At 47.5% G+C, this 72,089-nt stretch overlaps 1 long non-coding RNA gene across 1 annotated transcript; it reads right to left on the minus strand.

The window, feature by feature from the left end:
- Window positions 1-29,010: 29,010 nt before the first annotated feature.
- On the minus strand, window positions 29,011-59,881 carry LOC123761252 (uncharacterized). The gene is made up of 3 exons (XR_011231043.1): window positions 59,775-59,881; window positions 44,902-45,647; window positions 29,011-29,285 (listed from the first exon to the last, which is right to left on the minus strand). It is a non-coding gene; the product is annotated as an uncharacterized lncRNA (long non-coding RNA).
- Window positions 59,882-72,089: the final 12,208 nt, after the last annotated feature.

Consider the following 72,089-nt stretch of genomic DNA (forward strand, 5'->3'; position numbering starts at 1 on the left):
GTGCTCACTCAGCAGTTGACAAATCTTGCCCTTTGAGAAAGCAAACCCTAAAATCTCTTCGAAATAACCAACCTCGCACTCAAGCACACCCTCATTCCTCTTCTTCAACCTCCCATAACCTATCTCATCACCAAACAGCATCAGCCACCTCAATGTCCTATGCCAGTGTCCTTAATGCTTCACCTCACCAGCAACATCATCATAATACTGCACAACAAACTCAGTCCTCTCCACCTCTCTTCCCTCACCCACCACCTCCACCTTATTCTCCTCTTCAGAACCTTGCATATGAACGAGTCACTGCCTGTGTACAAGCTGCTTACTTGAAGGCCAAGGACGATGGCCGTGACTTTGCTGACTATCTTCCAATCTTTCTCACTCATAACGGCCTTCCTAGTATCTCTGTTCCTCCTACTCAACTATTGCGCTCTGCTCCATTCTCGCCTACAGTCCTCACTCCACAAAACACCATGACTTCAGCTGAAGAAAATACTACAGTTCCCCCACAATCTCCTACCAACCCACTCCTGACTGCTACAGAAAACGGTGCCACTGACCAAACAGCACATCCTGGACTATCCCAAACTGAAGCATCCATGTCAAAGGCACTTTCAACCTCTTCTCCCAACATTGTCCTCTCCACTTCCAATCTGACTACTAACACTACAACCTCTGATACCTCTCACCCGGTCCCTGTCAACAAGCCTTCTGTCTCCCTCCATCCCCCAACAACTTCAGTCATTTCTTCTGTAACTCATCTTGTCTCGTCCCGAGCCCGTTCAGCAACCCGTTGTCTTACTCCCACCTCCCGCTGTAAATATCCTACAATGCCTACCACCCTCCTCCAAGATGCACCCTCCTCAATAACTGCCCAACTCATTGAATCACGCAACCCTCATGCTCTTGTACATGCACAAAACCCCACCAGCACCCCATCAAAACCTAAAAATTCATAAAGATCATACAGTTTAATGTGCGGGCATATTTCAACATTAGACACATGGTGTCAGATTTTATTGAGATCGAGAGACCTGATGTGCTATTATTAAATAGCACATACATTACGAACTCATATAAAATCAAACATTATGGCTACTCCTCTTACCAGTCACCAGATGAAGCACATGAAGGAGTTGCAATACTCATCCGTTCTTCATACAAACACGAACTCTTACACACTCATTGGCTTCACAAACATTTCCTAGCCATTAAAGTTCATACACAAATGGGGTCTCTCATCATCTGCACAACCTACACCCGTCCTAACACCGACATTCCCATGCAAGATTTCATAACTCTCTTCAACAACTCTCACTTGCCTGTTTTTCTGCTTGCAGACCTCAATGCACAACACCCTACATTTCACCACAATACCACAAATCAGCATGGCAGACAGCTTCACCAAATATACACCCAAAAACATCTATTCTTTCTTGGCCCTGATTTCCCCACTTGTTTCACACATACAGGTTCTGGCCGGCCTGATCTCATATTCACCAACAGACACGGCAGCAACTTGCAACACTTCATTTCACCAGGGCCCATTACGGGCTCTGATCATATTCCCTTAATTCTCACAGTCTCCACAAATCCTATTCTCATCCCCAGCACTCCTCAATTCTCATACCATAGGGCAAACTGGGACATGTTCAAACAACACATTGATGACACTGATCTCACTTATGAATACAATGACAAACATCACACTGACATCGACACACAAGCACGCAACATACAAGACACCATCATTCATGCAGCAAACATCTCCATTCCTAAAACAGCACACAAACCACATTTCACTTTCACCCCCTCCATTCGCTCCAAACGCCTCTTAGCTTGCTATCACACTAGATTCTTACAAAACATACATCGTCATGGACAAATACTATGGGACCTAACAGCATTAAAAAACCATATCCTTAACAGCCTAGATGAAGATCACACAAAACATTGGAAACACCTTATAGAACAAGCAGAACAATACAGAAAACTGACACCTCAAGAATTCTGGAAACGAATCAAACGATTACAAGGATCAACTCACACACCGTTTAAATACCTTCTACAAAATAACAACAAAATCACTGATCCTGAAGCAGTTCTCAACATTTTTAAACACCACTGGGAACAAATCTTTCATCCACATCCTCCTGAACCATTTGCACGCCCCAACATTGAAATAGTCGAAGACTGGATACACCAAAATAGACAAGCAACTACACCAGACGACCTCATCCACCTTGAAAATCTCAATTCAAACACTGAACTACAGACTCCCCTAACTCTAGCTGATGTCAAGACAGCTCTCATGGGCACTCGTCGTAGAGCCCCTGGTGCGTCTGGCATTGGACATATCCTTCTTAGACAACTCCCTGCTTCTATCATTACTGCTATCACTAACCTATTCAACGCCTCCCTTGCCTCTGGATACTTTCCACTCAACTTTAAGTCTGCCACAGCCGTTCTTATTCCAAAACCTGGGAAACCCCACACTGACCCAAAGAACTATAGACCCATCAGCCTTCTAGAGACACTTGGCAAAGTCTTTGAAAGGCTGATCAACCAGAGACTTAGAACCCACCTTGAACACAATGACTTACTCACTAACAAACAGTTTGGATTTCGGCCTCACCGGTCCACTCACGACGCCTTAAACATCATGACTAACTACCTCAGTATCAATCAGCACCAAAGACTTAAGACTGCACTCATCACTAAGGACGTTGAGAAGGCCTTTGACACTGTTTGGCATGACGGCTTAAAATTCAAACTATGCAACAACTTTAATCTTCCTCTTATCACCACCAAACTTCTTTCGAACTACTTAGACAATAGGACAATGAGAATTAAGTTCCTCCAACAACACTCTGACTACTTCAACTTACACGCCGGTGTTCCCCAAGGTTCTGTTCTTGCCCCAACACTCTACATCCTATACATAAACGACATTCCTGACCCTGTTCATCACACTTCATTAACCATATGTTATGCTGATGATGTCTCTCACCTTGTCACCAGCAACACCATTGATACACTAACAAACAGAGCACAAACAGAACTTGATGTTGTCACTGAGTGGGAGTACAAATGGCGTATAAAAACCAACTCCAGCAAATCTAAAATCACCTACTTTTTCTGTAAAAGAACTATTCGCCCAATTCCTCTCAAACTCTATTCATACACTCAAAATCCTACTTATATCTCTGTATCTCCCTCCTCCACAGTCCTGGGACTCACATTTGATCGACAACTACTCTTTCACACACACATAACACAGAAACATGCAATAGCTCTTCAAGCCATGAAGAAACTATACAGACTTAGATTTGCAAAACCTGACACAAAAATGCACCTTTACAAAGCACTTATTAGACCTCTCCTAACATACGCTCCACTAGCTCTTTCTCTATCTGCACGTACTAACAAAATAAAACTTCAAAGAATACAGAATAGAGCACTAAGATGGGTACTCAACACCCGATGGCAAGAGTTAAATACCAGTCAAAGTCTCCATGAAAGTACTAACATTCCTGCCCTAAATACCTACTGGAAAACTCTATCAGACAAACAAATTGATAGACTACTCACTCATCATGAACAACACATTGATTTTCTCCTACACACTCTCAGACTACCACGAAACAATCATGACCTCTTCTCTACCATCCATGATCCTCTTCCTAACTCTGTATTTCGTTAAACTTTAGCTCTCAACACCCAGCATCCACTATCATTACATATTCAGCTCTCAACAACCAGCACAAACAATCCGTAAAAAAGTTCAGCCCTGACGCTCTTGAGCCAATCACTGTGATGTTGTGAGTTTGTGATGTCCCGATGTTGTCACTGAAAACACCCGACTGAGTTCCTGCCTCGAAAGCCGCAACCTAACGACACGCAGCTGGGTTTAGCCCTGGCACTTTTTCTCTTACAAATCTTCTTCCTCTCACCCCCCCTTATCTTCTTCTGTCCCCACTTCCAAGCTCGCCCCTATGGGCATCTTCTCCTGTATTATTATTCAGTCTCTACCTCAGTCCTCCACAGCTCCGGTCCGCTCCGCTCGAAACACCCGCCCTCCTCCCTTGACTGCAGAACTTTTATGCACTTTAGAGCTCCTCACGTTTTCTCCTATTCTTACTTTCTAATTTAGAAATTTGGGGATGCTGCGCCGGATCCCCAAGTCTAGGGCTGCCCGCAGCTACTTCCATATGTCAAGTGCTCTCATGTAGTGCAAGTTGGGGGTTGCAGACTTTCCATGTAAACTAGGCACTAGCATATCATTACCCCTGGAAATTCTTATCTATTCTTTTATATGCCCTTTGTGTATACAGAATATATTTTATACATACTGTACTGGCTGTGCCACTCAATTAACTCTGGCATTGTTTTTAATTATAGTATTAAGCTGATTGCGAGTACTGCAACATTGCTTCGGCTAGCCGGCACTAGGCACGGTTAATGTCCTACGACTCATTCCCTTAGTTGCAGCTTGCAGTACTGGCATTCTACTCAGTCATGTTACACGACATCTTTTATTGTGGTACAGCAGTTGCTCTGTAAACATTACTTAATAAATTAAGGTCCCCCCCCCACTCCTGGCTTGTTTTTTCTCCCCGATCAGAAAGAAACATTGTGATTACAAGTTAAAACATTGTTCACATCATGTGCTGTATAATACCTGCATTTTTTATCATTAAAGTGATGATTGTCATAGAGACTAGATAAGAGGTTTACGTCTGGATCTATACTAGTTTGCATAAGAGAACTGTTTGACAGAAAAAAAACAAAAAAGATAATTATAAAAAGATATAGATATAAAAAAAAGAATATATAAAACTATACACAAAATGGGGTAGGTTGCTTAACGGTACTTTCAATAGATGACCAATACAAATCAAATAACAATTAATAATTCTATATAAAAAAACTTACTTACTATAATATTATAATTACAATATAGTTAATTACTTAAGTTACACTAAAACAAAATGAGGTAGAATAGCTAGAGGTACACTCAGGTACACGGAATGATAAAGTTTACACTAGAGGACACAGGCAAAGCCAGTGTTTAAATGGAATAAGGGAGTATGGAGTATATAAAAAAATATAGTAAAAAACAAGAAAAGAGACAATAACAAGATGATAATTTAAAATAAAATTAAAACCTTTTGAATGGAAAGGCAGAGCTGTAGTACACATTTGTCGTTAGATGAGACTATAATATGTATTCTGGTTATTCAGCTGTTATCCCACAGTCATTCAGGAAAGAATTGAGGTGAGCTTCAGTTGTTATTACATAGGTTTTTCCAGCGTCAGTCTTCCTAGCTATAAATTTACCATCTTGCACAAAACAATGTTTAATTGCAGGAAATTTTTTGCGGAATCCACGCAGTTTAAGTAAGAGATTTTGTCTGAACCTGGTCAGACATTCAGTCACATAAACAGTAATGTTATGGTTTTGGTCAGACAAACAATCTTCGTCCACATTGGTCTTTATTCTCCGCCAGTAACAACAACAAAACAATTATCAGGTACATGAAATATTATTAACAAGATCATAAACAAAAGAGCATCTGCTCCAAACATGCAACCTCCAACATCTGTAGTACTCAATCCCAACATTCCTCCCCTTTTAAATAAACTATATCCCTACAGGTTAAGTCTATCAGGCGGTCGTATGACTCTTCCTGATTTTCTCAACTGGGAGTCCTGACCTGTTACTTCTGGGAAACATTCTTCTGAATTACTCCTTGTAGAGTCCATAGGGTTAACTGTATCCCTATTACCCTCTACTGCCCCTTGCTCTGCCTCCCGGTCTCCTGCAGGTGCTGCTATCCCTTCATTATTAGGATGGATATCACTAGTTGCCCCCCCCTCCCACCTGAAGGGTCTTCAAAATTCCCTGTGAACCTTGGCATGAGCTGATCTGCATGCCTTTTCCAATTAATGTTCCCAAAACACTGCACTTGCACAGTGAAGTTCCTGTGGCCCAGGACCTCCCTAATTTTCCCTTCCACCCAGGGCTTTCCACTTCCAAAATTCCTTGCATATACTGCATCCCCCTCATTAAACAACAATTCCTCTCCCTGAGCCAACTGACTGGCCAAGCTAGTTACCGATTTCTCTTTATTGGGATCTGTCTTTACTGCTTCCATGTGCACTTTAAAGTGTCTATTAAACAGTAATTCAGAAGGAGATTTACCAGTAGTAGAATGAACAGTTTTCCTTTGATTATATAAAAATCTACAAAGCCTTGTATTAATAGTACCTTCCGTAAACCGCTTTAACCCTTCTTTCAAGGATCTCACTGCTCTCTCTGCTAGACCATTTGAAGAAGGATTATAGGGGGCAGGTGTTACATGTTTAATACCATTTTTCCGAAAAAAAATCCTCCATTTCCACAGAAACAAAATAAGGAGCATTGTCTGAGACAATTATGTCTGGCAATCCAAAATTACAAAATGTTTTCCTTAGTAATTCACAAGTTACAGAAGATGTGGTGGAATTACACACATGCACATCCAGAAATTTGGTGTATGAATCCACCACCACTAGGTAATATTTATTATCCATAGGTCCCGCATAATCTACATGAAGTCTAGACCAGGGTTTTCCAGTGCATGGCCAAGAAAGTACTGGGACCTGGGGTGTCTGATAATTCTTAAAGCAAATATGACATTTTTTGTTACCTCAGCAATATCCTGGTCTATTTTTGGCCACCAAACCCAACTTCTAACTTCTGCTTTCATAACATTTATGCCATTATGGCCTACATGCAGCTGTTCCAAAATCTTACATCTCAGTTCCCCAGGCACCACCACTCTATTCCTATACAAGAGTACATCCTAGTGAATACTAAGGTCAGCCTTCACTGCAGCATACTCTGACAGTAACAAATTATCATTCCAACCATATTTGACATTTTTCAACAACAGACTTAATTTAGGATCTCTACCAGTTGCCTTCCTAATAGTCTGGAATGAAATATCCTCAAAAGACATAGATTCCACCAGGTTAACATACTCCACAGGAATACTAGAATTTAATTCTTCTGTCACAGGCAATCTACTTAATGCATCAGCTACTACATTATCCTTGCCTGGCTTAAACTCTAAATCATACTCAAACTGAGAGAGTAGTAATGCCCATCTTTGAATTCTAGCATTGGCATTAACTGGAATCTGCTTACCTCTGCCAAACAATCCTAGCAGGGGTTTATGATCTGTTCTAGCAAGAAATTTCCTCCCCAGCAGAAAATACCTCAGTTTTTTTACAGCATATACCAAAGCTAAGGCTTCTTTATCTAACTGAGAATAATTCTGTTCCGCAGGAGATAATTTCTTGCTAGCAAAATATACTACTTTATCCTGACCATCTACTTCCTGTAATAATACACAACCCACTCCTACTGGGGAAGCATCTACCTCCAGTTTTAACGGGAGTCTACCTGTAAAATTAGTGAGCACTGGAGAATTGATCAATTCCTGCTTAATATTCCTGAATGCATTTTCCTCTCTTGCTGCCCACTTAAATCTAGCCCCTTTTTTCAACAATTCATACAAGAGTGCTAATTTTGTTGAAAAGTTCTTCACGAACTTACAAAAATATGTAACCATCCCAACAAAAGACTGTACTTCCCCAACTGATGTTGGGGCTGGGGCATCTATTATAGCAGCTACATTTTTGTGAGAAGGAGTAAAGCCCTTACCTGAAATATGGTACCCCAGATATTCAATGGCCTTGTTCTTCAACATTGTTTTTCCCTTATTAATCTTCACATTTTGCTTTTGCAAAAGATTCAAAATTTGTTCTAATCTAGCATCATGCACTTCCTCATTCTCCCCACATACAATAATGTCATCTAAAAAACTAGCCACACCTTCAATGTTAACTAACAACTGGGACATGAATCTCTGAAAAATTGCTGGAGACGAGGAGAGTCCAAAAGGAAGTCTTTTATACTTAAATAACCCCTTGTGGGTATTAATCACTAACAATTTCTGGCTCTCCTCCTCTACAGGAATTTGCAAGTAAGCATCTTTCAGGTCAATCTTAGAAAAAATTGCTCCCTTGCAGACCACTGACAACAACTCATCTATCTTAGGTAAAGGGTACTTCTCACAGTGTATGCGGTTGCTCAGTTCCTTGAAGTCTGTACAGATTCTCAAGGATGTCCGATCTGCCTTCAACACTGGTACAATTGGGGCTGCCCACTCACTATGTGTAATTGGCTCTAAGATGCCTTCTGCCACATGCTTTTCCAGGGCTGATTCTACCAATTGCTTGTAATGAAACGGCACTGTTCTTGCCTTGAAAAATTTAGGTGAAGCCCCACTTTTCAGGTGAATTTTTGCCACCATGCTATTAATTGGCTTATCTGCCTCCACTGAATATTTGTCTAACATTTGTTCGGCACTTTTAATTGTTTTAACTATTGACAATTCATCTAGGCCCGCCAAGAAAATTCCCACCTTTTCCATGAGATCCTTACCACATAGCCTAGGATTATGTGAATTCACTACATAAAAATCCTGGACAATTTCTTTTCCATTATAACCTACTTTTGCCGACACCTTGCCATAGACCTTAATCGGTACATTATCATAAGCACTTAATGATTTTTTACCTGGTTTTACATTCAGTTGCAAGGTATCTGCCCAATCTCTAGACAATGTTGACACTGCAGCACCAGTGTCCAGTTCCAAGGGAACTAACTTCCCATTAATTACAAAATTCACCACTTGTGACTTCACTGAACATGCCTTTTCTTTCACCGAATATAGTCTGTTTTCCTCACCTGCAGCTTCTTCAGACTGGTTACCTTCCTCTACTGCCTTGACCACAGTACCACTACCTCTTCTTCCTGCATTCCCTGGTCGTCTCCTCTCCCAGGCCTTGTTGTTCCTGTTCAGATATTCCCTACACACTCTCTGCAAGTGTCCCTCCTTGTTACAAAAGTTGCATATATATGCACGAAACTTGCACTTGCTACTTATGTGCTTGTATCCACAGTGTGTACATCTGGTCTGGCTCTGTACGACCATAATTTCCTGAGTAGAAGTCTTACTTCCAAAAGCCCTTTCCAGGTTCAATATCTTCTCGAGCACTGTCCATGAAGTCATCGATTGTAGATCCAAATTTTCTGCCACCAGGCTAGGGAAATAATTCTCCTTTTCCACTGCCATGAACAACTGGTCCCTAACCCTGCCGTCCAACTGTGCTCCGAAGTTGCAGTGGTTAGCCAAAGCCCTCAATTCCGCAAATAAATCCTGTACGGATTCCTGCTGCTTTTTCGTCCTCTTCTGGAAATCCATCAAACTTCTGTGATATGATGGTTTCACCACATACTGACGTTTAAACAAAGCAATTAAGTCTACATAGGTCTTCGTGTGCGGTAGCTCAGGTGCACACAAATTTCCGAGAACACTATATGCTTCAGAACCCAGTGAAACTAAGAGTACCGCTTTCTTGGTGGCGTCCTCCTTAATCTCCCGGTACTGAAAGTTTGCTTCCAGCAGGCTGAGCCACAGGTCCAACGAGATCTTGGCAGTGTTTAACGGCTCGATTGACATGGTAGCCATGGCCACGGTGTAGCACACTCCACTGTTATATGCGAAGCGTCCACTCGTCCACACGACGTACCCTGCACTGTCTTGATCCTCACACCACGTCTCGTACCTAGGCTCTCTGCCAGCGATGTTTAATTCTCGTCGCCACTGTTATGGTTTTGGTCAGACAAACAATCTTCGTCCACATGGTTTTTATTCTCCGCCAGTAACAACAACAAAACAATTATCAGGTACATGAAATATTATTAGCAAGATCATAAACAAAAGAGCATCTGCTCCAAACATGCTACCTCCAACATCTGTAGTATTCAATCCCAACAGTTTGTCTGACCAAAACCATAACACACTTATTCTGTATTTACATGTTTTGGCACCAGTCTTGGACATTTAGAAGTCATCAAGACTGTGATACTCATTGAAACATCGGACATGGCACAGAGGGACCTGACACGCTGTGCACCAAGTCATCGCCATTTTTCTTTTCTGTTCCCTCTTGGTTGTTGACCAGCATACTACACACGCACGCTGGCCTACTGCACGCTTTCCAGTTGGTGGTAAAAACCTGAGATTGTGTGTCAAAAAGGCATCCATGTAAGCAAGCCTGGGTGTTGGAGCATGGTGCAATACCGGGTTCAGAATGGGCCTCTATACACCAGGAATTACTTTGCCAAACTTCTGTAGTAATTGTGTTACTACAGTAAAATTGAATGCACGGGAATTACGTTTACCACCTGTTTTGACAAGATACTTATTGTAACTGTTCAGCATTGTTACGTCAACGAGGTGGAAAAACATTTTCTTGGTCCACTTCACTGGTTTCCGTACACACTCCACTGCCCCCACCATCATATCACATTTATCCACCAAACGCATGTTGATGTTATACTCCAAGACACAATCTGGCTTATAGATTATTTCTCTGGTGGTTCTGTTCACCTTGCCACTGTCCAGCATTGTTCCAGCATGAATGGTGGTCAACATATTCACTTCACGCCTGTCTTTCCACCGCACTGAAAGTATTCCACCTGTTTTTCTGAGCTCGCAATCACCAACCTGCATAGCACCTGGAAACACTGGCATTTCCCTTCGTTTTGCCTTCACTGTGCCACACACACTCCAGTTCTATTATCAAGCAAGAACCTAGTTAGCAAGGGACTGGTATAATAGTTATCTGTGTATAATATGTGGCCCTTGTTCAGATATGGTGCAAGCAGTGACTTCACAACACTACCTGAGAAGCCATGTTGGTCATTAGCAGGAATGTCTACATTTGTACCCGTATACATTATCATATGTAACACAATTCCTGTTTCACAGTCACAGAGTACAAAGAATTTCAATCCAAATCAGTGGCGTTTGGAGGGAATATACTGCTTGAAGGCAAGACGTCCTTTGAAAAGCACAAGGGATTCATCAATCACAAGCTTCTGAGCTGGTACGTAGAAATCCCTGTACTTTCCGATAAGTTCATTCAGGACGTGCCTTACCTTCCAAAGCCTATCATCATCATTCCTGTCTTCATCATTGCAAAGTGAAGACACCTGAGGATTATCGCAAATCGGTCTCGAGACATATTTGCCAAACATTGGTGTTGGAACAGTATGGTCTTTGCTCCAGTAATGGTCGATTACGTGTTTGACACAATGTTTCATCAACATACACAGTGCCAAAAACACATACATTTCACCTACAGTCGTATCTTTCCATCGCTGCAAACGTGAAAAATCGGATAACTCCTCCTCATCAATGAGATCACTCGCATATTTGTTCGTCTCATGAATAAGATGTTTAATTAGCGGCTCATCAAAATATGAAGTAAAATAGTCCATTTCACACATATCTGCACCTTTATTGGGGAAAATGTCTGTAATTCCAACATCCGAATTATCAAAAACAGGAATTTGTGGAACAAAATCTGTCCTATCGCTCCACACAAATACACCGGGTGTCTTTCTAGAGCCAATAGTGGCACCATGGTGAGGAAACTGTGTACCAAGAACTGAAGCAGGTCTAGGAACAGTAGGGGCGGGCAGGGATGGTGATGGAAAATTCCTCGATGTTGAGGGTCTTTGTTCATGTGGTGCCATGCGGTGCTGCATGGCTCGGCCAGATGCTGCTGACACGACAAATTGTCGCTTGGCAACACCACACACTCCTCCACTGGCACTAGCGAAACTATTTTCCGATTCTAAGTCACTAAAACCGGAAAATGATTCACCTTCAGAATCGTCGAGCAAAAGTCAATATCTTGCAAGGGAGCACATGAACTGTGTGGTCTTGCAGAAATTGGGGTGGAGTGAGGGCGAGATACTAGGCCTAGCCCTGGTGGAGCCAGCATGTTCACACTCGTCGTCGGTCGTATCCACCTCTGAGGGCTGTGTGTAGTCATGATCAAAGTCTGAGTCGTCTATATCAGACTCATCACCATCCGGGAACAAATTACGAGTAATTTCGTCCTCGGTCAGAGGTCGCGAGGAACGTCTCGCTGAGCGGGGTCGGTCTTCGGAACGAGATGCACTCGCCATGGTGTCTGCCGGGTAACTGAGCTCTGTACACAAAGGGGACCCACGCTGGATTTTTTCCTAGGCGGGGTTTGTTTATGTTTGGTCGAGGCTCGCCGATGACTACCCCTATCCCACTCGAGGCGTTTAAATTATAGCGCTAGACACAAAGTCATATATAAATGATGTGCACGGGTTCGGTTTTGTCACTGATATCATATATATATGATATGCGCGGTTTGAGGGTTAAGGGGTAGGTTTCTTGCCTGTCACGTTCCTACTGCATGCCCGCTTCAGCACACCCTTACTGCTTTAATACTTCCAGAACCGACTATGGAAGGCGCACAAGGTACACCATAGATGAACGAGGAAAAGGGATGGAGCCTGAGGGCAGACTACTGCACCCATGAAGTCTACACCCTCACCGCTGTGGGGCGGGCCGCAGAGACAACGACGGACACGGGGTCGACCCTGGGGAGTCGGCCTTGGTGTAGGCGGCTTCCCACTTCCCACACCCGCCCTGGGGCCGGCCTTACAGGATTGGTCCCTGTGAGGGCGGGCTCCAGCGATGACCAGTCTTACGACATCGTGCACAGCGCCCCTACTTGGGTGTACAATCCCTGCTGTACGGGATTGTCCTCACAAGGACATTGTATGGGGGGTACACCTTGCCCTCTATGCTCTGGATCGTCGCGATGATGCTCCTTTGGCCTCACCAAGGATGCTGTTTAACTCACAGCATTTTAACTGCCTAGTAAAACGGCTAGTTTAACTTTAATTGTAAACAGTTTAACTGCCTAGTAGAACGAGTTTGGTAACTTTACCTGCTTGATGGGGTTCTGGGAGTTGTTCTACTCCCCAAGCCCGGCCCGAGGCCAGGCTCGACTTGTGAGAGTTTGGTCCACCAGGCTGTTGCTTGGAGCGGCCCGCAGGGCCACATACCCACCACAGCCTGGCTGATCCGGAACTTCTCTTAGAAAACAGTCCAGTTTTCTCTTGAAGATGTCCACGGTTGTTCCGGCAATATTTCTTATAGTCGCTGGGAGGACGTTGAACAACTGCGGACCTTTGATGTTTATACAGTGCTCTCTGATTGTGCCTATGGCACCTCTGCTCTTCACTGGTTCAATCTTGCATTTTCTTCCATATCGTTCACTCCAGTACGTTGTTATCTTACTGTGTAGATTTGAAACCTGGCCCTCCAGTATTTTCCATGTGTATATTATTTGGTATCTCTCGTCTCCTTTCTAGAAAGTACATTTGGAGAGCTTTGAGACGATCCCAATAATTTAGGTGTTTTATCTCGTCTATGCGTGCCGTATATGTTCTCTGTATGCCTGCCTGCCTGCTATCTGCAGGCTTAGCACTTAGTACTCTGACCTTCGTCAGTCAGGAGGAACCTGGCTGTTTTTAATGCCCTCTCCTGGGATGCGGGCACGGTTGCTGTCACAGGAATATATATAAACAGGAATCAGGAATATATATATTTCTTATATATATAAACGATCTGCCTAATGTCTCTAATATTCTCAAACCTATATTGTTTGCTGACGATACTACCCTTATCTATTCAAACCTCAACCCACATACACTAAATAATGTTGTGAATAATGAATTAAAAAAAGTCCACTTATGGATGTCAACGAACAAACTAACATTAAACATCGAAAAGACTTACTACATCTTATTTGGAAGCAAATCATCAAATGCAATTCAGCTACAGATAGACAACATTAACATCAGTAATAAAAATGATGGCAAGTTTCTTGGCCTATTCCTAGACAAGAGACTCAACTTCAGCACCCACATTCAACACATAACTAAGAAAGTCTCTAAGACAGTTGGTATACTCTCCAAAATCAGATATTATGTTCCTAACTCTGCTCTCCTCTCACTATATTATGCACTAATCTACCCCTATCTTAATTATGGTATCTGTGCATGGGGGTCTACCACTGCAAACCACCTTAAGCCCATCATCACACAGCAAAAATCTGCTATCAGAATAATAACTAACTCTGCTTTCAGACAACACTCAGCTCCCTTGTTTAAATCCCTAAACTTGCTAAATATTAACTCCCTCCACACATTCTCTTGTGTCAACTACATTTACAAAACCCTGTTCTTAAATGCAAACCATGCTCTGAAACTCTCCCTGGACAGATGTAATAGGACCCATTATCACCACACCAGAAATAAATATCTCTTTGATATCCCCAGGGTCAAACTTAATCTGTGTAAACACTCTATGCAAATTAAGGGACCTAGTCTATGGAACTCACTCCCTAGTGAATTGAAAAACTGTAAAACTCTTGCCTTATTTAAAAGCAAAACCAAAAAGTACCTAACTTCATCTATTTAGTTTCCTACACTGAGCTTTAAATTTGCTCTGTACCTAGTGGTACCCAATCTCCTAATTTTTATGTAATATCAAACAACCTTATCATTGTGTTCATTGCTGTCTTCTTTTATGTGCTAGCCATATGCTGTATTGTGACTACCAATTTTTGTCAACTACCATTCAAGCTGTCATTGCAATCAATCTTATATTGTTTCTGCTGTATTGTGCCTACCAATTTGTTGTCAACTACCATTTTAAGCTGTCATTGCAATCAATCATAGCTATCTATGTGCTTTAATATACTGTACCTATAATTTTCTCTCATGTTTTTTTTTTTTTGTCATTCCATGTAATCTGTTATCATTTTTTTGTCTATAAATTTTGCAAGTATTTACCTCCTTAAAATTTTCTTAGATTAAGGACCTGCCCGAAACGCTGCGCGTGCTAGTGGCTTTACAAGACTGTAATTACCATAATTGTATCCTCACATTCCTTATGTACATTCTTGTATATGCATAAATAAATAAATAAATAAATAAATAAATAGATGGCGCTCCGTTGGCCTCGGCAAGGAAGCTGTTTCACTTGTAGCATCTGTCTAGTAGACTCGGTTGGGTAACTTTTTCAGTCAGGGAAACCTGTCACAGCTAGCACGGTTACAGCCACAGTGCGAGTAGTCACATTCCTAGTTGCAGCGGCCAGCCGCCGCTCGCCCTTCGGGGTTGGGGGTTCCGTGCTGCTGGCCCTCACGGGATGGGGGGTGCTCCGCCGGAACCCCCAAAGTGCTAAGCCTGCAGATAGCTAAGAAATATTACCATGAATTGTAATTAGTGTAAATTCAAATAATGCAACTTTCAATTACTAACTATAGATGTAACTAATAATTGTAATTGATTTAATACTTTATCATTATAATGATTATTCATTATAATTATTCTTTAATACTTTGAAATTGTTATGCATTAGTCACTAATTATTTATCATTCACCCTAATTAGCTATTTGATTCATTAAAAATAATTGCTTATCATTATACTTATTTGTTATTATTATTATATTATATAATACTGTAATAATAATTTATTATTTATTATTAATGTATTATTTATTATTAATTTATTATTAATTTATTATTTATTAATTTATTATTATAAATTTATTAATTTATTATTATAAATTTATTATTTATTATTATTAATTTATTATTTACTATTATAAAATAAACAAGTTCCCAACCTGAGCGCGTTTTCTTCCAACCTCAGAAAATGCTGCCTACATTGAATGAAGAATACTCTTGATGGAAAAAGAAAAACATTTATTTTGCTTGTTTTCTAATTAGATTTCTGCACTGTCATCACTAAATATGTGCAATACAGCTATGACTTTCAGATGTATGAGATGAATATGAAGTGCTGAAAATCTTTATCTATATTTTCATGTGCAATGATTATTTAGAGTTAAAAATTTCCATCTCAATGATATCATTTTATTAACATATTTATCAAATACAAGGCATTGAATAGAACCAATTTCTTGATAAACTGATAGGTAATTAACCTTTAAACTGCACAAAACTGCATATGCAGTTTTGAGTAACTGACACAAAAGTGCGCTACATTGCATATGGTTTTGGAGTACTATACAAGATTTAAACGGCCTGCGGATAAACAGGGTTCACATCACCTTCCTCAGGGCTCTTGTGAACAGATGTCATTTCTTTTTTTTTTAAATCATGAGCAACATTCCCGGGTGTGAGAGCCTCAGTACTGAGTGAGCCACCAAGGCTGACACACACAGCATAAGCTCATAGCATTGCTGTTCAGCTTGTGACTACAGCATCGCCTAAATATGCAAAAAATATATGTAACTGTTATAATTTAGTGATGATATTATTACAGAAGATCACTGACTGTGATATAAATGACCAGGATTCTGATAATAGCAGGATTGTTGTGACAATTTACGCTGTGCTGTGGGAAGAGTAATGTTGAGGGTGGGAGGGCTATAGCTTCGTCTGCTGAATCTGTGATGCCACCTGTTGCTCTTTGCACTTACTATACCAGCTTAGTGGTTCGCTATGGTGAACAAAACATGCAGATACTTATATATAACGTCTGTATATAGTGAATAAATGAAAAAACAGTATGGTGGGAGGAGAATGCTGACGAGTGAGGTGAGGTAGGTAGGGAGTGACAGCCAGTGGCGGGCTGGCTGGTGTGTGGTGGTCACTCCTTGTTGCTGTTTGACTCAGTATACCAACTTAGTGGTTCGTTATGGTGAAGACAAATGTAGATACTTATATATATTATGTATATATAGTGTAATAACAGCAAAAGGAGTATTGGGAGAAGTCATTTTGGTGAGGGAATGGCGACATCTTCCTGACTTGTCATGCTGTGTAAGGGTGGCCATTATGCTCTTTGTGCACTATACCAGCTTAGATGAACAGTTATGACAAACAAAACATGTAGATACTTATATATATAATGTCTGTATGTAGTGAATAAAAGCAAAAATAGTATGGTGGGAGGAGGATGTTAGCAAGTGAGGAGTTTTTGAGGGAGGAAGTGGTAGTGAAAGACTAGCTGGCCACTCCTCGTTGTTTTTTGACTCACAATATCAACTTAGTGGTTCATTATAGTGAACAAAACATGCAGATACTTATATATAACCTGTGTATATAGTGTAATAACCACAAAAGTATTTGTTTGTTGTTTGATGAACATAATAATTGAATCAATAATATACACACTATAATTTTGAGTACAGCTTTGATTCACACATTTTATTATATAAATATATCCCACTATTGAATAATATTACTGACAAAAACTAAGAAAAAATCAGAGACATTGAAATAATTAGGTAATAATATCTTTGAGGCAACCCCCCCCCCCCCGGCCTGACAGCTGGGGCAAAGCATACCTTGTCTGGCGCCTGCTCTATCAACACCTCTTTTTTGCCAGACTTCCCCGATCTATTGCAGCCAAAATATGCCACTTACAATTTTTTTATTATTTTTCCTGTGATTAAGGAACACAAATTAAAAGGTTTGTAAGAAAAATATATTTTTTTTAGTTTTTTATGTGCCTGTGGGTGACAAAGGCCAAATAGCCCTTAGCAGCTTGGAGGTTAAATAAATTACTCTTCTGGTTATCAAACATGATCACAATAGATAATGAGTCTACAGTATGTAAAATGTATGACTCTTTAACCACTGCACTGCGCAACGAGCCTGCAGGCTCTCAACGGGTGGTGCGCAATGCGCCTCAGGGATCTTGTAGATATAGCGTACCATTCAAAACTGAATGCTCTGTCCACAGAGCATTCTCTCTCTCAAATTATATACACTGATGGTTCCCTACACCGCACCACGGGTGCAGCTGGAAGTGTAGTTGTCCTGACAATGGGCGATGGCCTATGAGTGGGGAGTCCGTATAAACAACTGGGCCTCTACCCTTCAGACTGAACTATTTGCCTTGATCCTTGCACTGAAATGTGTACAAGTCTCAAAACTTGATACATTAATTGTAAGTGACTCCTTATCATCCTTAAATGCTCTCAACTCTTTAAGACATAACTGTAACATGCTCGTGTCCGAAGCTAGACACAAATACAACAAAAATATTAAGGATGGTAACAGAGTCCATTTCATGTGGTCTCCATCTCATGTTGAGCTTCGAATGCATGATAGAGCTGATAAGTTAGCCAAAGAATCTGCCTTTAAAGGAGCCGTTGAGTGTAACCTTGGATTGTCAATGAGCAATCTGAGAGCAGCAGTACACCGAGAACTTCAACAAGATCTTGTAGATCTGAGGCAAAGTGAAATTGACACCAGTAATTCCATCTATCATCATACTATCATGCAAGAGGAGCCACACATCTATGTATCATCCAATTAAATCAGCAGACTTCTAGATGTTACTACTGCTCGGCTTAGACTCGGTTACAAGTATCTCTGGGAATTCTCATTATCTGCTGATGTAGACCTGACCAAATGTAAACTGTGTCAACAAAATTATTCGCACACCCTCCGTCACTATGTGATGGAGTGCGAAAAGATACGTGAATTTAGAGACAATTCTATAACCAATGTTCCAGCGATGTGTCAGTATTTCATTCAAAATGACCTGCTACCAGAAATTTTAGCCAAATATCCCCAGTTTGCTAACTGTAGGTAGTAACTAAGTGATTGTAACCTATTTGATTTGATTTGATTTATCCACCGCTGCCCACTGGATGGAGGGCGGTGTGCAGGACAAACATATAAATTTTGACACTAGCTCTCCACATATGTCAGTTGCTTAATTTAGAACCTGTACTTGAGGTCGATCTCTAACCCATTGTTGATGTGATGACTTATATTGAATTTTGTAACTAGCTCATCAAGATTGTAACTTGCTTAGCTAAATGAATTGTGGGGTTCAGTCCCTGAGCCCATTATGTGCCTTCTTGAGGTTATCTTGAGATGATTTTGGGGCTTTTAGTGTCCCCGCGGCCCGGTCCTCGACCAGGCCTCCACCCCCAGGAAGCAGCCCGTGACAGCTGACTAACACCCAGGTACCTATTTTACTGCTAGGTAACAGGGGCATAGGGTGAAAGAAACTCTGCCCATTGTTTCTCGCCGGCGCCTGGGATCGAACCCAGGACCACAGGATCACAAGTCCCGCGTGCTGTCCGCTCGGCCGACCGGCTCCCTTTCTGCCTCTGTAACCCTTTCCACTACCGCCTACAAGATGGGTATGGGGTGCATAATAAATGAACTAAACTAAACACACGGTGATGCGAGTACAAAATGGATGCCCGAGGGCCCCAGTGATCGTCCTTCATTTTGAAAAACAAAAAATCCCAGCATGCCCCAGGGTTGTGGGGAGCCTCAGTTTCAAGGAAGCAACCATGTCTGACGCATCGTCTACGAGCTCCCGCTCCACGGTCATGCAAAACGACTCTGAGGAGGAAAATATGCAACATATTGTATGATGATAGTGCCATGGATGATTTAGACTTTGATCCAGAGAAAGACCTTTCCAGATATTCTAAAAAAACCTTTCCAGATATTTTAAAAAAAGTGAGAGTAACGCCTGTCCACAAATGTGGTGATCTCACAGATGTTAACAACTACAGACCTATATCAATCCTGCCAAACTTGTCAAAAATTTTTGAAAAACTAATCTACAAGCAGCTTTATTCTTATCTAGCTAAACACAATATACTATACGATGCACTTATTAGTATGCTTAACTCGATTCATACAGCTCTTGATAAAAATGAGTTCCCTGTTGGGTTATTTGTGGACCTGCGTAAGGCTTTTGACACTGTCAACCACCAAAACCTTCTTCTTAAATTACATCATTATGGAGTCAGAGGACACTCCCTGCAATACCTCAAATCCTACCTTACTGACAGGCTCCAGTATGTTTCTGTGAATAATTCAATTTCTCCCACCCTACCCATCAACATTGGTGTTCCTCAGGGCAGCATACTTGGCCCTCTCCTCTTTCTCATCTACATTAATGACCTTCCAAATGCCTCCCGACACCTCAAACCAATTCTATTTGCTGACGACACAACCTTCATTTACTCCAGTCCTGACCCCCTTGCTCTAAATGCCACAGTAAATACTGAGCTAAATAAAGTCCATATTTGGCTAACTGCCAACAAATTCACCCTTAACATTGACAAAACTTTCTATATTCTGTTTGGCAATAAATCCTCTAATCAAATAAATCTCAAAATAAACAATACCCAAATTTGTAACAAATTAGATGGCAAATTCCTTGGCATTCTCATTGACCACAAGCTGAATTTCCAGGGATACATTCTAAATATATAAAAAAAAGTTTCAAAAACTGTTGGCATTCTTTCTAAGATCAGATATTATGTACCCTGCCCTGCCTTGGTGACTCTCTATTACTCCCTCATCTATCCATATCTCAACTATGGTATTTGTGCTTGGGGTTCTACTACCCAAAATCATTTACGTCCTCTAATTACTCAACACAAAGCTGCTATTAGGACAATATCCAACTCTGGCCCCAGACATCACTTGGTACCCCTACTCAAATCTATGAATATGTTAGACATTAAGTCACTGCACATTCTCTCATGTGTATTATACATATATAAAACGCTAAACTATAATGCCAATCCTGATCTCTAAAGCTTCATAGAAGGTTGTAACAGAACCCATGAGCACCACACCAGAAATAAATACAGTTTTGATATTCCTAGAGTACGACTTAATCAAACTAGAAATGCTCTACAAATCAAGGGACCCAGATTGTGGAATGACCTTCCCAACCATGTTAAAGACTGTACCTCTCTCAACCAGTTTAAGATAAAAACGAAGCTATACCTAATAAATTCCCTGTAACCTACCTTACCCCTCTATTGTCAACCAATGTCTGTTTTTTTTTTTTAAAGAGCGCTGTTTGTCGACAGAATTGTATTTGTGCTGCTTTTTCAGCTATGTTTTCATTTTATTCTTTATGCTCAATTAGTATTAAGCTTTAGTCATTTAAGTTTTTCATGCCCGAAACGCTTTGCGTAATAGTGGCTTTAGGCACTGTATGTACTAGCCCTATCTATAAATCCATCACTCTTTGTAAAATCTCTTGTATGTATGTACCTTACCTAAATAGACATTTGATTTGATTTGATTTGACCTTACACAGAGGTCTGACATGAGTGAGGGAGAGACTGAGGTGGAAGATGTCGCAAGTGTGCACAGTACACGTGCCTCGCCGCCCTGGGTCAACACTGCTAGAGTCACCACCACCATGTGTGTCCTCTGATGCAAGTTTATTCAGTGACAGTACTTGTGATGAATCATTCTTGGGCTTCAGTGACATGGGCTCCGATACAAGTAGTGTTGATGGCCCGAGTACGAGCAGCGAGGGTGTTACTAGGCGAGGATTTGCTGCCCTAGCAACATGCCAAGGCAAGCGGCAGCGGGTCACGCGGCCAGAGGACACTGACGACAATGTTCTCTCAACATCAGGTGTTCATGGTAGGCCTACACTATGCAGAACAGCCTCATCTTCTGTCATACCTATACGCAGCTCTAGCACAAGACGACAGAGCCATATTTTTGGTGCTTGTGGTGGTGTTTGCAGTGATGTTGGCGCCAAAACCAAACCCCCGGGTGTACTTCTGTGGGAGGATTGTGAGAGATTTGTCCCACAAATACCAACTTTTGATGGTACCAATGTTGGTGTGACACCATTATTTCCTGGTACAGGTGACGATATGGCTGAAATCGACTATTTCCTGGCATATTTTGATAATGAATTCATGAACCATCTTGTAGCAGAGATGAACAGATACGCTCACAGCCTCATAGACACCGGCATTTTACCTGCCTCTCGCATGACACGATGGAAAGACAGCACAAATGACAAAATGTATGTGTCTCTTGTGTTGAGTATGATGATGAAACACTGAGAAACACGTTATCCAGGATTAGTGGAGCAAAGACAATCTTGTTCTATCCCCTGTATTCAACAGGTACATGTACAGGTACACGTGTGATAGGTTCCTGTTGCTTTTCAGGTGCCTGCACTTTGAAAACAATGAAAATGAGGACAGACACGACGAACTTTGGAAGGTGCGGAAGGTTTTAATGATATGAGAGGCAAGTTCTGTGACTATTTTGTACCAGAACACAATGTGGTGATCGATGAATCGCTAGTCCTTTTCAAGGGCCAACTTGCGTTCAAGCAGTACATCCTTTCAGAGTGGCACCGGTTTGGACTAAAGTTTTTCGTGCTGTGCGTATGCATAACTTTTATCCTCGTGGACACGATACTGTAGTCAGATACAGACGTCGACATACCAGCTCAAGATCTATATGGGTTTTCCGGCAGTGTAGTTGAAACCCTCATGGAACCGTTGCTGAAAAAGGGGCATGCACTGTTCACGGACAACTACTATACCAGCCCCATGTTGACTAGATACCTCCTTGACCACTACACCGGTGTATGTGGAACTGTGAAGGCCCACAGGAGGGAAATGCCAGTGTCTGGCATAGATATTGCAGTGGGTGATTGCCAGCTGCATAAATGCGACAAGATGTTATCAGTGCGGTGGAAGGACAGACGCGAGGTGAATATGTTGACAACAATTCACACCGGTGCCATGTTGGACAGTGGCAAAGTGCACTTTCAAACACGCATCCAATACATAAACCCGCTTGTGACAGACTACGTCAACATGCGCCTAGTAGATAAATGTGACATGATGCTCGGTGCCATCGAGTGTGTGCATAAATCTGTGAAGTGGACGAAAGAATTCTTTTTCCACCTCATTGATGTTGCAGTGCTCAACTGTTTCAACATATATCTAGTGAAATCAGGCAAGAGACCCCAATACGGATATTCAGTGTTGCTCTAGTTTGACAACTGCTCGTGAAATATGGGGAGGAGGGCTCTGTTGCAATGTGCGGGGTGCCAGCAACAATGCCACATGCAGTTCCAGATAGACTGAGGGGTAACGAGATGTTCGGTGTACACAAGCTTGAGTATATACTGGCACAGCATATTGGGACAAGGGTAAACGTGCCTGTGATGTATACAAGAACACTCAATGTAGAGAACGCAAGCGAAGATGCATCTCCACCTGGTGCGTTGAGTGCAAAGTTCCACTATGTCCCATCGACTGTTTTCCAGCATATCACACACTCGCGGAGTTCTCAGTGTTGATGGTAAATGTATATAGTGTGTGATAGTGTAGTGTGAAAATATGTTGTAAATATACATGAATGAACATGAAACATTAGAAATATTATCAATATATGTGGAGACATTTGTGATGCATGTAACACAGTGTCTTGGGACAGTATGGATGTTCTACTGCCATAATATTGTGTACGTGTTCATTATACATGGGATTGGCAGGAAAAAAAAAATGATGCATTTAGAGATGTACACAAAAAATGAACAAAAAATTATTTGTGGTAACTCACACAAGTTGAAGCTGGTGCGCAATTGGCTCCAGGAGTCTACGCCATGGGTGACCACCATATCGTGACATCACACCATTTTCCGGACCCCATTGCAGCCAAAGTACAATTTCTATTTGTTTTTTACACGTGATCAGGGAAGGGTTATTTAACATTTTCAAAATAAAAAAAACATTTTTGCCACAAATTTATTTCCTCTGTACAAAGGGGGTGCCATATTTGGAGCCTGAGCAGCACAGTGGTTAACTTGTAATAAAAAATTAGATACAAAAAATAAATCTTGCTAAGTAACTTTAATAAAATCTGTTTCACAAATCTGATGCAGTTTTCAACCATGCAAATGTTTACCCTTGTATCTCACAAACTGGCAAACAGATATTCTGATCTGACTAGACATGTCTTATATATCAACTTGTGGTACATAATACAACAACAACTTTCCCTATTCATATCTAGGTTCAAATGCAGACATTATTATGAACAGTATCTAATGTTATGGTAATTTCCTGCTTAGGCAGAAGAGTCTTCCTGTTCCCTTTACTACCTATTCACCAACGTATCTGCAGGCTCCAACATAAGGAATCAACATCAATGACAACAGCAATACGTGCTTAGATGCCTCAGTGTCTAGACAGACACCCCCCCCCCCCTCTACTAACCGAGACACCTGGACACCTGCTGTCTAGGCAGAGGACCAGACGCTACTCGCCAGTCGACCAGACACTGACTGCTTGTTTAACTGCCAGCCGATGGTTACCCACAAGATTCACGCCATCTATGCTGGCCTGGCCACATATAAGGAGCTCACCGGTGTCCATAGTCCTCAGAATATATTTCGTGCTCTCAGCTGCAACTTCTACTCTTGCTCCCCTGGGTGTCGGTAGACTCGTGCAGCTTTTGTATAACTATTAATTGCACCCTTGCCATTAAAGTAACTTTCACATGTGTACAGTATATTGCTCTTGTAAATTGTGTTTTAGCCAAATGGATAAGGAGCTTTGTTTTGTATGTTATTAAAGTAATTTTTGTTATATTAAATGTTGTAAGTTTATATTTGTTTTACTCACAGCTCTTACAGTGTAAAGGAAACAAGCAGTCTTATTTACTTTTTTTTTTTTATTCATGTGACTGGCACAATACCAGCCAGAATAGCCACTGCTCTATTGTAGATTATCATCTCATTATAAACTCAAAAAAGAACAAACATGTTGTGACTGAATAATCAAGTTACATCAAATGCTTCCATTCTTCCCACATTCACTACACAATGACATTTTGGTTTATACAACTAAAGGCATAACAAATTTTCAAAACATCTGGGGCCAGATTCACGAAGTAGTTACGCAAGTACTTACGAACGTGTACATCTTTCCTCAATCTTTGACGGCATTGATTAACTTTATTAAACAGTTTATAAGCATGAAAACTTCCCAATCAACTGTTGTTATTGTTATAAACAGCCTCCTGGTGCTTTGCAGCTCATTAACTGTTCAATAATTGTAAACAAAGCCGCCAAAGATTAGGAAAAGGATGTACAGGTTTGAAGGTGCTTGCGTAACTGCTTCGTGAATTTGACTCCTGCATATTAAAAAAATTAATAAAAAAACCCAGCGTTGAATGTAATGAAACACCATTTTCTGGGTGAGTCCTGGAGGCTCCCCCAGAACTATCCCAGGTTGATATGCTAATGTCAGACTTTGGCATCAGTCATGTGTATGGAGTTCTTAGGCCTACCGGGGACCACAGCCAGAACCGGGCCCCCTCAGAGAGGCAAGGGGAGCAATGGTCTATAGAAGCCCCCGTGTGGTTGGAAGCATTCTATGTCTGCCATCAACTGGATCAGGCACCCAGAAAGGTAAGTGCCCCAAAATAAACCCCTATTCTGGTTAAAATTGCTACCAAAAGCCGAACTAGTGGATAGAACTCCCAAACAGAAAACGAGCAAACTAGTATGACGTCACATGTCGCCGTGCCGCTGTCTGCGCAGCTCCCCCCTCCCCGGGAGGGGGAAGGGGGAGCCCCCAGACCCCTCACACCGGCTACCCACACCTCAGTTCTGAGGCTGGATGTCAAAAGCATGAAAAACACCGACTGGAGGGAGGGATGCAAGAGAGCCTCTGGGACTCACCCAGAAAATGGTGTTTCATTACATTCAACGCTGGTTTTCTAGGGGAAGCCCAGTCCGCTCCCCAGAGCTAACTACCCACAGATGGAAAAAGAGGGACTTACCCAGGAGGTAGTCGTCGCTCATGTCTCAACCTGAAGTTGAGACAACTGGCTGCAACCGCCGACCCAAAACAACACAGGCTCAACTGGGCCCAGGGACATTCAAGAGGTAACGAGCAGCCAGGACCCTGTTCGACCGCCAAAAATCCTGCGCTCGAATATCAGACCAAGACATGTTCCCAAAGACGCCAGCAAGAGCCGCAAACTTACGGACGTCATGGGCACAGGGATAGACTGCAGGCTGGCTGGATTTGATAACCCTGCGGACGACCTGGGAGACCCAAACCCGCGAACAGGAAAGAAGGAAAACCGGAACAACCCAAAGCACGTCTCTCGACAAAGAAGCCGTGGCGTGCAAATAACTGCAAAGCGCCGCAACCGGATACAAAGTATGATGCACCACCGGCCGTACCAACCAAGCATCAACCATCCATGGACCCCTCTGGAATGCAGCAGTCTCATTCTTCGCCAGAAAAGAAGGAGATGGCTGCAGGCAAACAAAACAATCCCCACGACCGAAAGAGCAGAAATCCCTGCGCTGGAGGAAAGCATGAAGCTCCCCGACCCGACCCCCAGAGGCCAATGCCAACAGGAAAAGAGCCTTGGAGAAACAATCCTGGACTGAAGGGACCATGACAAAACGAGGAGACAAAAGATAAGCGAGCACTCTATACAAAGACCAGGACGGCTCAGGCGGCGCATGAGCAGGCCGGAGGTGAAACAAAGCATGAGACAGCTTGCGAAACGGTGCAGACGTAACATCGATACCGAAGGCAAGCTGAAGTGGCTCCGTCAGCGCCGCACGATACAAGGCGACAGTGTTAGGCATAAGATAAAGGTCCTGATACAACGAAGAGAGAAAGGACAAGACCCCCCTAACCGACAGGGAACCAAAACAACGCAGACGCAAAAAGATACAGAAGGACCGTCAGGAAACTTCATACTGCCGCTGAGAAGAAGTCCACAGGTGGGACACCAACAAGGAAGCCACCTGATCACCATAAAGATGATGATAGACTCGAGTAAAAAAAAACATACGCGAAGACTCGAGGAGAAGATCGAACCAGCCACGTGACGTACTGGACCGATCTGCTGAAAGAGGCGGAGCTGCAGGAAAACCCTCGGGTTCGGACACCAAGCAAGCAGCGCCTGAAACCAAGGGGCTAGAAGGACAACTCTCCCCTGGTAAGTTTCCAAGCGAGTCAGGACCTGGCGCAACAGCTGAACCGGGGGAAAGAGGTACAGGAACCCCCACCTCGACCAGTCCAGCCAAAAGGCATTGACCCCGACGGCTTCGCGATCAGGGAAGGACACCGCATATCCGGGAAGGCGCCTCGACCACACCGAACATGAAGAGGTCCACCTTGGGACGCCTGAACGTCTGGCAAAGCCAACGAAAGGAAGCATCGTTGACCGTCCACTCCATGGAGAGAGGAACAAAGCGAGACAGGCCGTCGGCCAAGATGTTGGATACTCCCCACATGTGAACTACCAGAAGAGCCAAACCCCGAGAACTCAGGAGAGGAGTCATCCAAAGCGACCAACCCCAAAGAGCCAAGGACCGCATCGAATCCCTGCAGTTCAGGCAATAAACCACCGGAGAGCAGTCTGAATGGAGCCGAATCGTCGATATGCGAGTGACCCGAATTCTCCAAAGTGCAGACCACACCGCCGCAAACTCCCGCACTGTGCTGTGAGCTCGACGGAAGGATGAACCCCAACGCCCCTGACCGGCCAGGTGCTGCAAGGGCCACCCGCACCATACCAGGTTGGATGTGATAAGCTGAAAACCTTCGGAAAGACGAAACCAACGCACCCAAGAGAACACTGAACCGAACCCGAAGGCAGTCTCCGTGGTGTAGTGGTAAGACACTCGCCTGGCGTTCCGCGAGCGCTATGTCATGGGTTCGTATCCTGGCCGGGGAGGATTTACTGGGTGCAATTCCTTAACTGTAGCCTCTGTTTAACGCAACAGTAAAATGTGTACTTGGATGAAAAAACGATTCTTCGCGGCAGGGGATCGTATTCCAGGGACCATAGGATTAAGGACTTGCCCGAAACGCTACGCGTACTAGTGGCTGTACAAGAATGTAACAACTCTTGTATATATCTCAAAAAAAAAAAAAAAACCCGGGGAGGGGCAGACACCAAATCCAACTCGTATACAGAGTAACAGTATGCCCCGCTCAGAGGGAATAAAAACCCAGGCGGGGTCCAGCGGGGCCCAAGGCCCCCCAAGTCAGCCCCTCCCCAACCCCTAGGGAGCCCCTACAGCAGGACCTGGGGCCGAGTCATCTCCCCAAGCACCGACCCCACAAGGCAAGGACGGTGCAGCCGCAGAAGCCGGAAGGAAGGGGGGCCCACTGGTCAGACCCAGAAGCTTCGGTCTGGAGACAAGACTCGAAAGCCTCCACCGACCCCTGGAAGAGGCATCCCCCGAAGCTGCCTGAGTCTCGAGATCAAGTAACCCCTGCCTATTGCATCAGCCTCAAGAACTGAGGTGTGGGTAGCCGGCATGAGGGGTCTGGGGCTAACCCTTTCCCTTCCCGGGGAGAGGGAGCTGCGCAGACAGCGGCGCGGCGACGTGTGACGTCATACTAGTTTGCTCGTTTTCTGTTTGGGAGTTCTATTCACTAGTTTGGCTTTCGGTAGCAATTTTAACCAGAATAGGGATTTGTTTTGGGGCGCTTACCTTTCTGGGTGCCTGATCCGGTCGATGGATCTGGTCGGCCGAGAGGACAGCGTGCTGGACTTGTGATCCTGTGGTCCCGGGTGCTGGCGAGAAACAATGGGCTGAGTTTCTTTCACCCTATGCCCCTGTTACCTAGTAGTAAAATAGGTACCTGGGTGTTAGTCAGCTGTCACGGGCTGCTTCCTGGGGGTGGAGGCCTGGTTGAGGACCGGGCCACGGGGACACTAAAGCTCCGAAATCATCTCAAGATAACCTCAAGATAGATGGCAGACATAGGCTGCTTCCAACCACACGGGGGTTTCTATACGCCATTGCTCCCCTTGCCTCTCTGAGGCGGCCAGGTTCTGGCTGTGGTCCCTGGTAGGCCTAAGAACTCCATACACATGACTGATGTCAAAGTCTGACATTAGCATATCAGCCTGGGATAGCTCCGGGGAGCCGACGGGGCTCCCCCCTAGAAAACTACTTACTTTATATAAGTGTTTCTCAAGTTTCCTTATAAACTCGGTATTTTGACAGCTTCCTACCAAAAAAAAAAATTATAATTAAAAATATTAAGCTTATATTTTCAACATGTTTTCATAGCTCTGTAGTTATATTGTAGGAGATATAATAAATTACAGTACCATCAAACATTACTAATACCTGTAATAGCATATATATAGTTCCTGATCGAAACTATTCATTGAAGCTATTGGCACCTGCTAGATAATGCCTCCATTATTGATCAAGATTCTCAGTAACAATATGCACATTTCAATATACAAAAGAGAAATAATAATTTGGCTTAGTAGGAGCAAAAACTACACTACAAAAATCATTCAGTTAACATATTTGGAAAACAGTCACTCTTCAGATCTTCTGGCACTGGTGGATGGTTTATCCATAATTATTTATTTTGTGTTTCACAGCTGTCAATCATGTGATTGACAAGCTAGTCTGAGGCTTTTATGGGGTCACTTCCTCTTCACTGCTATCTGTACCTTCTTTTTTTGATACTGAAAAATATAGCCAAGAGTCTTTTAATATTACATATTTACAATGAGCAAGAAAAATTTACCACTTAATGTGGTAACCAAAGAAAGCACTATTATTAAGTATAATATTGAGCTTAATACAGTACCTTTATAATTTGTTCAACCCTGCTGATATGTGTGCAATGTACAGTGGCATCTACTTGAATAGAACTTGTTTAAATGGAAATCCAGGTGCAACAAAATGGTTATGATCCAGTTATACTTCAATGAACTGTAAATGGGGCCGACAGCTGAGTGGACAGTGCTTCAGATTCGTAGTCCTGAGGTTCCAGGTTCGATTCCCGGTGGAGGCAGAAACAAATTGGCACAGTTTCTTTCACCATTTTGTTTAAAACAACTCATTGATTCCACACAAACTCAAATTCATTGTCGGCATGCTCATATGGTAAAGGTGATTTTTTTTCATTCTTGTTTGGTAATAAGTTTTAGCCCTATGTACAGGCTGTGGAACATTTTTGTAGTCAATACTCGTAATAGTCAGGTGAAAACAATTGGGTAAATGTGCAAATCTCTGGATAACTGCCAATAACCTACAGCACCAATACATAGAATGAAACCACAAAAACACAAAGAACTCTTTGAATAGTATCCACTCAATTTAACGGCCTCTTTTATATGATCTGCCGGTAATAATGACCGGTTTGGGAGACCGGTATTTAGAGCCTCATATAACGGTCCGGCGGTCGATATTACCGAAGGTCGGTATTGGGTTTGTTTTGGCATCACAGGGTCCTCACATGGCAAGCATGCCGCTTACCTCTATTGTCCCCTCCCTCACCCTCACTGTACCTCTCCCCCACTCCCTCACTCCTGCTCTCCCCCACACCCTCACTTCCTGCCTCCCTCCCCCACTTCCTGCCTCCCCCCCCCCACTTCCTGCCTTCCCCCCCCCCAAAGACCCTTCTGGGAAATGGCTCGGTAGACTGCCAGCCAGCCAGAAACAGCCTGGAGAATCTCCATCTAATACAATAAACAGTCATGAAACAAGTATTTTATAACTTTTTATTATCCTAATAATATTAGGAACATCCAAATCAGATGGAAAAATTCTGGATGGAAAAACATCCAGAATTTAATTAAGAAACATCTGGTTAACTGGGTCAAGTGTGTTAGGCTTATCAGTGAGCTGATCCTTCCCTACCACCGACAACCCCCCTCCCACGCCCCCATCACCCATACTTAACACACACACACGCTGTCTCTGCTTCACCTCAACATCCATCGCTCCATCCCTCCCTCCCTCCCTCCCTCCCTCCCTCCCTCCCTCCCTCTCTTCTTCCCTCCCTCTATCCAACCAACCCTCCTTCCCACCCCTCCATCCCTTCCTCCCTCCTTCCCTCCCCCATTCCTCCCTCCTTCCCTCCCCTCCATCCCTTCCTCCCTCCTTCCCTCCCCCTATTCCTCCCTCCTTCCCTCCCCCTCCATCCCTTCCTCCCTCCTTCCCTCCTTCCCTCCCTCCCTCCCTCCCTCCCTCCCTCCCTCCCTCCCTCCCTCCCTCCCTCCCTCCCTCCCTTCCTCCCTCCCTCCCTCCCTCCCTCCCTCCCTCCCTCCTTCCCTCTTTCCTTCCTTCCTTCCTTCCCTCCCTCCCTCCCTCCTTCCATCCATCCCTCCCTCTCTTCTTCCTTCCATCCCTCCCTCCCTTCTTCCCTCTCTCCCTCCCTCCCTGCCTCCTTCCATCCCTCCCTCCCTCCCTTCTTCCCTCCATCCCTCCTTCCCTTCTTTCTTCCATCCCTCCCTCCCTTCCTTATTCCTTCCACACTTCCTTCCCTCCCTCCCTTCCTTATTCCTTCCACACTTCCTTCCCTCCCTCCCTCCTTCCTTCCATCCATCCCTCCTTCCCTCCTTCCTTCCATCCATCCCTCCTTCCCTCCTTCCTTCCATCCCTCCCTCCCTCCTTGCCTCTCCCTCCCTCCCTTCCTACTATTCAGCCTCTGCCTGCCTGCCTCCCTCCTTGCCTATTCCTCCCAGCCACTTCCTGCCTGCCTCCCTCCTTGCCTCTCCCTTCCTGCTTCCCTCCCAAGCTCTGCCTGCCTGCCTCCCTCCTTGCCTCTCCCTTCCTGCTTCCCTCCCAAGCTCTGCCTGCCTGCCTCCCTCCTTGCCTCTTCCTCCCTGCCTACCTCCCAACCTCTTCCTGCCTGCCTTTCTCCTTGCCTCTCTCTCCCAAGCTCTACCTGCCTGCCTGCCTGCCTTCCTCCCTGCCTGCCTGCCTAGCTCCCAGCCTCTCCCTGCCTGCCTGCCTACATTTCAGCCTCTCCATCCCTGCCTGCCTGCCTGCCCATCCACCCACCAGTCAGCCATCACTGACACAATGAGTGCATTCAGAGCCAACATGGTGCACAGATGTTCCTTGATTGTGCAGATATGTCCAACAAAGTCATGGAATGAATACTCCAGCCTCATGACAAATCAAAACAATGTGCTGTGAATCTGTGACGTCACAGGGTAGAAGGCACTAGAGTGGTGGACCCAGTGGCTGTCTGTATAAAATATATCTTACCTGAATGTAACTTGAAAAATTACCGATACCTAACTTCGGAAATACCGGAGCTCCAGAAATAATGACCAGGGTACAGCCCCATATAGGCCGTTAAATCGAGTGGATACTCTTCAAAAACATTTTGAAGCATGAAAAATACACCTGATTGAATAAATATTACACTGTTAACTTCTCCTGGATTCAGTGTGATAGTTAAAAGAGAGCTATTTCTGTAGAGCCCCTTTGGCTCCACGGAGCTATACCAGGCTGATGTGTATATATATTAGACCATGGCAACAGTCAATCGAAGGAGTTCTCGGCCTACCGGGGACCAGAGCCAGAACCTGGCCCCCTCAAGAGAGGCACGAGGAACAATGGTCTAAAGACACCCCCGTGTAATTGGAACCAGTTTTTGTCTGCCATCTACCAGGTCAGGCAACCAGAAAGGTAGGAATTCCGAAACAAACTAATGCTGGTCAAAAATTGCAAACCGATAGCCGAACTAGCAAACAGAACTCTCCAATCAAAAACAAGGAAACAAGTATGACATCACCACTACCTCCATGCATCCGTCTGCACAATTCCCCCATCCCCCTCCAAGGGAGCGGGACAAAGGGGTCCCAGACCTCCATGTCAGCAACTCTCATCAGTTCAGAAGGCTGCTGTGTCGGTGACAGTCGATCGGCTCTGGCTGCACTCTTTGCGCAGTGCTGCTTGACAGTGTTGTTGCTCTGTGTTGGTCGTGTGCGAGACAGGAGTAACACAAGAGTCCTGGGGCTGCATGCACCTAGGGCTACCTTCCCTAGGTGCCCTGTAAGCACTGCCTCTGTGGCTTAGGGCTATCTTCCATGAGTCATTCAGGAGCAGCTACCTCTGTGTGGTTCTGTTACTGCTTGGTGATTGCCCACCCTTGGGGTTCAGTTGGGGTGGTTCTTACTCCTGTTTGTCATTCAGTAGGAACTAGTTTCATCGCTGGCTGGGATGCGGGGTACTGTGCAGCTGTCTGATATACACATAGCGACCGGTTCTGTTCACCTGGAGACGTAGTGCTTTTGCGGGGTTTTTCTTTTGTTTTGATTTGCCTGATGGGGTCTGCCTTGTGTGGTGGTAGGACCACTTGTAGGATTTGGGTGGCCTTCCACTAGGTCCCCGTGCTTGCACATGTCGCAGGGGTTCAGCTTTTAGTTTGTTTGCTTGGTAGCTCTGGAATAACCGGTTAGCAGTACCTCATCTGGGTTACATTAGCAGTCACCTTAAGGGCCCTGGAAACCCCCATTGGGATTCAGTGGTCCGATAGAGGACACCTCCGAGTCCCACCTTGCCTTGTGCGAATTTGAAGGTTGATCTGTCCCTTTGTCTCGGGATGACACTCACCGTCTGCCTCCGCCATGCTGCCTGTTGGGTCAGTGACACCTTTGACCCGGAGTCCTGCGAGTGGTGTTCTTTGCTTGTACTCCATTCACCCAGTCCACTGAGACTTATATTCAAGTGCAGACAGCTTTAGCATCACATGCAAGGTTTAGGTTGTCGCAACGCATGAGGTTGGTTGCCTTTCCAGATGCCCAGCAGCTGCCCCGCTTTGATTATACCTGGTAGTGAGACTTGGGCGGCTTTGGGGATTGCCCCTTCCGAATCGGTGGCGGAGACATTTGAGTCTATTCCTCCTGCCAAAGCTATTGGGTCGTGCTAGTGGGCCCCCCTTCATCTCTGCTTTTCCGGTGGACTCAGTTTTTCTCCAGAAGCAGAGAGTTTGGAGGACGGATCAGCCCAGGGTCCTGACATGGAGGATTCCAGGGCTGGGGAGGAGTTGACTTGGGGGGAGCTTGGACCCCAATTGATCCCGGCTTGGGTGTAGGTATCCTCGGCACATGGCTTGTTGTTACATGGGGAGGGGTTTTCCTGTCCCCCTCCCTGTATGATTTTGTTATGAGTTTGACTCCTGCTTGATGCGGTTCTGGGAGTTCATCTACTCCCCAAGCCCGGCCCAAGGCCAGGCTTGACTTGTGAGAGTTTGGTCCACTAGGCTGTTGCTTGGAGCGGCCCGCAGGCCCACATACCCACCACAGCCCGGTTGGTCCGGCACTCCTTGGAGGAATAAATCTAGTTTCCTCTTGAAGATGGCCACGGTTGTTCCGGCAATATTTCTTATGCTTGCTGGGAGGACGTTGAACAGCCGCGGACCCCTGATGTTTATAGTGTTCTCTGATTGTGCCTATGGCACCTCTGCTCTTCACTGGTTCTATTCTGCATTTTCTTCCATATCGTTCACTCCAGTACGTTGTTATTTTACTGTGTAGATTTGGTACTTGGCCCTCCAGTATCTTCCAGGTGTATATTATTTGATATCTCTCTCGTCTTCTTTCTAGTGAGCACATTTCGAGGGCTTTGAGACGATCCCAATAATTTAGGTGCTTTATTGCGTCTATGCGTGCCGTATATGTTCTCTGTATTCCCTCTATTTCAGCAATCTCTCCTGCTCTGAAGGGGGAAGTGAGTACTGAGCAGTACTCAAGATGGGACAACACAAGTGACTTGAAGAGTACAACCATTGTGATGGGATCCCTGGATTTGAAAGTTCTCGTAATCCATCCTACCATTTTTCTGGCTGTCACAATACAGTATTTGCTTGATTATGCTCCTTAAACGTTAGGTCGTCAGACATTATTATTCCCAAATCCTTTACATGCTGTTTTCCTACTATGGGTACATTTAATTGTGTTTTGTACTCTGTATTATGTTTAAGGTCCTCATTTTTACCGTACCTGAGTACCTGGAATTTATCACTGTTAAACATCATGTTATTTTCTGATGCCAAGTCGAAAACTTTATTAATATCAGCTTGAAGTTTTTCAATGTCTTCAGCCAAGGTAATTTTCATACTGATTTTTGTGTCATCTGCAAAGGATGATACGAAGCTATGACTTGTATTTTTGTCTATATCTGATATGAGAATAAGGAAAAGCAGCGGTGCAAGAACTGTACCCTGAGGTACAGAGCTTTTAACTGCACTTGGACTAGATTTTATATGGTTGACCGTTACTCGCCGAGTCCTGTTTGACAGAAAACTGAGTATCCAGCGTCCTACTTTACCGGTTATTCCTATTGACTTCATTTTGTGTGCTATCACGCCATGGTCACATTTATCGAAAGCCTTTGCGAAGTCCGTGTATATCACATCAGCATTCTGTTTTTCTTCTAATGCCTCAGTGACTTTGTCGTAGTGCTCAAGTAGCTGTGAGAGGCACGATCTTCCCGCTCGAAATCCATGTTGGCCTGGGTTGTGAAGGTCATTGGTCTCCATGAAATTGGTGACCTGACTCCTAATCACTCTCTCAAATACTTTTATGATGTGCAATGTTAGTGCAACTGGTCTATAATTCTTTGCCAATGCTTTGCTCCTTCCCTTGTGTAGAGGGCATATGTCTGCTACTTTAAGTGCATCTGGTATCTCCCCCGTGTCCAAGCTCTTCCTCCACACTATACTGAGTGCCTGTGCTACCGGCACTTTGCATTTCTTTATAAATATTGAATTCCATGAGTCTGGACCTGGGGCCGAGTGCATGGGCATGTTTTCAATTTCTCTTTCAAAATTTAGTGCACTCGTGTTGATATCAGTTATATTTACAGGGGTTTGAATATCCCGCATAAAGAAATTGTCTGGATCTTCCACTTTCATGTTGTTTATTGGAGTGCTAAACATGTCCTCATACTGCTTTTTTAGGCAGTATTCCTCATACTCCTCCCCGGGATTCGTTCAGAGTTCCCCTGGGTTCTTCGGTTCCCTCCTTCTAGAGGTTTTTGGCTTCCCACATCCCACCGTGGAAGGTGTGGGAGGCCCATGCGGCTTACCTCCTGCGAGATCTGGATTATGCCTCGATAATGAAGACTTCATCTTTTGAGTTTGGCTCCTCTTTTCCTTATTGGGTGTGTTACGAGGTGCCAGAGTCTTCCTGGCTGGCAGACTGCCCTTTCTTTTCATTGGGGGCTTGGCATTCATTGTCGGACTGCGCACTTGAATGGCAAGAGTTAGACTACAGTCGTTCAGGTTTATCTGAGGGGAGGGGCGAGTTGGAGCACCTTAATGCGTGCTTGTTCACCTCCATCCTTCCTCATGATGTCAGCCAGGTGCAGCTTCACATGGAGGTTCCCTCCCTTTCGGCATCTCTGGTAGTAGAGGATGTGCGCGCCTGTGGGCATTTGGCTTCGGTCTTGCAATTCTTTTCCCTGCTGGAGTTGTCTTCGGACTGGCTTGGGGTGGATGTGGAGGAGCTGGGTTCCGGGCCAGTGTCCTATGTGCTTGCTTCGGCAGCTCGGGCTTCGGCTGCCTTGTTGAAGTTGCATGCGCCATTTTTGAAGGAGGTGGTGTCTCTGTTCTTCGTTTCTCACCTCACGTGAGGTGTGCTCGTTTATTCTTTGGAATCGTCTTGGGCTCTGGCTCTTAGATTTTCATCTCTTTTTTTTGTCCGTTGCTGTTTGCAGAGTCTGCGGTGATGCAGAGTCTGCGGTGGTGCAGAGTCTGCAAGTGGCTTTGTCTAGTTGCTGGCCTCTGTCGAACTTGTTAGTTCTCCAGGGGGCCCGTGGGGATCCTGCCCGGAAGAGTCGCGCTAGGTCTCGGGGTTTCTTTGGTCGTCGTAAGCCAGTAGTGCCAGATTCAGGACTGGCCCTTCCTGCGAAGTCGTCGGTGTCTGGTTGGCGCAGTGATTGCTGTGAGTGTTGGTTGGGCTCTCGTAGGGTCTTCGGCTATTTCGCGGTTCGTCCCGTTGACGGGGCGATAATGGGGAGGCTTGCGCTATTTGCTCTCGCCTGATCCTACGATTCGTGGGCATTTCGGGTCGTTTCCTCCGGCCTGCGGTGGCGTTGGGTCATTCCTCCTCCTTCGGGGGTATCAGGGCAGGCATCTTCCCCTGCGCTCTGTCAGGTCATCCTGGAGTGGATTTCCAGCCTGTTTTCAGTTCTGAAAAGGGTCTGTGCGGATCTGCGATTCATTCTGGACTTGTCCCGTCTGAACCCCTGGGTCTTTTGCCCCTCCTTTTGGATGACCACTATCTCAGGTCCGGCTGCTTATGGCACTACGTACCTGGATGGTGTCTCTGGACCTCTGGGACATATATTGGCAAGTCCCAATTCATCCAGGATTCAGGGACTGGCTCGTTTTTGTCGTGGGGCGACAGGCTTACTGCTTTCGTTGCCTTCCATGCGGTCTGACTCTAGTACCTTGCGTGTCAACACGTCTTACCTGGGTCGTGGTGACCTGTTTGCATCTGTTATGGGTTCGGGTTCTGACTTACCTCAACGATTGGCTGGTGTGGGCTCCCAGCCAATTTATGTCTTCTGGCCAGGGATTTAGTTCTTTCCCCAGCTTGCCAGGTTTGGGTACTTGGTGAACTGGAGGAAGTCCCATTTGATTCCCTCTTGGGTTCGGACTTGGCTGAGTCTTGTGTGGGACTCTGACTGCTTCCTTGTCTCTCCCTCCTGCGGTGTTGTTGCGGCTGTGGTCCTGCCTATGACTGTTTTTGGCGGGCACCCGGGTCACACGTTGGTTGTTTGAGTGGCTGTGCGGGAGCCTGAACTTCGATGTGCTGGTCTACCCATCGAATCAGATCTGGCTTCGGCGGCTGTTCTTGTTTCTTCGGTGGGTTTTCTTCCGCCACCCTTCCTTAAAAACTGCTGCCTGGAGGGAGGGAGGGTTGCTGGGGAGCTTCCGGTTCTCATCCAGAAAATGGCGTTTCATTACATTCAACACTGGTTTTCTGGGGAATCCTCGTTGGCTCCCTGGAGCTACTTACCAAAAGATGAAAACAAGAGGGACTTAGCTGGGAGGCGTTTTTGCTCGCTCTTCAATGTGAAGCTGAGACAATTGGTTGCCTCCACCGACCCAAAGCGACACTGGCCCGATGAGGCCCAGGAACATTAACTAGGTAACGCACAGCCAGGACCCTGTTCGACCACCAAAAACCCTGCGCCCAAATGTCAGCCCAAGACATGTTGCCAAAGATGGCAGTAAGAGCAGCAAACTTATGAACGTTATTAGCACGGGGATAGACCGCAGGCTGGCTGGATTGAATAACCCTGCAGACAACCTGAGAGACCCGCACCCTGGAACAGGGAAGAAGGGAAACCAGATCAACCCAAAGCGTGTTCCCTGACACGGAAGCCGTGGCGCACAAATAACGGCGAAGAGCTGTAACCAGACAACACATGATGCACCCCCCGGGCCTGACAAACCAAGTATCAACATCCCAAGAACCCCTCCAGAAAGCAGCCGTCTTATTCTTCGCCAGAAAAGAAGTTGATGGCTGCAAGCGAACAAACCTATCACGAGGACCAAAAGATCAGAAACCCCTGCAACGGAGGAGAGCATAAAGCTCCCTGACCCAATCCCGAGGCCAATGCCAACAGGAAAAGAGCCTTCGAAAAACAATCCTGAACTGAAGGGGCCAAAACAAACTGAGGAGAAGAGAGAAAAGAGAGCACCCGATCCAAAGACCAGGACAGCTCAAGCAGCGCAGGAACAGGCCCGAGGAGAAACAATGCACGAGATAGCTTGTGAAACGGTGCTGAAATAACATCAATACCAAAAGCAAGCTGTAGCGGATCTGCCAGCACCGCACAATACGAGGCAACAGTATTAGGCATAAGATGACGGTCCTGAAACAACCACGAGAGAAAAGACAAGACAACCTGAACAGAGTGAAGAATACCCAGTATCCACTCGATTTAACGGCCTCTTATTTATCGATCTGCCGGTTCTAAAGACATGTTTGAGAGACCGGTATCTGGAGCCTCATGTACCCGTCTGGCGGTTGATAGAACCGTAGGTCAGTACTGGGTTTGTTTTGGCATCAGAGGGGACCTCACATGGCAAGCAGGCTGCCGACCTCTATCCCCTCTCTCACTCTCACTGCACCTCTCACCCACACCCCTCACTTCCTGTCTCTCCCCCCCCCTCCCAAGATCCTTTTGGGAGGTGGCTCAGTAGATTGCCTGCCAGCCAGCCAGCCAGAGACAGCCTGGAGAATCTCCATCTAATTCAATAAAGCATTCATGAAACAAGTATTTTTATAACGTTTTATTATCCTAATATTACTAAACAAAATCTGTAACCAAAAATATATATGATGTACATCCAGAATTTAAGAAACAAATTTGGCTAACATGGTCGAGTATGATAGGCTTATCGGAGTGAGCCTTCCTTCCCCACCACTGACACACCTCCCCCACTCCCTCTACATCCCATACACACTCTGTTGATTGATTGACAGTTAAGAGGCGGGCCGAAAGAGCAGAGGTCAACCCCCGTAAGCACAACTAGGTGAATACACTCTTTGCTTCACTTGTCACGTAGTTCAACTCATCACCCCTCCCTCCCTCCCTCCCCCCTCCCTCCCCCCCTCCCTCCCTCCCTCCCTCCCTCCCTCCCCCCCTCCTTCCCCCCCTCCCTCAATCCATCCCTCCCTCCCTCCCTCCCTCAATCCATCCATCCATCCCTTCCTCCCTCCCTCCCTCCCTCCCTCCCTCCCTCCATCCCTTCCTCCCTCCCTCCCTCCCTCCCTCAATCCATCCATCCCTCCCTCCATAACCCTCCCTCAATCCATCCATCCCTCCCTCCTTCCCTCCCTCCAACCCACCCTCCCTCCCTCCCTCCCTCCATCCATCCCTCCCTCCCTATATCCATCCATCCCTCCCTCCCTCCCTCCATCCATCCCTCCCTCCCTCCATCCATCCTTCCCTCCCTCCCTCCCTCCCTCCCTCCCTCCCTCCCTCCCTCCCTCCCTCCCTCCCTCCCTCCCTCCCTCCCTCCCTCCAATCCATCCAACCCCTCCCTCCCTCCCTCCCTCAATTCATCCCTCCCTCCCTCCCTCCATCCCTCCCTCCCTCCCTCCCTCCCTACCTCCCTCCCTCCATCCCTCCATCCATCCATCCAATCCATCCAACCATCCATCCCTCCCTCAATCCCTCCATACCTCCCCATCCTCTCCCCCCTCCTTGCCTACCTCCCAGCCTCTGCCTGCCTGCCTACTTTCCTGCCTTACTACATTTCAGCCTCTCCCTCCCTGCCTACTTCCGAGCCTCTTCCTCCCTGTCCGCCTGCCCACTTTGCCTGCCCATCCACCCACCAGTCAGCCATCACTAACACAATGAGTGCATTTGGAGCCAACATGGTGCACAGATGTTCCTTGATTGAGCAGATATGTCCAACAAAGTCACAGAATAAACATTCCAGCCTCATGACAAATCAAAACAATATGCCGTGAATCTGTGACGTCACAGGGTAGAAGGCACTAGAGTACTGGACCAAGTGGCTGTCTGTACAAAATATATCTTACTTGAATATTACTTTAAATATTACCAACACTTAACAACTTCGGAAATACTGGCGCCCCGAATTTAACGAGCTGGATACAGCCCCATATAGGCCATTAAATCGAGTGGATACCTATGAAGCGAGAGAAAGAAATTAAAGGACTGCAAGGATACTTCATTCTGCAGCCAAGACGAAGCCCACAGGTGAGACACCATTCAAGGATGCCACCTGATCACCCTACAGATGGTGGTAGACCCCGAGTCAAAAGACGAAATGTGAAGACTCGAGGAGAAGATCGAACCAGCCATGTGACGGACCGGACCGATCCGCTAAAAGAGGTGGAGCCGGGGGAAAACCTCCGGGTTTAGACACCGAGCAAGCAGCGCCTGAAACCAAGGCTGGGCCGAGCACCAAGGGACCAAGAGGACTACTATTCCCTAGCAAGTCTCCAAGCGAGCCAGGACCTGAAGCAACAGCTGAACCAGGGAAAATAGGTACAGGTACCCCCACCTCAACCAGTTCTGCTGAAAGGCATCGACCCCGACGGCGTTGCAGTCGGGGAAGGGCGCTACATAAACTGGAAGACACCTCGATCATGCTGACATGAAGAGGTCCACATCCGGGTGCCCGTACGTCTGGCAGAGCCAATTGAATGAGTTGGTGTCGACCGTCCATTACGTTAGGAGGGGAATGAACCGAGACAGGCTGTCCGCCAAAACGTTGGACACCCCCCGAACGTGAACCACCAGGAGAGTCAAACCAGAAGAACTCAGCAGACGAGTTACCCGAAGCGACCAGCGCCAAAGAGCCAATGACCGCATCGAACCCCCTCGGTTCAGGCAATGGACCACTGGGGAGCAGTCTGAATGGAGCTGGATTGTTGATCTGCGGGCGACCCAAACCCTCCGAAGGGAATACCACACCGCCGTGAACTCTCACACAATGCTGTGGGCTCGACGGAAGAACGGACCCTACCGCCCATGGCCGGCCTGGTGAGCACTGGTCACAAAGTCCCAGCCCAGAGACGACGTGTCTGTGAACACACCAAGCGAGGGCATGGGTAGGCGCCAAGGCAATGAACCCTGAAAAACCCAAAAATGAAGTCGGTGACACAGCAACAGACACAAGGCCCCCGGTGGACAAACCCAGCGATTGCCAGGGAGGTGGAAGGGTTGGCTCCAAAAAAAACAGAACAGCCAATGAAGCCAAACCCGACCCGGCAGGAAGACCATCATTGCAAAGTTCAGGCTCCCGCACAAACCCACGAGCACCCGCCGAGTTACCTGGAATACCCCCAGAAAAAGGCAAAGGTGGGACGGCAGCCGAGGGAGAGACTCCGGAGGGAAAGACAAGGAAGCGGTCCGAGAGTCCCAAACAAAACCCAGCCAAGTCCGAACCTGAGAGGGAACCAAATGGGACCTCCTCCAGTTCACCAAGAACCTGAACCCGGCGAGCTGGAAAAGAGCCAAATTCCTTGCAAGCAGACAAGCAGACTGGCTGGGAGCCCAGACCAGCCAGTCGTCGAGGTAGGCCAACACCTAAAAATCTAAGAGATGCAGATAGGCCACCAAGACCCGAGTAAGGCATGTGAAAATGCGAGATGGAAAGCTTGAGTACTGCTCAGCACTCACTTCCCCCTTCAGAGCAGGAGAGATTGCTGAAATAGAGGGAATACAGAGAACATATACGGCACGCATAGACGCAATAAAGCACCTAAATTATTGGGATCGTCTCAAAGCCCTCCAAATGTACTCACTAGAAAGAAGACGAGAGAGATATCAAATAATATACACCTGGAAGATACTGGAGGGCCAAGTACCAAATCTACACACTAAAATAACAACGTACTGGAGTGAACGACATGGAAGAAAATGTAGAATAGAACCAGTGAAGAGCAGAGGTGCCATAGGCACAATCAGAGAACACTATAAACATCAGAGGTCCGCGGTTGTTCAACGTCCTCCCAGCGAGCATAAGAAATATTGCCGGAACAACCGTGGACATTTTCAAGAGGAAACTAGATTTATTCCTCCAAGGAGTGCCGGACCAACCGGGCTGTGGTGGGTATGTGGGCCTGCGGGCCGCTCCAAGCAACAGCCTAGTGGACCAAACTCTCACAAGTCGAGCCTGGCCTCGGGCCGGGCTTGGGGAGAAGAAGAACTCCCAGAACCCCATCAACCAGGTATCAACCAGGAGATGCCAGGTTCAACCCAAACGGGAGACAAGTGGTAACCTTGATGCCCCACAACAAAACCGAGCCAGTACCTGAACCCCGGATGAATCAGGACATGCCAATACGTGTTCTGGGGGTTCAGGGACACCATCCAAGTGCCTGGCTCCAACAGAAGCCGGACCTGGGACAGAGTAGTCATCCAAAAGGAGGGGTAATAAACCCAGGATTTTGGACGAGACAAGTCTAGAATGAACCACAGGTCCGCACAGTCCCGTTTCTGGATTGGGAACAGACGGGAAACCCATCTGAGACACGTCGTCTTTTCGACCGCACCCATACACCTACTCCAAGGCAAACCCGACAGAGCGCAGGAGAAGAGGCCTGCCCCGTGAGCCCCGAACTCCCCAAAGGATTCATGGCTACCCAACGCCACCGCAGACCATTGGAAACGACCCGAAAAGCCCTCAAATCGTGGGACCAGGCGTGAGTAAACAGAGCAAGCCTTTCCCCATCACCTCGTTAATGGGATGAACCGCGAAAGGGCCAACACCCCTTAGAAGAGCCCGAGCTCCGCACAGAGCGAACACTGCGGTGACCAGACGAAGACGGGTCTGAAGGCGACGCTGGCCCCAAATCTGGCACCAGTGGCCTATCACGATGAGTGAAACCCCGAGCCCTGGCACGACCCCTCCAGGAAAAACCCTCCCCCGGGGACCCTCAGAGAACCAACAAATCGGACATCAGATGACAGCTAGCCGAATCCGCCTGCAGATACTGCGCCACCGCAGAATCAGCAAACAGCAAGGGACAAAAAGGCGGAGACATTCTAAGAGCCAGGGACCAATCAGATTCCAAGGAGGAAGCAAGCACCACCTGCTGACACACGAGCAGGGAGGCATAAAACAGTGATACCGCATCCCACAGGATCGGCGCAAAACAGCTTTAACAAGGCTGATGACGAACACGTCGCCGAGCCCAAGGCACTAGACACAGGAACGGCCCCAAGTGCCTCCACATCCTCCTCAAGCCAGATGGCAGACAGCTCCAGGAGGGAAAAGAAACGCAAAGCTGAAGCCAGCAGGCCACAAGCGCGCAAATCCTCAGCAACCAGTGCAGCCGAAAGGGAGGGAACCTGCACGTGAAACTGCACGACACCCACATCCCAATGAAGGACAGAAGCGAATAAGCACATATTGAGGTGCTCAAACTTGCCCCCAGGAAAACCTGGACCACCGTCAATGACTTATGCCACTCAAGCATTCAGAAACGACAGAACATATGCTTCGCCTCCAAAGAAAAAACAGGACAGTCCACCAGCCAGAACAACTCTGGAACCTCGTAACGAATCCAGTAGTGAAACGAAGACCCAAACCTGAATGTAGACGGATCCATAAAAAAGGCGTAATCTGGGTCACGCAGGAGGTAAGCTGCAAAGGTCTTCCGCACCACAGGAGGTGGGATGTGGGACGCGGGAAGCCGAAAACCTCCGGAAAGACGGGACCGAAGCATCCGAAGGGACACGGAACCGAACCTGGGGAAGGGCAGACACCAGATCTAATTCATACACAAAAGGAAGGGGGGGGGGGGGGGGGGGAAAGAAAACCCCACTCAAGTCAGCCCCTCCCTCGCCCTGGGAACCACCACATCAGGTCCCCTGCTTGATACCAGCTTGATGGGGTTCTGGGACTTGTTCTACTTCTCATGCCCAGCCCAAGGCCAGGCTTGACTTGTGAGAGTTTGGTCCACTAGGCTGTTGCTTGGAGTGACCCACAGGCCCACATACCCACCACAGCCCGGTTGGTCCAGTACTCCTTGGAGATGTCCACGGTTGTTCCAGCAATATTTCTTATGCTCGCTGGGAGGATGTTGAACAACCGTGGACCTCTGATGTTTATACAGTGTTCTCTGATTGTGCCTATGGCACCTCTGCTCTTTACTGGTTCTATTCTGCATTTTCTTCCATATCATTCACTTCAGTACGTCGTTATTTTACTGTGTAGATTTGGGATCTGGCCCTCCAGTATCTTCCACGTGTATATTATTTGTTATTTCTCTCGTCTCCTTTCTAGTGAGTACCATTTAGAGAGTTTTGAGACGATCCCACTAATTTAGGTGCTTTATCTCGTCTGTGCGTGCTGTATATGTTCTCTGTATTCCCTCTATTTCAGCAATCTCTCCTGCTCTGGAGGGGGAAGTGAGTACTGAGCTGTACTCAAGACGGGACAGCATAAGTAACTTGAGTACAACTATTGTGATGGGATCCCTGGATTTGAAAGTTCTCGTAATCCATCCTATCATTTTTCTGGCTGAAGCAACTTATATATATAGCCTCTTATAGTTCTTACACTTTCTACAATCATTTATATTTATATGAAGGTACAATCACTACTCAATTATAATCCCCACAGGACTCACATTACAATTATATAAATACAAATATAATTCAATTAAATTTCACAGTACAATACCAATGACCAAATAGCATTATCTATTATATGCTACCAATTATATATAGTGTAGTTTATATTAAATTATTTAATATGAAACCTACACAGACTAAGAAAAATATTCATAAATCACAGCAGAATAAATCAATAAATCATTATAGTGTAGGTGTACTAACCTTGTTGTGGTTGTTGCTGAGGATATCCTGGCCTCATTGGTCCAATCATGGTACCCTGGCTGCCCTGCATTATAATTTGGCGCCATTCAGGTCTTGAAGGAGGCATTTGTGCTTCAATATTAGGTACACCAGCTCCTGGACCAATGTTAACATTAGGTGGTCGAGGTCTTTGTAACATGCCACCAGTGGCCATGGGTGTGCGACTAACCATACCCATGGTACCTGCTGTGCTGACCTGATCTAGACTCATGTTCACAGCTGATATAGTCTCCACACTCAAGGTAGGCATGGAAGCCCAAGTAATGGTACTACTTGCAATACTAGATGTGGGATTCATGGTTGATGTTGGTACCATACCAGGCTTCATGGTGGGCCTATTAGGGGGTAATGTTTGCCGTGTCATACTACCCATAATTTGACTTGTCCCCTTATTGACTTTAGGGCAACTAACCATACGTGGTCTCATTTTTTTGCATGCCTTGGTAGCTCATCTGACCCATATTTTGGCCCATCTGGGACACTGGCTGAGGCATAGGTTCACCCATCATCTGTTGTTGCTGCTGCTGTAGCGTAATTTTCCGATATTCAGGCGGTGGTGGACGAGACATCATCTGGCCAGTCTGACCGACCATCTGATCCCCTGCTGGAGTCACATGTCGCATCATGGTACCTGGGCCCATCATCTGTTGGCCAGGATATCGTGGTGGTTGTGGCTGGCTCATAGCATACTGCCCACTCATCTGGCCCTGGTAGAACATCTCATTACTCATTTTGCCATCTGCTCCCATCTGACCACCCAGCTATCAGAGATGGACAGGTAACCCAGTCTAGATCAGTAGAAGCATTCTAACCTCCCAACCCTTAAATAAAATTTCCAAACTATACCAAAAACAGATGTACATACATCCTCCTATACTGCTTCCAACTTTAATGGGAAGGGAAATCATGTATGTATTAACTATGTTTGCATATATATATGTAGAAACCCACAACTAGCACAATCAACAAATCCATTTCTGCCTAAATGCCAAGAATGTACTGGCTACCCCCATTTTGCCCTAACAGGTGAAAAAAACCCAGCATTGAATATAATGAAACACCATTTTCTGGATGAGTCCCGGAGGCTCCCCGGAGCTATCCAGGCTGAATGGATATGTATAACTTTCTACCATCAGTTAAAGTGCAAAGTGCCCCAACCTAAAAACAAGACCACAGACAAAACGAAAAGATCCTGCAGACAACCTGGGAGACCGGAACCCCATAACAGGATTGACAGAAGGAAGGTTACCCGGGCAAACCAAAACTCATCCATGACCCCAGATGCCACGACGCGCCGAGAACAGCGAAGAGCTGCAACCGAACAGCAAGGAAGCACTCCCGGCCTGACCAACCAAGCAGCAACCCAAGGACCAAACCGAGGAGAAGAAAATAGACCACCTGGGCCAACGACCAGAACGGCACAGGAACGCAAGCGCAGGCCAGAGGTGAAACAACGCCCAAGAAAGCAAGCGGAACGGAACAGAAGGAACAGCAACACTGAACGCAAGCTAGAGCAGTTCCGCCAATGTCATTCAAGACGAGGCGACAGTTCATGGTATCAGAAGATGGTCCCAGAACAACTCCGAAGGGAAAGACAAGACAACCCTATCAGAGACCGCAGGATCCTTTGCAGTGATAGGAAAACTAGAAGGACCACCAGGAAAACTACACACACTGCCGCCGAGATGAAGCACGCAGGTGGGACACTAACAAGGAAGCCACCAGTCTCCTTACAAGCGACGAGAAACAAGAGACAAAAACCCAAGACACGAAGACTCGAGGGGAGGAACGAACCAACCCTGTACAGGACAGGACCGACCAGCAAAAAGAGGCAGAACTGCGGGAAGACCCACAGGATCAAAACCGAAGAAAGCAGCAGGGCCCGCCAAGGAACCAGGAACCCAACCCCAGCAAGCCGAAAGGAACCAGCCCGAGCAAGCAGAAATGCCCTGTCCGGGAGGACCCCTTCCCCAGGACCCCTGAAGGACCAAAAAGGCCAAACACTGAAGAGCTAGGGCCCAGGCAGAGGCCAATGAGGAAAGCGGGCATCACAAAGAAAAACGCGAGTGAAAAACAGCAACCCCACAACCCAAAGGAGCATAGCAACCAGCTCCAGAAGGGAAGAACGATGCACGCGTCTCCGAGGGATACCTGAGGAAAACTATGCAGGAAGTGAACCACAGGAAAACAAAAATGCACAGCCCGGAAAAGGAACAAGGAAAAGCCGGAGCCAGAACCTGAATCCCAGCTACCTGTCCCAAAGAGGGAACCAGAGGGCAGGAACAGTGGACCGAAAGGCCACAACCCTCCACAGACAATGCAACACAGAAGCCTACAGTGAGGCACAAAGAAAAAGTGAAAGAACTCTGTACCAAAACCGAGCACCGGGGCAGTCCAAAAGCATGGAACTGAAAATGGACAGAGGCCCACCTCAGCACCCAAAAACAGTATAGCCAAGAAGCACCAACCCAGAAGCACAGCCATGTGTGTAGCTTAGGAGGAGGAAAACGAAAACAAGAAAGAAAAAACCCGAATACGGACCAAGTAGCAGCCGGGAACGCAATGTACACAACCAACCACAAAGTGTGTAGTGGGAGGTCGCACTTACACAGAGAGACACCATGGATATCAGGGTGCAGCCAGGCACCGAAGTTAGGCAAGGAAGGAGGGTCCAGAGCAGAGACAAAGCAAGGAAGGAGGACACAGAAGCATGGACTGAGGGAACGAAGCTGTGCCCAAATATAGCGAAAAGACCCCGGTGCCAAAAACTAAACAAAAAGCACCGAAATGCGAGGCAGCGCCCTACAGGACAATGAAGAACAAGATACACGGACAAAGAAAGCTACACTCATGGCGCCCAAGTAAAACACACACCAAACAACCATGACAGGAGTCAGCGACGCAACCCTGTCAAACGGAGAAGTGACAGAGTTAGTAAAAATGGAGTATTGAACATTGGGGGGGGGGGGGGGAGGGGGTTACATGCACAAGGGGACACAGGAGGAACCAGAGAACCCCAATGCGCTACAGAGACATTAAAAAGAACCAGAACAATGTCAGAGGAGGTAGGAAATGGAATGCACTTGGAAGGGATGTGGTGGAGGCAGACTCCATACACAATAGCAAAAAGAGAGAAGAGAGCCCAAGAGGCACAGGAATCTGCACACCCGATGACTGACAGTCGAGAGGCAGAACCAGAGCTCAACCAAAGCTCAACCCCCACAAGCACAACTAGGCAAGTACCCCACCAAAAGTCGAGAAGCAGCTCCTGGCCGACAGAGTCGACAGACAATACAACCGCACCTGCAGAGCGGAGACACAACCGTGCCACAACACCGTCGAGCAGAGTAACATTCCAGGAGCATCGCCAGTGGAAGGCTCGAAGCTGTATGCGCACAAGGTGTTACCTAAATTTATTAATGTCTTCTTAATTATTATGCATTAATCATCAGTTTTAATGCCTCAGCAAATTGACTGAATGAATAATTACTGAGAGACAATGGAATAGATACACAATACATGTCACAATATACATTATACCAGAAAATGTTTTCTGACTCACACACATTATATGTGTAGTATTCATATAATTCTTTCAGATATAACTAATGCAGCAGCTAGAGATAGTTGGTTAATGAAGATTTTTTTAAATAATTTTCCATCAACAGCGTCTTTTTTGTTTTTTTTGTTTTGTTTTTAGATTAACCCAGCCATGGTGTCGTTGCATTAAGTTCATGACTGTTGTTGCATAATTGATACTCTTACCACTTTTGTGGCTTGGGGTGTCTTATCTTATCAATATATTGACAGACATAAAAGGAATAAGAACTCTTTCCATTACTGTTTGCACAATAAGATTTCATAAATACTGCTCCTTCTTTTAAGTTTAAAATTTAAAGTGTAGTGTAAATGTTATGAATAAGTCAAGTTCTGTTATTCCTCAACCATTCCTCAGCATTTTGTCTCCAGTAATTGTATTCTTTGTTGCTGACCTGCTGTCTTGTGTTTCATTACTTCTGTGTAACAAAGGTACACTACTTTTGTTACAACTCAGTTGTCAGGGGGCGCCCGACAGCCGAGTGGACAACGCTTCGGTTCGTAGTCCTGACGTTCCAGGTTCAAACCTTGGTGGAATCGGAGACAAATGGGCAAAAAGTTTCTTTCACCCTGATGCGCCTGTTCACCTAGCAGTAAATAGGTACCTGGGAGTTAGACAGCTGCTACAGGCTGCTTCCTTGGGGTGTTTGTAACAAAAAAGAGGCCTGGTCGAGGACCGGGCCGCGGGGACGCTAAGCCCCAAAATCATCTCAAGATAACCTCAAGATACCCGAATAAAAATGTGAATTTGAAGTTGAAAGATGTCCAGAGGTGCGCTCCCAGCAGAAGACAAGGTGCAGTACAGAGGTGGAGGAGGCGCCACTCTGAGCCACCCCACACCCGGAAGCAGAGAAAAGAACGAAGCGACGTCCCCACATATAAAATCTAGAACACCCAACATCTAGAGGGCTACGACTCGAGAGAGAAGACAAACGAGAAGCAGTAGAAAAACCATGATAAACAACGTGGAACACACGCGTACACCGCCCAGAAACAAAAACACCCCGGCTCCAGTACGCGAGGTACGAATCGCACCACCCGTCCATCGGGTGGCGCGGCTCGTACACCAGTCGGACATACACATATTGTATATACACGTATCGTACATACACCAGTAAGGTGTACGTAACGAATAGGAGGAACGTCAAAACAGGAAGGAGAGATGACGTGAAAACAAAAGGCGAAACAGAAGCGAAAGAAGACAATGAGGACGGAAGGGGACCAATGAGCTCGAAAAAAGACTAGAGGGAAACCCCACCAGATGTCAACAGACATTCCAATAATATTGGAAGGTACGAAGAGGTGCGCGAACAAACGAGAACCATGACAAGTAAGCACAAATGCACGGAGGCACACATGGACAAAACATACACCCCTGATCAAGGTACAGGCATGGACCCCGATACGAAGGGAACAGTATCACGACGAAAGCGTGAAATGAATGAAGAAAAGGGAGTGAAACATCCCTAGGAATGACGTGACCGACGGACTCCAAGGAACATGAAACCGAACACAGGGAGGGGTATACACAAAACCAACAGGACTGCAGAGGGGGAAGGAAACTCCCCACTCTGAGGAACTGCAAGCCCCGTACTAATGGTACAAAGACCCAAGCGGGGCAAAACGGGGCCGAGGGCCCCCAGGCAACTCCTCCCCAACCCTGGGAACCTCGATGGCAGGACCCGGGGCCGAGCCGTACCCCCAAAGCCCCAGCCTCATAAGGAAAAGCCGGGACAGCCATGCAAAACACTATGCATGGGAGCCCACTGGTCAGACCCATACGGCACGGCTGGAGGAACAGGCTCGAACGCCTTTGCCGCCACCCTGGAAGAGGAAAAACCCCGAGACCGCCCGAGTCTCAACCCAACGAGACCCTGCTCCAACCCCAAAACCCGCCTACAATCTGGAGCTAGCAGCAAGGGAAGGAAGTATGCATAACAGATGGAGAAGGACTAGGAGGAGCGGAAGGAACCAGAGCCGAAGCGACCCCCATTCCCAAGTCCGGACCCCCTACAACCAAAACGGGGCAGTCACGGGGCATCCAGGGCTGCAACCAACCAAGAGCATTGCAGCAACCTAAACCTAGCATGCAATGCTGCAGCCGCCTGCACCCACATATGACCTGGGTGAACAAAAGCATGTACATACGACACCCGTTGCACGACTCCGGATCAAAAGAACCAAAGACCCAACAGGCAGTGTGTGTGTATGCATATACACATGTGCGCACACACACACACACACAGTGTACACCTGTACATGTGTACACACACACACATACACTTGAAAAGAAAATTACAAGCCGACAACCAATGGGCAGAGAGCACCACGCCGGCCAGTCAAAGAAGGCACAAAACTGCATCAAAAGGCCCACCTCGACAACAAAACCTCAAAGTCTCAGCATGACCACAACATGTGCCAAGACCCAAAAAGATCAGTCTGCAAGCCAGGAAGACCCCAGAACTCCAGAAGGCAGAAACCGGGTCATACATGAGGAAACAAAGCCCCTGAACCCACAAAGGGGCCCAAGAGGAAGAAACCTCCGGAATGAAACCAAAGAACCCAAAGGAACCCGGAATCGAACCAGGGGGAGCCCAAACCACCACATTTGCCGGCAGAGAAACACCACAGAAAGGCAAAGCACAGCCCCCAGCCAGAACCCCCCAGGGAAACGGTCATAATAGACCGAAAACCGAGGGACAAGGTGTGGGAGCAAGAATAACAGCCCGGGACACTGAGCCCAAACCCAAAGGCCCAGACCCAAAACAGACAAAATGGGAACCCGGTGTAAAATCAACACCCAAACATTTCCTGTTCCCAGAGGAACAGGAAATGGGCAGAAAACACCAGAAAAGCAAAGAAACGACAACAAGAGAATAAAACGTCTGAAAAAGTTGAAAACTCACCCAAGAAGCTCGCTCAAACACCCTGGCGCATGTAAACAAACTGCAACGCCGCCCTGGTGGCCACGCCGGGAAACCGGCAGACGAAAATGGCTGCCAGAACAGAGGGCTGTGACTGACGCTAAAGATACGAAAACACGCAAGCAAAAGTGGGAAGCAAGCAGACTGGATGGGCGAAAAACTCCGCCCAAAAACAGAAAACCCAAGCAGGGGCAAACCGCCCCAGAACTGCTAGCAGGCATCCCCCACAGCCCTGGGAACCCGCAACAGAGGCCCCGGGGCAGAGCCGTCCTCCAAGCCCTCCGCCCTTAAAGAAAAGGAAGAGTCCATGGGAAAGGCAGCAAGAAAGGGCCGCTGGTAAGACCCAGAAGCCTTGGCAGGAGGAACAGGCTTGAAAACCTCCGTCCCCCAACCCGAAAGGGGCAGCCCCCGAAAACCGCCCGAGTCTCAGCCCCAACTAAACCCCGCCCCGACCCTGAAACCCGCAGATGGTTTGGAGCCGGGAACAGGGAGGGAAAGGGGCGAACAGCACCTAACCAAAATGGGGCAGCCTCGGGGCATCCGAGTGGGAAACCAACCTAGCATGTTGCAGCAACCTAACCTAGCTTGCAACACGGATGCCGCCTGTACTCTGAACAGTAATAACATCAGGAGAGTACTGGAGAACAAGCAGAGAATATTTCTCGCAAGACTCCGGGTCAAGGTGTCAGTGACCGAACAGGCAGCATGACGGAGGTAAAAGTGGCGACTGTCACCCGGAGACAAGGGCACAGTAACCAACGATCCCGTACAAGACGGGTTGGAACCCAGAAGACACATTCAATGGTCCACCGAGCCCAGACAGGGGTTTCCAGGGTCTGTAGGCTGACTGCTACAGGAAGCCCAGGCAAGGTGTTGCTAACTGATTAAGAAACCCAAAATAACAAGAGGGTAGAGGATAGCACTGAAAACCCCTGCAACGTGCACAATTACGGGGGCCTAGCAGAGGGCTGCCAAACACTACCTGTGGAACTATAGCCACACTGGGCAGACCCCCACCAGGCAATTGAAAATAACAACAAAAGAAAACCCCCGCAAAAGTACACCGTCTCCAGAGGCAACAGGAACCGATCGCCGCTTAGGTGGCAGGTCGTGCAACACCTTGACGCCCTAACCAGCACAATACCACTCCCTACCCAGGGCCAAACAAGGGCCCCAATCCCCATCTGGCCCCAAGGGCGAGGCAAATGCCGAGCAGCAAGAACCTCTACGGGAATGGTTCCCGAACGCCCCAGGGAAGATAACCCTGTTACGCAAGGGCAGTACTCACAGGGCGCTTAGGGAAGTCAGCCACTAAGTGCATGCAGCCCTGGCACTGATGAGGTACTCCTGGCCACCGCACAACACAACACATGGCAGTGAACACCACACAAGGCAAACACCGCCTAGCAAACTGAGGCCAGAGAAGCGTCTATCCTGGTTGACATTAGCATACGAACTGAAGCTTGGCAGCCGGCGCGGTGGGTCCGGGGCTCCCCCCTCCCCCTCTCGGGGCGAGGGATGGCTGCGCGGACGATCGGCGCGGCAGTAAAGTGTGATGTTTGCTTGTTTCCTTGGGATTGTAGGGAGTTTCTACCTCTCTGTTCGGTTTCTTGTTTTAGTTTTTTACCATGTGGGGCTTGTTTTGTTATGCCTACCTTTCTGGGTGCCTAACCCCGGTCGATGGCAGATAAGGAAAACCCCAACCACAAAGGGGTTTTCCCGGGGCATTGCTCCCTGAAACCTCTCTGAAGGGGCCAGGTTCTGGCACTGGTCCCTGGTAGGTCTGAACTCCTTAGCTAATGTCCCGGTCTAATATAACATACATTAGCCCGATAAGCTCCAGGGAGCCGTAGGGGCTCCCCACAGAAAACAAAAAACAAAAAAGTAAGTGCCCAGGGGCCGAGTCATCTCCCAAAGATCCGGCCTCAAAAGAAGAGGCCAGCTTTGCTGTAAAAGCTGGTAGAAAGGCGGCCAACTGGTCAGACCCAGATGCTTCGGCAGGGAGGTTATCTATCTTGAGGTTATCTTGAGATGATTTCGGGGCTTTTTAATGTCCCCGCGGCCCGGTCCTTGACCAGGCCTCCACCCCCAGGAAGCAGTCCGTGACAGCTGGCTAACACCCAGGTACCTATTTTACTGCTAGGTAACAGGGGCATAGGGTGAAAGAAACTACCCATTGTTTCGCCCCGGCGCCTGGGATCGAACCCAGGACCACAGGATCACTACAAACCCTGTGTGCTGTTCGCTCGGCCGACCAGCTCCCATTCCGGGAGGAAAGATTCTTATGCCTGCGTTGCCAACCCAGAATAGGCATCCCCTGAGACCGCCCGAGTCTCAATACCATCTAAACCCTTCCCCAATCTCAAAATCCTCAGATGTTTCGGAGCCGGAAACATGGGGAAAGGGGGGACCAGACCGAATCACAGCAGGGGGAAGGACGAGGGGGTGTGGACTGAACCAAGGTTGAAGCGACCAACAGCCTTAAGTCCGGGTCCCAATAACCATAACAGGGAAGCCTCGTGTCTGCAAGGTTGCTGGGTCAGCAACCAACCTAAACCTAACGTGCAACGCCTGCGCCGCTTATACCCGAACATTGTCATCAGTAGACTGGGTAAACCGAGTCACCAGCAAGCAACAAAACTCGCAGGACTCTGAGTTGAACATCACCAACCCAGTAGGCAGCATGATGGAGGCAAAAACAAAGAGAGTCATCTTGAGACAAGGGGACAGAGCAACCCTCAAACTCACATAAAGCGAGGGGGGGGGGGGGACTCAGGGGTCACATCCATTGGACCCGCGCACCCCCGTGGGGCTTGCCAGGGTCCTGAGATGGAACTCACGCTCAGGGAAGCCCAGGCAGGGTACTGCTAACCGGCGCCCAAGTCTACCAACAACTTTCTAAGTAACTGAACCCCCGGGATGTGTACACTCACAGGTACCTAGCAGGGGATACCAAAAGAACGGAGAAGCGTATGCTATATACAACAGGGGCAACAACCAAGGCAGACCCCCTACCAGGCAATAAAACAAAAAGAAAAAGAAAACCCCGCAAGAGGACAGCGTACCCAGGTGGAACAGAGCCGGCCGCAATGAGAGGTGAAAACTAGTTGCACAGAACCCTGCGCTCCCCACCAGTGCAAACTGCCTCTTACCCTAAGGTGAACAAGGATGACAGAACACAGCAGCACACAAAGGGCGACCACACTACGAGCAGCAAACGACCAAGCAGAGGCAAAACCAATGGAACTTGTGGAAGGAGGCCCCAAGCCCCAAGGGCAGTACTTACCCGGCACCTTGGGAATTGCATACTTACCTAGGCACCTAGATGCATTCAGCCCGAGTACTGAAAAATTACTCCTGGCTCGTGCACCCCAAGAAGACAGCCACCACACGACACAGGTACAGAGCTGAGAACCAATGTCAGTAGCCAGAGCACACGACTTCCGCCAAGCGCATCAGCCTTAGAATTGGGGTTGTGGGTAGCTGGCACGAGGGGTCTGGGGCTCCCCTTTCCCCCCTCCTGGGGAGAGGGGAGCTGCGCAGATGACGGCACGGCAACATGGTGATGTCATACTCGTTTGCATGTTTTTGTTTGAGAAGTTCTGTCCACTAGTTCAGCTCTCAGTAGCAATTTCTTAACCAGAATAGGGGTTTGTTTTGGGATGCTTACCTTTCTGGGTGCCTGACCTGGTCGATGACAAACATAGAATGCTTCCAACCACATGGGGGTTTCTATAGGCCATTGCTCCTTGTGCCTCTCTGAGGGGCCAGGTTCTGGCTCGTGGTCCCTGGTAGGCCTAAGAACTCTGTGGATGACGTGGGAGACCCGCACCCGCGAACAGGGAAGAAGGGAAACCGAATCAACCCAAAGCGCGTCCCCGGACACAGTAGCTGTGGCGTGCAAATATCGGTGAAGAGCCACAACCAGACACAAAACATGATGCATCCCCGGCCTAACCAACCAAGTATCCACAACCCAAGGACCCCCCTGGAAAGCAGCAGTCTCATTCTTTGCCAGAAAAGGAGGAGACGGCTGCAAACGAACAAAACCATCACGAAGACCGAAAGAGCAGAAACTCTTGCACCAGATGAGAGCATGAAGCTCACCAATCCGACCCCCAGAGGCCAGTGCCAACAGAAAAAGAGCCTTGGAGAAACAATCCTGAACAGAAGGGGCCACAACAAACCGAGGAGAAGAAAGAAGAAAGAAAAAGAAGAAAGGACAGAGAGCACTCTGTCCAATGACCAGGATGGCTCAGGCGGTGCATGAGCAGGCTGGAGGAAAAACAATGCCCGAGACAGCTTGCGAAACGGTGCAGAAGTAACATCAATATCGAAAGCAAGCTGAAGCGGCTCCGCCAGTGGTGCACGATATGAGGCAAAAGTGTTAGGCATAAAGTGACGGTCCTGGAACAACCAAGAGAGAAAAACAACTCAACCCTAACAGAAAGCGCAGTACAACGATGAAGACGCAAGAAGAAATGGAAGGACCGCCAGGAACTTCGTACTGCCGGTGAGACGAAACCCACAGATGGGACACTAACAAAGAAGCCACCTGATCACCATATAGATGATGATAAACTTGAGTCAAAAACACCAAATGCGAAGACTCAAGAAAAAGATCGAACCAGCCACGAGATGTTTCGGTCCAATCTGTTGGAAGAGGCGGAGCTGTGGGAAAACCTCCGGGTTTGGACACCGAGCAAGCAGCATCTGAATCCACGGCTGGGCTGGCCACCACAGGGCCAAGAGGACTACTCTCCCCTGGTAGATCTCCAAGCGAGTCAAGACCTGGTGCAACAGCTGAACTGGGGGGGAAAGAGGTACAGGAACCCCCCACCTCAACCAGTCCTGCTGAAAGGCATCTACCCCGACGGCCTCACAATTGGGGAAGGGCGCCACGTACTGGGGAAGGCGCCGTGACCACGCCGATGCAAAGAGGTCCACCTGTGGGCACCCAAACGTCCCGCAGAGCGAATGGAAGGAGTCGGCGTCGACCGTCCATTCAGTGGAGAGGGGGGAACGAAATGGGACAGGCCATCGGCCAAGACGTTGGACACTCCCTGCAAATAAACTGCCAGGAGAGCCAAATTCCTAGAACTCGGCAGACGAGTCACCCGAAGCGACAAGCCCCAAAGAGCCAAGGACCGCATCGAACCCCCTCAGTTCAGGCAATTGACCACCAGGGAGCAGTCTGAATGGAGCTGGATCATCGATCCATGGGCGACCTGAATCCACCGAAGTGCAAACCACATCACCGCAAACTCCCGCACCGTGCTGTGGGCTCGACGGAAGGACAGACCCCATCGCCTCTTGCCGGCCTGGTGAACACTGGTCACACAGCTCCAGCCGAGAGACTAGACATCCGTGAACACTTCGAGCAAGGGCTCGGGTAGGCGCCAAGGCACTGAACCCCGAAGAACCCGAAGAGGAAGCCGACGACACAGCAGCCGATGCAAAGCCCCCAGGGGGTAGAACCCTGCGATTGCGAGAGAGGTGGAAGGGACGTCCCTGAAAGAACCAGAACAGCCAACAAAGCCAAACCCAACCCAGCAGGTAGACCAACATTGCAAAGTTCAGGCTCCCGCACAAACCCTCGAGTAACCGCCGGGTGACCCGGGAGCCCCCCAAAAACAGGCGCAAGCGGGGCCACAGCAGAAGGAGAAACTCCCGAGAAAGAGACAAGGAAGCGGTCTGAGAGTCCCACACAAGACCCAGCCACGACCGAACCTGGGAGGGCACCAGATGGGACTTCCTCCAGTTCACCAAGAACCTGAACCCGGCGATCTGGGAGAGAACCAAATCCCTAATCTAGCAGACAACTGGACCGGCTGGGAGCCCAAACCAGCCAGTCATCGAGGTAGGCCAACATCCGAACACCTAAAAGACGCAGACGGGCCACGACGACTGTGTTCACACGAGGCGTGTGAACACGCGAGGAGCCAGGTTCAACCTGAATGGGAGACAACGAAAGCTGTAACAGTGACGCCCCACAACAAACCCAAGCCGTGAACCCCGGGGTTCACGGCTTCATCCGGGGTTCCCTGAACCCCGGATGAATAGGGACGTGCCAATAAGCATCCCGGAGGTCCAAGGACACCATCCAAGAACCCGGCTCTAACAAGAGCCGAACTTGAGACAGCATAGTCATCTGAAAGGAGGGGCAATGAACCCAGGGGTTCAGACGGGACAAGTCCAGAATGAACCGCAGGTCCTCACAGGGACTGGAAACAGACGGGAAACCCACCTGAGGGATGACGTCATTTCAACGACGCCCAAGCGAACCCACTCCAAGATGACTCGTCGGAATGCAGGAGAGGAAGCCTGCCCATCAGCCCCGAACCTCTGGAAGGGGAAGGGGGAGGGGCCACCCAACGCCAGCACAGGGCCGAAGGAAATGACCTGAAATGCCCACAAATCGTGGGACCAGGCGTGAGCGAACAGCGCAAGCCTCCCCCTTGTTGCTCCGTCAATGGGGCGAACCGCGAAAGGGGGAAAAGAAGCACAAGGCCGAAGCCAAGAGGCCCCTGGCGTGCAAATCCTCGGCTACCTGTGCAGCCGAATGGGAGGGAACCTGCACATGGACCTGCAGAATAACAACATCCCGAGGAAGGGCAGGAGCAAACAAGCACTCATTGAGGTGCTCATGGTCGCCCCCCAGGAAAACCTGAACCACAGGAGAAACCTCGTGCCACTCAAGCGTGCAGGAACAACAGAAAAAATGCCAGGCCTCCAAGACAAAGATAGGACAGTCCGCCAGCCAGGACGACTCTGGAACCTCGTAACGACCCAGAAAGAGAACGAAGTCCCAAACCTGAAAGACGAAAAATCACTGAGGGGTGATCCGAGTCATGCAGAAGGTAAGCCACAAGGGCCGCCTGCACTGCAGACAGTTGGATGCAGGAAGCCGAAAACTACGGGAAAGACGGAACCGACGCACCCGAGGGGACACGGAACCGAACCCGGGGAGGGGCAGACACCATATCCAAATCTTATGTGGAGGGGGGAAAGGAGAATCCCACTCCTTGTAACATTAAGCCTCGCTTTGAGGGTAGAAAAAACCAGGCAGGGTCCAGTGGGGCCCAAGGCCCCCAAGTCAGCCCCTCCCCAGCCCCAGGATCCCTCTCCTGAAAACCAAAGGCCGAGTCATCCCCTAAGGCACTGGCCCCTAAAGAAAAGGCCGGCGTAGCCGAGTAAGCCAAACAGAAGGGGGGGCCCACTGGTCAGACCCAGATGCTTCGGCAGGGAGATCAGACTCTAAGGCCTCCGTCGTCACACCGGAAGAGGCATCCCTGAGACTCTAAGACCATCTAAACCCTGCCCCGACTCCGAAACCCTCTGACGTTTCGGAGCTGGAAGCAGGGGGGGGGGGGAAGACCAGAATGAACCACAGAAGGGGAGTGCCCCCGCACTCCCCTTCTGTGGGGTGGGGGAGAGGGGGACTTCTGAGGGGGCGTGGACTGAACCAAGGTCGAAGCGACCCCCACCCCCAAGTACAGGTCCCAATAAACAAAACGGGGGAATCTCGGGGCATCCGGGTGAGCAACCAACCTAGCGCGTTGCAACAACCTAAAATGTGCATGCAGCGCCTGCGCCGCCTGTACCCGCAAAAGATCATTATTGGACTGGGTAAATTGAGTCACTAGTAAGCAGCAGTACTCACAGGACTCAGGGTCGAAAGTGTCACCAACTCAACAGGCAGCGTGACGGAGGCAAAAACCGTGAGGGTCACCCTGAGTCAAGGGGACCGAGCAACCCTCAAACTCACACGAACGAGGAGGGGGGGGGGGCTCTGGGGACACATCCATTGGACCCACGTGCCCTCTTGGGGATTCCCAGGGGTCCTGAGCGCTTACTACAAGAGGACTCGTGCCCAAGTAAGCCCATGCAGGATGCTACTAATCGGCGCCCAAAACCACCAAACAACAATCTAAGAGCTGCACTCCAGGGATGTGTACACTTACGAGGACCTAGTAGGGGGCACCACCGAATAACTATGCACAGGTAAGACCCAATAAGGGCAAAGTAAGGCAGACCCCCCACAAGGCACAAAAACAAGAAGAAAAACAAAACCCTGCAAGAGGACAACGCACCCCAAGGAACTGAGCCGGCTACCGTGATTGGTGACAACAAGCTGCGCAGCACTCTGTGCCCCACCAGTACAAACTGCCTCTTTCCCTAAGGTAAACAAGGAAGACAAAACCCCCAAGCACCCAAAGGGCAGCCGAAAAACCGAGCAGTCAGACAGCCTAGCAGAGGCAGACCACGAGGAACTTGTGGAAGGTAGCCCCAAGCTCCAAGGGCAGTACTTACAGGGCACCTAGGGACGATAACCCTAGGCACATGCAGCCCGAGTACCGTGGAATAACTCCTGGCTCTCGCACCCCTGGAAGACAGCCACCACACGCTAAGTACAGTACTGAAAAAACGCTGGAGCCAAGCACACGACCTCTGCCTCTAGCATCAGCCTGAGAACTGAGGGTGGATAGCCGGCGTGAGGGGTCTGATGCGGAGGGGGAGGGGGAGTTGCACAGACAGCGGCACGGCGTCGTGTGAAGTCATGATCGTTTGCTCGTTTCTTTTAGGGGAGTTCTATCCACTTGTTTGGCTTTTGGTAGCAATATTTTCACCAGAATAGGGGTTTGTTTTGAGATGCTTACCTTTCTGGGTGCCTGACCTAGTTGATGGCAGACATAGAATGCCTCCAACCATATGGGGTTTCTATAGGCCATTGCTCCCCTTGCCTCTTCTGAGGGGGCCAAGTTCTGGCTCGTGGTCCCCAGTAGGCCCATAGAACTCCATACACATGACTGATGCCAAAGTCTGACATTAACATATGAGCCTACTAAGCTCCGGGAAGCCGAAGGGGCTCCCCCCAGAAAAAACAGTGTTGAATGTAATGAAACATCATTTTCTCGGCGAGACCCAGAGGCTCCCCAGAGCTATCCAGGCTGATATGGATATATTAGACTTGGCATCAGTTAGTGTGAATGGAGTTCTTAGGCCTTCCAGGGACCACGAGCTAGAACCTGGCCCCCCTCAGATAGGCACGAGGAGCAATGGCCTATAGAATTGCAGATGTGAGTTGGGGCATTTTATGTCTGCCATCGACCGGGTCAGGCACCCAGAAAGTTAAGATCCCCAAAACAAACCCCTATTCTGGTTAAAACTACCACTGAAAGCTAAATGAGTGGACAGAACTCCCCAAATGAAAACAAGCAAACGAGGATGATGTCACATGCTAAGGTGTGCCGATGTCATGACTGTTTTTCTAAGGCTCTTTTCCTGTTAGCATTGGCCTCTGGGGGTTGGGTCAGGGAACTTCATGCTCTCCTCCGGCGCAGAGGTCTCATCCTTTTCTGGCGAAGAATGAAACTGCTGCTTTCAGGAGGGGTCTTTGGGTTGTTGATAGTTGGTTGGATCGGCCAGGGGTGCATCATGTGTTGTGTCCGGTCGTGGCTCTCCGCCGTTTTTTTGCGCGCCACACCCTCCGTGACCGGGGATGTGCTATGGGTTGACCCGGTTTCCATTCTTCCCTGTTTCAGGGTTTGGGTCTCCCAGGTCGTCCACAGGGTTATTCAGTCCAGCAAGCCTGTGGTCTATCCTCGTGCCCATGGCGTGCGTAAGTTTGGTGCGCTGACTGCTGTCTTCGGCAACATGTCTTGGGCTGATATTCAGGCATGGGGTTTTTGGAGGTCGAACAGAGTTCTGGCCACTCTCTACCTTGTCAATGTTCCGGGGCCTAGTCGGGCCTGTGTCGCATTGGGTTGGGAGTTGCAGCCAGTTGTCTCGACTTCGAGTTGAGGTGCGAGCGATGACTGCCTCCTGGGTAAGGCCCTCTTGTTTTAATCCTTTGGTAAGTATCTTCGGGAAGCCAAAGGGGCTCCCCCCAGAAAACCAGCGTTGAATGTGATGAAATGCCATTTTCTGGGCGAGACCCGGAGGCTTCCCGGAAACCCTCCCTACCTCCGGTCAGCGGTTTTTATCGAGTTCTTTTTACATTCAGCCTCGAATTGAGGTGTGGGTAGCCGGCGTGAGGGATCTGGGGATCCCCCTTTTCCCTCTCGGGGAGGGAGGAGCTGCACAGACAAGCGGTGAGGCATGTGGGATGCCATGCTCGTTTGCTCGTTTTCACTTAAGGAGTTCTCTCCATTCGTTTAGCTTTCAGTAGTAGTTTTAATCAGAATAGGGGTTTGTTTTATGGTGCTTACAGTTCTGGGTGCCTGACCCAGTCGATGGTAGACATAGAATGCTCCAAATCACATGTGCAATTCTATAGGCCATTGCTTCTCGTGTCTCTCTGAGGGGACCAGGTCCTGGCTCGTGGTCCCGGGTAGGTCTAAAAACTCCATTCACACTAACTGTAATATTAGCATATCAGCCTGGATAGCTCCGGGGAGCTGAAGGGAGAATTCTCCCCAGAAAAACTATTTACAGTAAAATATATAGTACAGTACAGTAAAATAATATCATTAAATATTTAGAAAGAACAAACCTTCAGCTTGTTTTCTAACTTGATAATCTTTTTTCTCTCCTCCAGCAGCTCCTGCTCTTTTCTTGTGAGCTGCATTTCAAGTTCTTTTAACTGAAAAGAACCAAGAAGAACTTGTATTAGTTTTTGATTTATAGGGAAACAACTGGGTAACATGTGTCACATTAATCCCCTGCATAGCAGTGAAACCGCCTTTTCCTCTCACCTTCAATGCCTCTTCACTGGAAGTATACATCTACACCAGCCCAGATGAGTCATCAGTCCTGCCACATCTCCATACCCTCCAGGGCCTGTCACGGCCTGGTACCATTCAGAGGCAAGCCGGGCGCCTCTGCTAACCGGTAGTTTGCCCCACAAACAAGCAGTTAGCTGCCTTCAACTGGCAGTGGTGCAGCTCAACACAAAGGCATCGCCAGCCACAACGAGCAGTTTGCTAGTTGACCAGATGTCCACCTCGCATTGACACTGGATGAGTCATCACCACCGGACTAAATAAAGGGCGCTGCCTCCCTGGAGAGCCCGTCTCTCCCTTAGTGCTCCAGGATCATCTTCGTGTCTCTCACCCGTCGTCCGCCTTCAGCCAATGTCGTGTGACTGATGCCATGGTGGTATGGTAGCTGTCTTCACTACACTAGTATATGTATTCATGATTTGTATTCATTGCTTATAGTTTATTTTTGTATTAATGTCATATTAACTTGTACACCTTTGCATTACATGATAGCCAAGTATTTTCAGGGGCATTTATGTTCATTAATATTTCAGTAAATTGCTTAATTATTTATTTGATGATTTTCATTTGTTTCCACCTGCGACTTACACACTGCAAGGCCAATAGCAGCATTTTTTTTATTTGTGTCAGGAAGAGCCATACCATCTTTTTCAGTATAGCTGCGATACAACAACCCATCGCACATGATAGACCTGAAGTCTCTGGATTGTTTCCAACGAATGTTATATTATATATACTGTGTGTGTACTCACCTATTTGTGTCTGTAAGATTGAGCATTGACTCTTGGATCCCGCCTTTCGAGCCATCGGTTGTTTACAGCAATGACTGGTCCTATTTCCCTATCATACCTTGTTATACAATTATGAATAGAATTTGCTTCCACAACCTGCTCCTTAAGTGCATTCCATTTTTCCACTACTTTCATGCTAAAAGAAAACTTCCTAACATCTATGTGACTCATCTGAGTTTCTAGCTTCCACCCATGTCCCCTCCTCCTGTTACTATTCCGTGTGAACATTTCATCTATGTCCACTCTGTCAATCCGTTCCTTCAGACGCTCTTCATACCCCATCCCTCATAACGCTGGGACGGGTCTTGTTGTAAACTTCTGAACCTTTTCCCGTGTCCTTATTTGTTTCTTCAGGTGGAGACTCCATGATTGGGCGGCATACTCTAAGACTGGCCTCACGTAGGTAGTATAAAATGTCCTAAATGCCTCCTCGAGGACCGCGGCCCGGTCCTCGACCAGGCCTCCACCCCCAGGAAGCAGCCCGTGACAGCTGACTAACACCCAGGTACCTATTTTACTGCTAGGTAACAGGGGCATAGGGTGAAAGAAACTTGCCCATTGTTTCTCGCCGGCGCCTGGGATCGAACCCAGGACCACAGGATCACAAGTCCAGCGTGCTGTCCGCTTGGCCGACCGGCTCCCTTACTCATGTTTCTGAATGATGTTCTAACTTTTGCCAGTGTAGAGTACGCTGCTGTCGATATCCTATTTATATGTGCCTCAAAAGTTAGATTAGGTGTTACATCCACACCCAGGTCTCTTTCTCACATCGTCACAGATCGGCAGTTCCCCTTCATTATGTATTGTCCCTTTGGTCTCCTATCACCTAGTCCCATTTCCACAACTTTACATTTGCTCGTGATGAACTCCAGTAGCCATTTCTCTGACCATCTCTGCAACCTATTTAAGTCCTCTTGGAGGATTCTACAATCCTCATCTATCACAACTCTTCTCATCAACTTTGAGTCATCTGCGAGCATCAACATGTAGGATTCTACTCCTGTAAACGTGTCGTTAACGTATATTAGAAATAGAATTGGTCCCAGCACCAATCCTTGAGGTACTCCACTCGTTACTGTTCGCCAGTCCGACTTCTCACCCCTTACCGTAACTCTCTGGCTTCTTCTTGTTATTTAGTTCCTTACCCATGCTAGGGCCTTTCTGCTCACTCCTGCCTGCCTCTCAAGTTTGAATAGCAGTCTCATGTGGGGTACTGTGTCAAAGGCTTTTTGGCAGTCTAGAAATATGCAGTCTGCCCAACCTTACACACATAAATCACAATAGCGTGATGCATCAAATGAACAAATCCACAAGGGCCGTGACGAGGGTTTGAACCTACATCCAAACCCTTGTGGATTTGTTCATTTGATGCATCACGCTATTGTGATTTCTGTGAGTAATGAAGTAAAGGCGAAGAGGTAGAACAGCCTATTGACATAGCTAGGACTCTTGAGACGCATAGGGGAATTGCGTAAAACCCTGGTTTGTGTCTCGGAGAGACTGCAGAAACAGTTGGTAAATCAGTATGATTTCCCGGTTGCAATTCTTTTAACCCATGTTATAGCTCAGTCAATTAAGGAAGCATCTGGGATCCTCTCGGACGTAGGTTCGAACCCTCCTCATGGCCCTTGTGGATTTGCCAAACCTTCTCTGTCCTGCCTTATCCTTATTATTTTATCATAGAATTCCAAAAGGTTTGTTAGGCAAGATTTCCCTTTCCAGAACCCATGTTGATGTTTGTTTACAAAGCTAATGTTCTCTAGGTGTGCAACCAGTCTTAGCCTAATTATTCTTTCAAGTATTTTACATGGGCTGCTTGTCAGTGATACAGGTCTATAGTTAAGTGCCTCTTCCCTATCACCTCTCTTGAAAATCGGTACAACATTTGCCCTCTTCCAGCAATTGGGCAATTCTCCTGACATAAGTGATTCATTAAAGATCCTTGCCAGAGGCATGCTGAGGGCCAGCATTGCCTCTTTTAGTATCCATGGTGATACCTTGTCTGGTCTGTAAGTATCTATATGTTTTGTTCACCATAACTGTTCAACTAAGCCGATACAGTGCCCAAAGAGCATTGTGGCCACCCCTACCAACATGACAAATCATGCAGATGTTGCCACACCCATCACCAAAATGGCTTCTCCCCCACACTCCTTTTGCTGTTTTTACACTGTATATACACTTTATATATAAGTATCTACATTCGTGTTCACCATAACAAACCACTAAGTTGGTATGCTGTGTGGCAGTGGCAGCCCACCACTGGCTGCCACTTCCACACTCCCTCACCTCACCTGACTCACCACCATTCTCCTCCCACAATACTGTTTTTGCTTTTATTCACTATATACAGACGTTATATATATAAGTATCTGCATGTTATGTTCACCATAGTGAACAACAAAGCTGGTATAGTGAGTACAGACAGTAAAAGGTGGTCACAAAGTCAGCAAACAATACTACCTCCCTCCCCACCAAAATTACTCCTCCCACTACAGCGCTAATTATCACAACAATCCTGCTATTATCAGAATCTTGGTCATTTTTATCACAGTCAGGGGTCTTCTGTAATACTATCATCACTAAATAATAGCATGAACATATATATTATGGCATTTTTTGGCGATGCTGTAGTCACAAGCTGAACAGCAGTGATGTGAGCTCATGCTGTGTGAGTCAGGCTTGGTGGCTCACTCAATACTGAGGCCCTCACACCCGGGAATTTGGCCCACGATTTAAAAAAAAACCCAGCATTGAATGTAATGAAACGCCATTTTCTGGGCAAGCCCCGGAGGCTCCCTGGAGCTTATCGGGCTAATGGATGTTATATTAGACCGGGACATTAGCTAAGGAGTTCAGACCTACCAGGGACCAGCGCCAGAACCTGGCCCCATCATAGAGGTTTCAGGAAGCAATGGCCCTGGAAAACCCCTTTGTGGTTGGGGTTTGCCTTATCTGCCATCGACTGGGGTTAGGCACCCAGAAAGGTAGGCATAACAAAACAAACCCCACATGATAAAACACTAAAACAAAAAACCGAACAGAGGTAAAAACTCCCTACAATCACAAGGAAACAAGGAAACAAGCAAACATCACACTTTACTGCCGCACCAATTGTCCGCGCAGCCCTCCCCGCCCCGAGAGAGGGAGAGGGGGGGCCCCGGACCTACCGCACCGGCTGCCAAGCTTCAGTTCGGAAGCTAAGCTTCAACCAACACGAAAAAAACGCCGACCAGTGGGAGGGTGGGTTGCCAGGGAGCCTCCGGGGCTCACCCAGTAAATGGCGTTTCATTACATTCAACACTGGTTTTCTGTGGGGAGCCCCTACGGCTCCCTGGAGCTGCATACTCAAAGAAAAGGAAAAAGAAAGAGCTAACCCGGGAGGCGGCCACCACAAACTCCGCAAAGCGAAGCCGAGACAACAGGAAGCAACCTGCAACCCAAGGCAACAAGAACGTACAGGAGCAGACGCGCATAAAGAATGCGCGGCCAAGAACCTGTGCGACCCTCAAATCCCTGCGCCCGAAATGAGCCCTAGACGTCACCAACACTGCAGCAAAAGCTGCAAATGTCTAAACAACACGGGCGCAAAGACAGACCGCAGGCTGGAAGACTGAAAAACTCTGCGGATGACCTGGGAGACCCGAGCCCTGAAAACAGGGAACTAGGAGAACCGGATCAATCACAGCGCATCCCCAGACACGGTACGCAGGTAACGGCAAAAAGCACAGGGAGAAGAGGAACAGGTACCCCCACCTTGACCAGTCCTGCTAAAAGGCATCGACCGTGAACGCCTCACAGGCATCCGAATGGAAGAGCACCGAGTGACCCAAACCCTCCGAAGCGCAAACCAGACAGCCACGAACTCCGGAACCGTGCTGTGAGCCCGACAGACGGACAGACTCCACCATCCCTGGCTGACCTGGTGAGCACTGGTCACAAAGCCCCAGCCAAGAGATGACCCGTCTGTGAACACATCGAGCGAAGGCTCGGAGAGGTGCCAAGGCACGGAACCCCGAAAACCCCAAAGAGGAAGCTGGTGACGCAGCACCAACACAAGATGCCCGGAGGAACGAACCCAACGATTGCAAGAGGTGGAAGGGGAGTCTCCGAAGGAACCAAACAGACGCCGAAGCCAAACCCGACCCCGCGAGCAGACTAACACGTCGAAGTTCAGACTCCCGCACAACTGCTCAAGCAACCACTGAGCAACCCGGGACTCCCCTCATGAACAGCCGAAGGCGGGACCACAGCCGTAGTAACACTTCTGTAGGGAAAGACAAGGAGTGGCCCAATAGCCCTAAACAAGGCCTAGGCGCGAACCCGGGACGGAAACAGATGGAATGGCCTCCAGATCACCAGGAACCAAACTCGGGCAATCTGGAAAGAACCACACCCCTGGCTAGCAGACAAGTGGACCAACTGGGAGCCCACACCAGCCAGTCATCGAGGTAGGCCAGACACCGAATCTCAAGCAGACTCAGACAGGGCACTAAGATCCGATAAAGATGCAAAAATACACCAAGTGCCAATTACAAACTAGGGAAGGCAACAAAAGCAGCAAGCCTGAAGCCCCACCACCAACTGTGTCAGTCCCGGAAAACTGGAGAGAAACGTGCCATGAATTGACCTGGAGGTCCAGGGCCACCATCCAGGCACCCGACCCCAATAGAAGCCAGACAGGAGACCACAGTCCTCCGAGGAGGGCATAGAATCCATGGTGCAGACTGAAGAAGTCCAGAAGAACCGTAGATGCGAAAGGCCCATGACTGCAAAGAGCAGACGAGAACCCCCAGAAGGATGGGGCGGATTGACCACGTCCAACGCACCCACTAAGATGACATGACGAAGCGCAGGGGAAGAAGTCCACCCCGCCAGCTCTGAACCCCCCCAAAGGGGGAGAAGCCATCCACCGTCGCCACCAGAGGCCTGAAGACAAACAAAAGCGCCCACTAACAGTGGGACCATGCGAGAGTCAACAGAGCAAGCTGCTCCACGAGCGTCCCATTAACAGAGAAGGGAAAAGAACTCCTTCCGAAAGAAAAAGTACACATACACATTATGTATATACACATACATATACATATACACATACACACAAGGTATGTTACACACACACGTGTGTATACACATGTGCACACACACACAGCGTACACATGTACATGCGTACACACACACATACACTTTAAAAGAAAAGTACAAGCCGCCGACCAGTGGGCAGAGAGCACCACGCCGGCCAGGCAATGAAGGCACAAAACTGCATCAAAAGGCCCACCTCGACAACAAAACCTTAAAGCCCTAGCACGACCACAACATGTGCCAAGACCCAAAAAGATCAGTCTGCAAGCCAGGGATACCCCGGAACTCCACAAGGCAGAACCGGGTCACACGAGGAAACAAAGCCCCCTGAACCCACAAAGGGGGCCCAAGAGGAAGAAACCTCTGGAACGAAACCAAAGAACCCAAAGGAACCCGGAATCGAACCAGGGGGAAGCCCAAACCACCACATTTGCCGGCAGAGAAACACCACAGAAAGGCAAAGCACAGCCCCAGACAGACAGAACCCCCTGGGAAAACTGTCATAACAGACCGAAAACCGAGGGACAAGGTGTGGGAGCAAGCATAACAGCCAGGGACACTGAGCCCAAACCCAAGGGCCCAGACCCAAAACAAATGGGCAGAAAACACCAGAAAAGCAAAGAAACGACAACAGGAGAATAAAACCCCTGAAAAAAGGTGAACACTCACCGAAGAAGCTCGCTTGCACACCCAGGCGCATGCAAACAAACCGCAACGCTGCCCTGGTGGCCACACCGGGAAACCTGCAGACGAAAATGGCCGCCAAAACAGAGGGCTGTGACCGACGCTAAAGATACGAAAACACGCCAGCAAAGGTGGGAAGCAAGTAGACTGGATGGGCGAAAAATGCCGCCCAAAAGCAGAAAACCCAGGCAGGGGCAAACCGCCCCAGAACTGCTAGCAGGCATCCCCCACAGCCCCAGAAACCAGCAACAGAGGCCCTGGGGCAGAACCGGCCTCCAAGCCCTCCGCCCTTAAAGAAAAGGAAGAGTCCATGGGAAAGGCAGCAAGAAAGGGTTGCTGGTAAGACCCAGAAGCCTTGGCAGGAGGAACAGGCTCAAAAACCTCCGTCCCCCAACCCGAACAGGGCAGCCCCCGAAAACCGCCCGAGTCTCGGCCCCAACTAAACCCCGCCCTGACCCCGAAACCCGCAGACGGACCGGAGCCGGGAACAGGGAGAGAAAGGGGCGAACAACACCTAATCAAAACGGGGCGGCCTCGGGGCATCCGAGTGGGAAACCAACCTAGCATGATGCAGCAACCTAATCTAGCTTGCAACACGGATGCTGCCTGACTCTGAACAGTAATAACATCAGGAGAGTACTGGAGAGCTAGCAGAGAATTTCTCTCGCAAGACTCCGGGTCAAGGTGTCAGTGACTCAACAGGCAGCATGACGGAGGTAAAAGTGGCGACTATCACCTGGAGACGGGCACAGCAACCAACAAACCCATACAAGACGGGTTGGAACCCTGAAGACACATTCAATGGTCCCCCGAGCCCAGACAGGGGTTTCCAGGGCCCGTAGGCTAACTGCTACGGGAATCCCGGACAAGGTGCTACTAACTGGTTAAGAAACCCAAAAATAACAAGAGGGTAGAGGTTAGCACTGAAAACACCTGCGACGTGTACAATCACAAGGGCCTAGCAGAGGGCCACCAAAAACTACCAGTGGAATTATAGCCACACTAGGCAGACCCCCACCAGGCATGAAAATAACAGGCTCCAGTATCTTTCTGTGAATAATTCAATTTCTCCCACCCTACCCATCAGCATTGGTGTTCCTCAGGGCAGCATACTTGGCCCTCTCCTCTTTCTCATCTACATTAATGACCTTCCAAATGCCTCCCAACATCTCAAACCAATTCTATTTGCTGACGACACAACCTTCATTTACTCCAGTCCTGACCCCCTTGCTCTAAATGCCACAGTAATTACTGAGCTAAATAAAGTCCATCTTTGGCTAACTGCCAACAAACTCACCCTTAACATTGACAAAACTTTCTATATTCTGTTTGGCAATAAATCCTCTAAACAAATAAATCTCAGAATTAACAATACCCAAATTTTTAACAAATTAGATGGCAAATTCCTGGGCGTTTTCATTGACCACAAGCTGAATTTCCAGGGACACATTCTAAATATATCAAAAAAAGTTTCAAAAACTGTTGGCATTCTTTCTAAGATCAGATATTATGTACTCCGCCCTACCCTGGTGATGCTCTATTACTCCCTCATCTATCCATATCTCAACTATGGTATTTGTGCTTGGGATTCTACTACCCAAAATCATTTACGTCCTCTAATTACTCAACACAAAGCTGCCATTAGGACAATATCCAACTCTGGTTCCAGACATCACTCGGTACCCCTACTCAAATCTCTGAATATGTTAGATATTAACCCTCAAACCGCGCATATCATATATATGATATCAGTGACAAAACCGAAACCACGCACATCATTTATATATGATTTCGTGTCTAGCGCTATAATTTAAACCCCCCGCCTGGGATAGGGGCAGCTATAGTACAGCCATGACCGATAGTTGCCAGATGCCACCTAGAAAAAAAATCCAGGCTAACATTCTTGGGTGTTACAACGTCAGTATTGAGCAAGCCACCAAGGCTGGCGCACGCAGCACGAGCTCACAGCACCGCTGTTCAGCTTGTGACCACAGCATCGCCTACAAATACCATAATATAAATGATACTGCTATTATTTAGCAGTGATAGTATTACTGAAGCCCCCTGACTGTGATAAAACTGACCAGGATTCTGATAATAGCAGGATTGTGGTGATATTTAGCGCTGTGCTCCATGGCGGGAGGAGTAAGGCTGTGGGAGGGAGGGTTGTGGCGGGTCCATAGAATTACCCAAATCGACCCAAATCGGCCCAAAAGACCCCAAATCCTCTTAGCATTACGTAAGTAATGAAGAAATATGGTATATTTACTTACTATAATGTTGGTGCTATACGTAGAACATGATCAAACCTATTTTTACTCTGAAATAATCTAATTTCATAACGAAATGAGACGTAAATATGTGAGAGGTGACGCCATAGGAAGTCGACGGTCCAAGCGACAATTTTGTGGAGCGACTTATCCAAGATATATGGTCGCCTGGAGAGTGTTTGCTGCCATATCAGCCTCCTGTACACAGTGATCCAGTCGTCGTATTTCATGGCTCAAATTGTCGCAAATTTAATTGGTAATATTAACAAGTAGAATGTGTATTTATAATAATATTTTTCATAAACAGCCACAAAATATTTAATATTTATTAAAAAAAAAGTGTCTGGAAGTTAAATCAATTTCACATGATAATAAATTTGTTATATAGATCCTAGTGTTATTCGCTGGTATGCGTTCGCTATTTAAACTACTCATGTCCTTTTCGTTCATAGAACCCCGAACCCTTCACGCTCTCTGATATATTGCTTAATTAACAAATATTCACAAATAAAGATTATATTTGTATATGTTATCAGAAGGCAGAGATAAAATAGTTTGTGTTAATGCATTACAGAGATTATACCTTATTAGAGACGAAAAATATTCATATTTTAAACAAGGCTTCTTGGCCGACGCTCTCCCTTTCGATGGGAACTATGACCTTTTGAAGATCAATGTTAATTTAATCTAGATATTGAAAAAAATGAAGTTTTTTATGTCATCAGAAAGACATATAAGCTGCATGTTAATACAGTGGTACCTCGCATAACGATTGCCCCAAAAGACGAATATTTTGGGTAACGAACGTCCCGATCGACGTCAAATCGTCCCGTATGACGAACGCTGGTTTGAGTAACGTCAACACCACATGGCAACCCGTTCTCGCAAATTCGTAAAGTCAATATTGACTTATTAACTACGTGCATAGGTGATATACTAAACATAATAGATACCCTTAAAAAGATTCATAGAAAACACCGACCTTACCTAACCTTGTTAGTATCTTAAGATAAGCATCTTATTGCTTCGTAATTACAATTATTACCTAACCTATACCTATTATAGGTTAGGTAATAATTG

The sequence above is a fragment of the Procambarus clarkii genome, chromosome 41 (genome assembly GCF_040958095.1).
Source record: "Procambarus clarkii isolate CNS0578487 chromosome 41, FALCON_Pclarkii_2.0, whole genome shotgun sequence".
NCBI lineage: Eukaryota > Metazoa > Arthropoda > Malacostraca > Decapoda > Cambaridae > Procambarus > Procambarus clarkii.